At 30.5% G+C, this 72,089-nt stretch overlaps 4 protein-coding genes across 4 annotated transcripts in view; all 4 read right to left on the bottom strand.

Moving 5' to 3' along the window:
* Positions 1-26,759: 26,759 nt before the first annotated feature.
* On the bottom strand, positions 26,760-31,760 carry LOC129972824 (high choriolytic enzyme 1-like). Its single transcript, XM_056087109.1, has 3 exons — positions 31,757-31,760; positions 30,568-30,690; positions 26,760-26,986 (listed from the first exon to the last, which is right to left on the bottom strand). The coding sequence occupies exons 1-3, from the start codon at positions 31,758-31,760 to the stop codon at positions 26,760-26,762; spliced, it is 354 nt and encodes a 117-aa protein (XP_055943084.1).
* An 8,720-nt stretch (positions 31,761-40,480) lies between these two features.
* On the bottom strand, positions 40,481-47,228 carry LOC129972814 (astacin-like metalloprotease toxin 5). The gene is made up of 3 exons (XM_056087098.1): positions 47,134-47,228; positions 44,093-44,271; positions 40,481-40,572 (listed from the first exon to the last, which is right to left on the bottom strand). The coding sequence occupies exons 1-3, from the start codon at positions 47,226-47,228 to the stop codon at positions 40,481-40,483; spliced, it is 366 nt and encodes a 121-aa protein (XP_055943073.1).
* An 8,792-nt stretch (positions 47,229-56,020) lies between these two features.
* LOC129962707 (astacin-like metalloprotease toxin 5) lies at positions 56,021-67,945 on the bottom strand. The gene is made up of 6 exons (XM_056076685.1): positions 67,818-67,945; positions 65,827-65,897; positions 63,099-63,174; positions 61,771-61,885; positions 59,022-59,200; positions 56,021-56,273 (listed from the first exon to the last, which is right to left on the bottom strand). The coding sequence occupies exons 1-6, from the start codon at positions 67,867-67,869 to the stop codon at positions 56,047-56,049; spliced, it is 720 nt and encodes a 239-aa protein (XP_055932660.1). The 5' UTR covers positions 67,870-67,945; the 3' UTR covers positions 56,021-56,046.
* Positions 67,946-70,327: 2,382 nt separating this feature from the next.
* LOC129967890 (astacin-like metalloprotease toxin 5) overlaps positions 70,328-72,089 on the bottom strand; it is a 14,871-nt gene continuing 13,109 nt past the window's right edge. Inside the window, exon 6 of the mRNA XM_056081920.1 lies at positions 70,328-72,089. This exon is cut by the window's right edge and continues 252 nt beyond it. The gene's annotated coding sequence lies outside the window, so the exon portion shown is untranslated.

Raw genomic sequence — 72,089 nt, 5'->3', positions numbered from 1 at the left:
GCTCACCTCGGACAGAGCAGCAGTCTAAGATTCTTGACACCAGTAACCAAGTTTAAAATGTGAGGGAAATCTGGTTCTAAATACATAATGCTAAGCATACGAATGATCTCTGCGCATGTGTGAGACATCGACGATTAAAATTTCAATTAAATTTATAGATATTTTGACATTTAATATTATATTTCTGGAAGTATAAATATTTTTCAAATACCTAGTATCTATAGAATAAGTGTGGAGAAAAATAATTAAAAAAATAAATATAAAAATAATTAATCAACGGCTTCCAGACACGAACTTAAGACAACAAAAAGGAACTTTCCGCGATAAGCAGTTTAGTACACCAGGCCACGCTGACCATGGACAGAGCAGTAGTCTAAGATTCTAGACATTAATAACCAAGTTCAAAATGTGAGAGAAATCTAGTTCTAAATGCACAATGCTAAGCATACGGATGATCTCTGCGCATGTCCGAGACATCGACGATTAAAATTTCAATTAAATTTATAGATATTTTGACATTTAATATTATATTTCTGGAAGTACAAATATTTTTCAAATTCCAAGCATCTATAGAGTAAGTGTGGAGAAAAATAATTTAAAAAAAATAAATATAAAAATAATTAATCAACGACTTCCAAACTCGAACTTAAGACAACCAAAAAAGATTGTTACGCGATAAGCCGTTCACTACACCAGGCCACGCTCACCTCGGACAGAGCAGCAGTCTAAGATTCTTGACACCAATAACCAAGTTCAAAATGTGAGAGAAATCTAGTTCTAAATGCACAATGCTAAGCAGACGGATGATCTCTGCGCATGTCCGAGACATCGACGATTAAAATTTCAATTAAATTTATAGATATTTTGACATTTAATATTATATTTCTGGAAGTACAAATATTTTTCAAATTCCAAGCATCTATAGAGCAAGTGTGGAGAAAAATAATTTAAAAAAAATAAATATAAAAATAATTAATCAACGACTTCCAGACTCGAACTTAAGAGAACCAAAAAGGAATGTTACGCGATAAGCCGTTCAGTACAACAGGCCATGCTCACCTCGGACCGAGCAGCAGTCTAAGATTCTTGACACCAATAACCAAGTTTAAAATGTGAGGGAAATCTAGTTCTAAATGCACAATGCTAAGCATACAGATGATATCTGCGCATGTCCAAGACACCGACGCTTAAAACTTCAATTAAATTTATAGATATTTTGACATTTAATATTATATTTCTGGAAGTACAAATATTTTTCAACTTCCAAGCATCTATAGAGCAAGTGTGGAGAAAAATAATTTAAAAAAAATAAATATAAAAATAATTAATCTACGACTTCCGGACTCGAACTTAAGACAACCAAAAAGGAATGTTACGCGAGAAACCGTTCAGTACACCAGGCCACGCTCACCTCGGTCAGAGTAGCAGTCTAAGAATCTTGCCACCAGTAACCAAGTTTAAAATGTGAGGGAAATCTAGTTCTAAATGCACAATGCTAAGCATACAGATGATATCTGCGCATGTCCAAGACATCGACGCTTAAAACTTCAATTAAATTTATAGATATTTTGACATTTAATATTATATTTCTGGAAGTACAAATATTTTTCAAATTCCAAGCATCTATAGAGCAAGTGTGGAGAAAAATAATTTAAAAAAAATAAATATAAAAATAATTAATCAACGACTTCCAGACTCGAACTTAAGACAACCAAAAAGGAATGTTACGCGATAAGCCGTTCAGTACACCAGGCCACGCTCACCTCGGACAGAGTAGCAGTCTAAGAATCTTGCCACCAGTCACCAAGTTTAAAATGTGAGGGAAATCTGGTTCTAAATACATAATACTAAGCATACGAATGATCTCTGCGCATGTGTGAGACATCGACGATTAAAATTTCAATTAAATTTATAGATATTTTGACATTTAATATTATATTTCTGGAAGTATAAATATTTTTCAAATACCTAGTATGTATAGAATAAGTGTGGAGAAAAATAATTAAAAAAATAAATATAAAAATAATTAATCAACGGCTTCCAGACTCGAACTTAAGACAACCAAAAAGGAATGTTATTCGATAAGCCGTTCACTACACCACGCCACGCTCAGCTCGGAGATAGTAGCAGTCTATAAATCTTGACACCAATAACCAAGTTCAAAATGTGAGAGAAATCTAGTTCTAAATGACAATGCTAAGCATACGGATGATCTCTGCGCATGTCCGAGACATCGACGCTTAAAATTTCAATTAAATTTATAGATATTTTGACATTTAATATTATATTTCTGGAAGTACAAATATTTTTCAAATTCCAAGCATCTATAGAGTAAGTGTGGAGAAAAATAATTAAAAAAAAATAAATATAAAAATAATTAATCAACGACTTCCAGACTCGAACTTAAGAGAACCAAAAAGGAATGTTACGCGATAAACCGTTCAGTACAACAGGCCACGCAGACCTCGGACAGAGCAGCATTCTAAGATTCTTGACACCAATAACCAAGTTTAAAATGTGAGGGAAATCTAGTTCTAAATGCACTATGCTAAGCATACGGATGATGTCTGCGCATGTCCAAGACATCGACGCTTAAAACTTCAATTAAATTTATAGATATTTTGACATTTAATATTATATTTCTGGAAGCACAAATATTCTTCAAATTCCAAGCATCTATAGAGCAAGTGTGGAGAAAAATAATTTAAAAAAAATAAATATAAAAATAATTAATCAACGACTTCCAGACTCAAACTTAAGACAACCAAAAAGGAATGTTACGCGATAAGCCGTTCAGTACACCAGGCCACGCTCACCTCGGACAGAGTAGCAGTCTAAGAATCTTGCCACCAGTAACCAAGTTTAAAATGTGAGGGAAATCTGGTTCTAAATACATAATGCTAAGCATACGAATGATCTCTGCGCATGTGTGAGACATCGACGATTAAAATTTTAATTAAATTTCTAGATATTTTGACATTTAATATTATATTTCTGGAAGTATAAATATTTTTCAAATTCCAAGTATATATAGAATAAGCGTGGAGAAAAATAATTAAAAAAAATAAATATAAAAATAATTGATCAACGACTTCCAGACTCGAACTTAAGACAACCAAAAAAGAATGTTACGCGATAAGCCGTTCACTACACCAGGCCACGCTCACCTCGGACAGAGCAGCAGTCTAAGATTCTTGACACCAATAACCAAGTTCAAAATGCGAGGGAAATCTAGTTCTAAATGCACAATGCTAAGCATACAGATGATCTCTGCGCATGTCCGAGACATCACGCTTAAAATTTCAATTAAATTTATAGATATTTTGACATTTATTATTATATTTCTGGAAGTACAAATATTTTTCAAATTCCAAGCATCTATAGAGTAAGTGTGGAGAAAAATAATTAAAAAAAATAAATATAAAAATAATTAATCATCTACTTCCAGACTCGAACTTAAGAGAACCAAAAAGGAATGTTACGCGATAAACCGTTTAGTACAATAGGCCACGCTCACCTCGGACAGAGCAGCAGTCTAAGATTCTTGACACCAGTAACCAAGTTTAAAATGTGAGGGAAATCTGGTTCTAAATACATAATGCTAAGCATACGAATGATCTCTGCGCATGTGTGAGACATCGACGATTAAAATTTCAATTAAATTTATAGATAATTTGACATTTAATATTATATTTCTGGAAGTATAAATATTTTTCAAATACCTAGTATCTATAGAATAAGTGTGGAGAAAAATAATTAAAAAAATAAATATAAAAATAATTAATCAACGGCTTCCAGACACGAACTTAAGACAACAAAAAGGAACTTTACGCGATAAGCAGTTCAGTACACCAGGCCACGCTGACCATGGACAGAGCAGTAGTCTAAGATTCTAGACATTAATAACCAAGTTCAAAATGTGAGAGAAATCTAGTTCTAAATGCACAATGCTAAGTATACGGATGATCTCTGCGCATGTCCGAGACATCGACGATTAAAATTTCAATTAAATTTATAGATATTTTGACATTTAATATTATATTTCTGGAAGTACAAATATTTTTCAAATTCCAAGCATCTATAGAGTAAGTGTGGAGAAAAATAATTTAAAAAAATAAATAAATATAAAAATAATTAATCAACGACTTCCAAACTCGAACTTAAGACAACCAAAAAAGAATGTTACGCGATAAGCCGTTCACTACACCAGGCCACGCTCACCTCGGACTGAGCAGCAGTCTAAGATTCTTGACACCAATAACCAAGTTCAAAATGTGAGAGAAATCTAGTTCTAAATGCACAATGCTAAGCAGACGGATGATCTCTGCGCATGTCCGAGACATCGACGATTAAAATTTCAATTAAATTTATAGATATTTTGACATTTAATATTATATTTCTGGAAGTACAAATATTTTTCAAATTCCAAGCATCTATAGAGCAAGTGTGGAGAAAAATAATTTAAAAAATAAATAAATATAAAAATAATTAATCAACGACTTCCAGACTCGAACTTAAGACAACCAAAAAAGAATGTTACGCGATAAGCCGTTCACTACACCAGGCCACGCTCACCTCGGACAGAGCAGCAGTCTAAGATTCTTGACACCAATAACCAAGTTCAAAATGCGAGGGAAATCTAGTTCTAAATGCACAATGCTAAGCATACAGATGATCTCTGCGCATGTCCGAGACATCACGCTTAAAATTTCAATTAAATTTATAGATATTTTGACATTTATTATTATATTTCTGGAAGTACAAATATTTTTCAAATTCCAAGCATCTATAGAGTAAGTGTGGAGAAAAATAATTAAAAAAAATAAATATAAAATTAATTAATCATCTACTTCCAGACTCGAACTTAAGAGAACCAAAAAGGAATGTTACGCGATAAACCGTTTAGTACAATAGGCCACGCTCACCTCGGACAGAGCAGCAGTCTAAGATTCTTGACACCAGTAACCAAGTTTAAAATGTGAGGGAAATCTGGTTCTAAATACATAATGCTAAGCATACGAATGATCTCTGCGCATGTGTGAGACATCGACGATTAAAATTTCAATTAAATTTATAGATATTTTGACATTTAATATTATATTTCTGGAAGTATAAATATTTTTCAAATACCTAGTATCTATAGAATAAGTGTGGAGAAAAATAATTAAAAAAATAAATATAAAAATAATTAATCAACGGCTTCCAGACACGAACTTAAGACAACAAAAAGGAACTTTCCGCGATAAGCAGTTTAGTACACCAGGCCACGCTGACCATGGACAGAGCAGTAGTCTAAGATTCTAGACATTAATAACCAAGTTCAAAATGTGAGAGAAATCTAGTTCTAAATGCACAATGCTAAGCATACGGATGATCTCTGCGCATGTCCGAGACATCGACGATTAAAATTTCAATTAAATTTATAGATATTTTGACATTTAATATTATATTTCTGGAAGTACAAATATTTTTCAAATTCCAAGCATCTATAGAGTAAGTGTGGAGAAAAATAATTTAAAAAAAAATAAATATAAAAATAATTAATCAACGACTTCCAAACTCGAACTTAAGACAACCAAAAAAGATTGTTACGCGATAAGCCGTTCACTACACCAGGCCACGCTCACCTCGGACAGAGCAGCAGTCTAAGATTCTTGACACCAATAACCAAGTTCAAAATGTGAGAGAAATCTAGTTCTAAATGCACAATGCTAAGCAGACGGATGATCTCTGCGCATGTCCGAGACATCGACGATTAAAATTTCAATTAAATTTATAGATATTTTGACATTTAATATTATATTTCTGGAAGTACAAATATTTTTCAAATTCCAAGCATCTATAGAGCAAGTGTGGAGAAAAATAATTTAAAAAAAATAAATATAAAAATAATTAATCAACGACTTCCAGACTCGAACTTAAGAGAACCAAAAAGGAATGTTACGCGATAAGCCGTTCAGTACAACAGGCCATGCTCACCTCGGACCGAGCAGCAGTCTAAGATTCTTGACACCAATAACCAAGTTTAAAATGTGAGGGAAATCTAGTTCTAAATGCACAATGCTAAGCATACAGATGATATCTGCGCATGTCCAAGACACCGACGCTTAAAACTTCAATTAAATTTATAGATATTTTGACATTTAATATTATATTTCTGGAAGTACAAATATTTTTCAACTTCCAAGCATCTATAGAGCAAGTGTGGAGAAAAATAATTTAAAAAAAATAAATATAAAAATAATTAATCTACGACTTCCGGACTCGAACTTAAGACAACCAAAAAGGAATGTTACGCGAGAAACCGTTCAGTACACCAGGCCACGCTCACCTCGGTCAGAGTAGCAGTCTAAGAATCTTGCCACCAGTAACCAAGTTTAAAATGTGAGGGAAATCTAGTTCTAAATGCACAATGCTAAGCATACAGATGATATCTGCGCATGTCCAAGACATCGACGCTTAAAACTTCAATTAAATTTATAGATATTTTGACATTTAATATTATATTTCTGGAAGTACAAATATTTTTCAAATTCCAAGCATCTATAGAGCAAGTGTGGAGAAAAATAATTTAAAAAAAATAAATATAAAAATAATTAATCAACGACTTCCAGACTCGAACTTAAGACAACCAAAAAGGAATGTTACGCGATAAGCCGTTCAGTACACCAGGCCACGCTCACCTCGGACAGAGTAGCAGTCTAAGAATCTTGCCACCAGTCACCAAGTTTAAAATGTGAGGGAAATCTGGTTCTAAATACATAATACTAAGCATACGAATGATCTCTGCGCATGTGTGAGACATCGACGATTAAAATTTCAATTAAATTTATAGATATTTTGACATTTAATATTATATTTCTGGAAGTATAAATATTTTTCAAATACCTAGTATGTATAGAATAAGTGTGGAGAAAAATAATTAAAAAAATAAATATAAAAATAATTAATCAACGGCTTCCAGACTCGAACTTAAGACAACCAAAAAGGAATGTTATTCGATAAGCCGTTCACTACACCACGCCACGCTCAGCTCGGAGATAGTAGCAGTCTATAAATCTTGACACCAATAACCAAGTTCAAAATGTGAGAGAAATCTAGTTCTAAATGACAATGCTAAGCATACGGATGATCTCTGCGCATGTCCGAGACATCGACGCTTAAAATTTCAATTAAATTTATAGATATTTTGACATTTAATATTATATTTCTGGAAGTACAAATATTTTTCAAATTCCAAGCATCTATAGAGTAAGTGTGGAGAAAAATAATTAAAAAAAAATAAATATAAAAATAATTAATCAACGACTTCCAGACTCGAACTTAAGAGAACCAAAAAGGAATGTTACGCGATAAACCGTTCAGTACAACAGGCCACGCAGACCTCGGACAGAGCAGCATTCTAAGATTCTTGACACCAATAACCAAGTTTAAAATGTGAGGGAAATCTAGTTCTAAATGCACTATGCTAAGCATACGGATGATGTCTGCGCATGTCCAAGACATCGACGCTTAAAACTTCAATTAAATTTATAGATATTTTGACATTTAATATTATATTTCTGGAAGCACAAATATTCTTCAAATTCCAAGCATCTATAGAGCAAGTGTGGAGAAAAATAATTTAAAAAAAATAAATATAAAAATAATTAATCAACGACTTCCAGACTCAAACTTAAGACAACCAAAAAGGAATGTTACGCGATAAGCCGTTCAGTACACCAGGCCACGCTCACCTCGGACAGAGTAGCAGTCTAAGAATCTTGCCACCAGTAACCAAGTTTAAAATGTGAGGGAAATCTGGTTCTAAATACATAATGCTACGTACACGAATGATCTCTGCGCATGTGTGAGACATCGACGATTAAAATTTCAAATTAATTTATAGATATTTTGACATTTAATATTATATTTCCGGAAGTACAAATATTTTTCAAATTCCAAGTATCTATAGAGTAAGTGTGGAGAAAAATAATTAAAAAAAATAAATATTAATATAATTTATATACGACTTCCAGACTCGAACTTTAGACAAACAAAAAGGATTGTTACGCGATAAGCCGTTCAATACACCAGAACACGCTGACCTCGGACCGAGCAGCAGTCTAAGAATCTTGACACCAATTACCAAGTTTAAAATGTGAGGGAAATCTAGTTCTAAATAGCACAATGCTAAGCATACGGATGAACTCTGCTCATGTGCGAGACATCGACGCTTAAAATTTCAATATAAATTTATAGATATTTTGACATTTAATATTATATTTCTGGAAGTTTAAATATTTTTCAAATTCCTAGTATCTATAGAGTAAGTGTGGAGAAAAATAATAAAAAAAAATAAATATTAAAATAATTAATCAACGGCTTCCAGACTCGAACTTGAGACAACCAAAAAGGAACGTTAAGCGATAATACGTTCATTACACCTGGTCACGCTGACCTCGGACAGAGCAGCAGTCTAAGAATCTTGACACCAGTAAACAAGTTTAAAATTTGAGGGAAATCTGGTTCTAAATACACAATGCTAAGCATACGAATGATCTTTGCGCATGTGTGAGACATCGACGCTTAAAATTTCAATTAAATGTATAGATATTTTGACATTTAATATTATATTTCTGGAAGTACAAATATTTTTCAACTTCCAAGCATCTATAGAGCAAGTGTGGAGAAAAATAATTAAAAAAAAATAAATATAAAAATAATTAATCTACGACTTCCAGACTCGAACTTAAGACAACCAAAAAGGAATGTTACGCGAGAAACCGTTCAGTACACCAGGCCACGCTCACCTCGGTCAGAGTAGCAGTCTAAGAATCTTGCCACCAGTAACCAAGTTTAAAATGTGAGGGAAATCTAGTTCTAAATGCACAATGCTAAGCATACAGATGATATCTGCGCATGTCCAAGACATCGACGCTTAAAACTTCAATTAAATTTATAGATATTTTGACATTTAATATTATATTTCTGGAAGTACAAATATTTTTCAAATTCCAAGCATCTATAGAGCAAGTGTGGAGAAAAATAATTTAAAAAAAATAAATATAAAAATAATTAATCAACGACTTCCAGACTCGAACTTAAGACAACCAAAAAGGAATGTTACGCGATAAGCCGTTCAGTACACCAGGCCACGCTCACCTCGGACAGAGTAGCAGTCTAAGAATCTTGCCACCAGTCACCAAGTTTAAAATGTGAGGGAAATCTGGTTCTAAATACATAATACTAAGCATACGAATGATCTCTGCGCATGTGTGAGACATCGACGATTAAAATTTCAATTAAATTTATAGATATTTTGACATTTAATATTATATTTCTGGAAGTATAAATATTTTTCAAATACCTAGTATGTATAGAATAAGTGTGGAGAAAAATAATTAAAAAAATAAATATAAAAATAATTAATCAACGGCTTCCAGACTCGAACTTAAGACAACCAAAAAGGAATGTTATTCGATAAGCCTTTCAGTACACCAGGCCACGCTGACCTCGGACAGAGCAGCAGTCTAAGATTCTAGACATTAATAACCAAGTTCAAAATGTGAGAGAAATCTAGTTCTAAATGCACAATGCTAAACATACAGATGATCTCTGCGCATGTCCGAGACATCGACGCTTAAAATTTCAATTAAATTTATAGATATTTTGACATTTAATATTATATTTCTGGAAGTAGAAATATTTTTCAAATTCCAAGCATCTATAGAGTAAGTGTGGAGAAAAATAATTAAAAAAAAATAAATATAAAAATAATTAATCAACGACTTCCAGACTCGAACTTAAGACAACCAAAAAAAGAAGGTTACGCGATAAGCCGTTCACTACACCACGCCACGCTCAGCTCGGAGATAGTAGCAGTCTATAAATCTTGACACCAATAACCAAGTTCAAAATGTGAGAGAAATCTAGTTCTAAATGACAATGCTAAGCATACGGATGATCTCTGCGCATGTCCGAGACATCGACGCTTAAAATTTCAATTAAATTTATAGATATTTTGACATTTAATATTATATTTCTGGAAGTACAAATATTTTTGAAATTCCAAGCATCTATAGAGTAAGTGTGGAGAAAAATAATTAAAAAAAAATAAATATAAAAATAATTAATCAACGACTTCCAGACTCGAACTTAAGAGAACCAAAAAGGAATGTTACGCGATAAACCGTTCAGTACAACAGGCCACGCAGACCTCGGACAGAGCAGCATTCTAAGATTCTTGACACCAATAACCAAGTTTAAAATGTGAGGGAAATCTAGTTCTAAATGCACTATGCTAAGCATACGGATGATGTCTGCGCATGTCCAAGACATCGACGCTTAAAACTTCAATTAAATTTATAGATATTTTGACATTTAATATTATATTTCTGGAAGCACAAATATTCTTCAAATTCCAAGCATCTATAGAGCAAGTGTGGAGAAAAATAATTTTAAAAAAATAAATATAAAAATAATTAATCAACGACTTCCAGACTCAAACTTAAGACAACCAAAAAGGAATGTTACGCGATAAGCCGTTCAGTACACCAGGCCACGCTCACCTCGGACAGAGTAGCAGTCTAAGAATCTTGCCACCAGTAACCAAGTTTAAAATGTGAGGGAAATCTGGTTCTAAATACATAATGCTAAGTATACGAATGATCTCTGCGCATGTGTGAGACATCGACGATTAAAATTTCAAATTAATTTATAGATATTTTGACATTTAATATTATATTTCCGGAAGTACAAATATTTTTCAAATTCCAAGTATCTATAGAGTAAGTGTGGAGAAAAATAATTAAAAAAAATAAATATTAATATAATTTATATACGACTTCCAGACTCGAACTTTAGACAACCAAAAAGGATTGTTACGCGATAAGCCGTTCAATACACCAGAACACGCTGACCTCGGACCGAGCAGCAGTCTAAGAATCTTGACACCAATTACCAAGTTTAAAATGTGAGGGAAATCTAGTTCTAAATAGCACAATGCTAAGCATACGGATGAACTCTGCTCATGTGCGAGACATCGACGCTTAAAATTTCAATTAAATTTATAGATATTTTGACATTTAATATTATATTTCTGGAAGTTTAAATATTTTTCAAATTCCTAATATCTATAGAGTAAGTGTGGAGAAAAATAATAAAAAAAAATAAATATTAAAATAATTAATCAACGGCTTCCAGACTCGAACTTGAGACAACCAAAAAGGAACGTTAAGCGATAATACGTTCATTACACCTGGTCACGCTGACCTCGGACAGAGCAGCAGTCTAAGAATCTTGACACCAGTAAACAAGTTTAAAATGTGAGGGAAATCTGGTTCTAAATACACAATGCTAAGCATACGAATGATCTTTGCGCATGTGTGAGACATCGACGCTTAAAATTTCAATTAAATGTATAGATATTTTGACATTTAATATTAAATTTCTGGAAGTACAAATATTTTTCAAATTCCAAGTATCTATAGAGTAAGTGTGGAAAAAAATAATTAAAAAAATAAATGTAAAAATAATTAATCAACGGTTTCCAGACTCGAACTTAAGACAACCAAAAAGGAATGTTACGCGGTAAGCAATTCAGTACAACAAGCCACGCTGACCTCGGACAGAGCAGCAGTCTAAGATTCTTGACACCAATAACCAAGGTCAAAATGTGAGAGAAATCTAGTTCTATATGCACAATGCTAAGCATACAGATGATCTCTGCGCATGTCCGAGAAATCGACGCTTAAAATTTCAATTAAATGTATAGATATTTTGACATTTAATATTATATTTCTGGAAGTACAAATATTTTTCAAATTCCAAGTATCTATAGAGTAAGTGTGGAGAAAAATAATTAAAAAAAATAAATATTAAAATAATTAATCAACGGCTTCCAGACTTGAACTTAAGACAACCAAAAAGGACTGTTACGCGATAAGCCGTTCAGTACACCAGGCCACGCTGACCTCGGTCAGAGCAGGAGTCTAAGATTCTTGACACCAATAACCAAGTTTAAAATGTGAGGGAAATCTACTTCTAAATGCACAATGCTAAGCATACGGATGATCTCTGCTCATGTGCGAGACATCGACGCTTAGAATTTCAATTAAATTTATAGATATTTTGACATTTAATATTATATTTCTGGAAGTATAAATATTTTTCAAATACCTAGTATCTATAGAACAAGTGTGGAGAAAAATAATTAAAAAACTAAATATAAAAATAATTAATCAACGGCTTCCAGACTCGAACTTAAGACAACCAAAAAGGAGCGGAATTGACCCCAACATGGCGGCGATTGATGTTGACGCGTCATTTCGGTCTCTTGAGGAATGTTTCGAATCGTTGGAAAATTTGTTAAATTGCGTTGGGAACCCAAGCAAAAAGTTGCTTGAAGGTGCAAGGACTGCTTTGGGTAAGTTAAAGTTGCATATTATAAAAGTTTCGAATGGATCTGTTAGTATAAAACATAATGATATCCATCATGATATAACAGCGTCGGTTAAACAACCAACGTATGCTAGTGTCGTGGCGCCATCTATTGTAGAAAATGAGATTCATTCAATGGACAACAATGTCATTGTCTGCTCAAATGATAACAATTCTACATCTGAGGAAGTGCGTAAAATTCTTAAAGCACAGTTAAATCCAATAGAGCTGCAAGTAGGAGTTGAAAAGATGAGAACCATCAACAACTACCGCGTGCTTGTTCAATGTGTCTCAAAAAATGACAAAGAAAGATTTTTGAATGCTGTAAAAAAAAATACTAATATCCTGTATGTGTCTTCTCCGAAGCGAAGAAATCCAAATCTGCTTTTAAAAAATCTTCCAAATGAAATTGGTGATCAGGAGGTTCTTCAGCTTTTGAAAGAGCAGAATCCTGAATTGGAAGAGAAAAAAGAATTATGGGAAGAAACAAAAATTCGCTTCACTCTGAGAAGATTCGATAACTCAAGGCATTTGGTTTTAGAAGTTAATCCAACATGTCGGAAAGTGTGTCTGAAAATGAATTTCCTTAGAGCCAACTGGAACATTTGCAAAATAGAGGACTTTCTTGTCATCAATCGCTGCTTTAAGTGCCTCGGTTATCACCACAAAGCTGCTAACTGTGAAAATGGCTTGTGCTGTTTCAAGTGTGCGGGAGAGCACAAAAGTAGTGATTGCAATTTGTCTACGCAGGTTTGCGTGAACTGCATAAGGTTCAATAAAAAGACAAAAGCCCCAAATAAAAAAGTTGATGTGAATCATAAACCCTTTTCTAGCTGCTGCAAATGCCATCAATTTATGGAGAAACTTACTGTATCCCAGACTCAGTATGAATAGTTTTCTCTCACAAACACATTTGCATGTTATTCAGCTCAATCTGCATAAATCAAAGTGTGCTACACAGCAGCTTATTTTGAATATGGAATCTCGGAATATTGATATCGCGTTGGTTCAAGAACCTCATTCCTATAAAGGAACTCTTCCGGGATTTCCTTCGTCATATAGAGTTTTCTACAATCAAAATTCTGACCTAATTAAAGCAGCTATTATAGTCAGAAATAGAAATATTTCAGCTTTCCTGGATGTAAATTATCTAGATTATAATATGGTGACAGTGCATTTCAATATTAACAAAATTTCTTATATATTTGTTTCGTACTACTTCGAACCCTCCAAGAATATGGATTCTGACTTACAAAAAATAAACCAACTCTTCTCCAACGTTCCCATAAACAAGCTGGTCTGGTCTATGGATGCTAATAGTAAATCTGAAACATGGTTCAGTCCCCTTTCCGACTCTAGAGGAATCAAACTCACCGAATTTATCAGTGCTCATAATCTCTTTGTCATCAATGAAGATTGCGGTCCTACATTTTGTGGATCACAAGGATCTAGTTACATTGATGTAACTGTTGTTGGAACGGATTTACTGGAAGATGTTTCTTGTTGGCATTTGCCTACTTATGATTCTCTATCTGACCACAAATCAATTGAGTTTGAAGTAATACTGGATCCACATCCTCCATCAAAAGAAGGCGACAGTTGCACTTTCCATCTTAAAAAAGCGAATTGGAAAGTCTTTTACAACAAATCGAAATATTTGCTGTCAAGTATCGGTGATCTCATTGATTCCTGCCAAGATCCAGAAATTCTGCATGATCTCACAGATCAGCTCATTTCCATTATCCAAAAGTATTGTAAAATGTCCATCCCGATTAAAAAGAAAAAAAATGCGCAGTGTTCCCTGGTGGACAACAGAAATCGATTGCATGAGAAAGCATGTTAATGCTGCAAGACGGAGATTTCAGAAATGTAAAAATGTCACTTTGAAAGAAATTTATAAGAATAAATACAACGTTTTAAGGAATAAATATAATTTAAAACTTTTGGATGCGAAAATAAGCTCATGGAAGAAATTTTTAGATGAAATTAATGAAACTAATGTGTGGAAAAAAATTTATACCTTTGGAATAAAACAGAAGTTTCAGAAAAGAGTTGAACTCAGTGGAATAGCTCTTCCATGTGGAAGCGTAACGAATTCTTTTGAAGAGACAATAAATTCTGTTCTTTCCCATTCTTTTCCCGAGGATAATGAGAATGATGATAATGATTGTCATAAGAAAATACGACACGACGCTCTTTTAAATACTAACGTAGCGAATGATCCACCTTTTACCATCCATGAAATTGATTCTGTCATAAGAAAATTTAAATTAAAAAAGTTTCCTGGTCCGGACTCTATACCTAACGAAGTTATCAAGAAATTACACGAAATGCACCCCGATCTTTTCTTAAAACTTTTTAACTCATGTCATCGGCTCAAGATTTTCCCCCGCTGTTGGAAGAAAGCTAGAGTTATTCTGATTCCCAAAAATAACGATGTCTGTATCCCGCATTTAGACAACCTAAGGTGTATCAGTTTACTGTCAACTTTGGGTAAATATTTTGAAAGACTTATTGTCAACAGATTAGCTTGGCGTTTGCACAAGGATAATTATTTTAATAAAAATCAGTTTGGTTTTATGCCTCAAAAGTGCACTGAAGATGCTTTGTTGAATCTTAATAAATTTGTTTTAAACGGAAAAAAGAAAAACCTTCATGCAATCCTGGTTTTCTTTGATATTAAAGGTGCTTTTGATAATGCCTGGTGGCCTGCTATTATGGATCTATTAAAAGGAGCAAACATCCCTGGCAATCTATTTGCCGTCATTTCTAGCTTCTTGAAGGATAGAACTGCAAGCTTGTCCTTAGGTCACTCCTCAAAGGAGAGGGTTTTACAAAGGGGGTGTCCTCAGGGATCTGTTTCTGGGCCTTTTCTCTGGAATATTATTATAAATGATTTATTGGAAAAAATCACAGCTTTCTCTTCTCGTGAAACGATTGCTTTTGCTGATGACTTGCTTCTTTGTTTTCAGGGAAAATCATTTCACGATACAAGCAGACAAGCACAGATTTCTCTTGATTTTGTATCGAACTGGGCAAAGAACCATAAATTAGAGTTCAACGCCATCAAGTCAAAAGTAATGGTCTTGGAGAGGAGAGAGAACCACGTTCGTAATAGTAACCTCACCCTTAATGGAATTCCTCTTTGCTATGTGAAGGAATTAAAACATCTTGGAATTGTCCTTGACAGTAAATTCTCTTGGAAGCAACATATTTTACATCTTTCGAATAAATGTGAAAAAATTCTGTTTGGTCTTAGTAGAGTTGCCAGAAATAGTTTTGGTCTCAAATCTAATGTCTCATCCCTCATCTACAAACAAGGTATTGTACCATTTATTTGTTACGGTTCTCGAGTCTGGGGTACTGCTCTGAAGAAAAAAATAAATTGTCGGCTCTTGAGGAAAATTCAAAGGAGAATGCTGCTACGAGTTATTTCTGGGTATCGAACGATATCTTATGAAGCTGTATTTTCTATCTCCGGTTTTACACCTATTGACATCTTTATAAACCATAGTAATGAATTCAAGAACGCAGCGAAGAACCTGGCCCATAAGAATCTAGATGATATCCTTCAAATTTCTGAACTTCCCCATCCTGCTGAAAGATTTCCTCTTAATTTAATTAGTTATCATAATAATATCGAAGACAACTTTCCTGTTGTCTGTTTTACAGATGGTAGTAAAATTAACAAAAAGGTTGGGCTTGCATTTGTTGTTTTCCAAGATAATATTGAAACTGAAACTCATCAATTCAGAATAAGAGATGAATGCAGTGTTTTTCAGGCTGAATTGCTTTGCATAGCTCAAGCAGTTTCTTGGATTTGTGACAATGAAAACCTTTCATCAAAGTTCTTAATTTGCAGCGACTCCCTTTCATCTTTACACGTCTTAAATAACATCGATTCCCTAAACCAAATAATTGTTAAAACACAATCCAACCTGAGTCATCTTCAAGGCAGAGGTGTGCAAGTTTCCTTTTCTTTTGTTAGAGGTCATACAGGAATCTATGGCAATGAACGCGCCGACTGGCTTGCCAAAGAAGCGACGAAACTAGTTAATTCCATTCCTATGAGCATTCCGAAATCTTATTTAAAGAATGTCTTTAAAGATAAAGTTATATCTGAATGGAATACTTTATATCAAGCATCGACTAATGCGCAGCTCACTAAGGAATTTATTCCATCCATACAGAGACGCCTAAAGGCTAACAACTACTTTGAGTCGAATTTTAAGCTTATCCAGTTTCTGACTGCGCATGGAAACTTTAAAGCATATTTAAAACGATTCAATTTGTCGCGGACTGATAGGTGTTCGTGCTACAGTGGTGCAGTCCAGGATGTCAAGCATTTGATATTTGAATGCCCCAAGTTTATTCCGGAAAGACGAAAACTCAAGAACTGCCTTCGAAAGAACAATATAGCTTGGCCTCCTCATTTATCTGCCTTTGTACAGTGTAAATCATCTTTCATTTCCTTTTGTACATATATCAATAGTATTTTTCCACGTATGATTTAAAATTTACTTTAGTGTGTTTGCCTACATATATTTGCATATATACTTTTGTATTTGTATATTTTATTTGATCATGCTTATTCAATCGTTCTATATCATTTACTGTATGTTTCTGTTACAATGTGCACAATTTTGTTTCATTTTGCTTTTGCTTGTGTATCTACTTGTTTTCCCCTATTTTTCTTTCTTCTATCTTTGCATTTGTACCTGCGACCTTATATTTGAAATTTACTTTACTGTCGATTGCGTACTGACTTACATCTGTAAGCCTTGTGGTATACTTGTTGGCACACAAGGAGTTTAAACGTAGAGAACAAAAAAAAAAAAAAAAAAAAAAGGGGGAGCGTTACGCGATAAGTTGTTCAGTACACCAGGCCACGCTGATCTCGGACAGAGCAGGAGTCTAAGATTCTTGACACAAATAACCAAGTTTAAATTGTGAGTGAAATCTAGTTCTATATGCACAATGCTAAGCATACGGATGATCTCTGCGCATGTGCGAGACATCGACGCTTAAAATTTCAATTAAATTTATAGATATTTTGACATTTAATATTATATTTCTGGAAGTACAAATATTTTTCAAATTCCAAGTATCTATAGAGTAAGTGTGGAGAAAAATAACTAAAAAAAATAAATATAAAAATAATTAATCAACGGCTTCCAGACTCGAACTTAAGACAACAAAAAGGAAGGTTACGCGATAAGCAGTTCAGTACACCAGGCCACGCTGACCTCGCACAGAGCAGCAGTTTAAGATTCTTGACACCAATAACCAAGTTTAAAATGTGAGGGAAATGTGGTTTTAAATACACAATGCTAAGCATACGAAAGATCTCTGCGCATGTGTGAGACATCGACGCTTAAAATTTCAATTAAATTTTTAGATATTTTGGCATTTAATATTATATTTCTGGAAATACATATATTTTTCAAATTCCAAGTATCTATAGAGTAAGTGAGGAGAAAAATAATTAAAAAAAATAAATATAAAAATAATTAATCAACGACTTCCAGACTCGAACTTAAGACAACCAAAAAGGAATGTTACGAGATAAGCCGTTCAATACATAGGGCCACGCTGATCTCGGACAGTGCAGCAGTCTAAGATTCTTGACACTAATAACCAAGTTTAAAATGTGAGTGAAATCTAGTTCTATATGCACAATGCTAAGCATATTGATGATCTCTGCACATGTGTGAGACATCGACGTTTAAAATTTCAATTAAATGTATACATATTTTGACATTTAATATTATATTTCTGTAAGTATAAATATTTTTCTAATACCTAGTATCTATAGAATAAGTGTGGAGAAAAATAATTAAAAAAATAAATATAAAAATAATTAATCAACGGCTTCCAGACTCGAACTTAAGACAACCATAAAGGAGCGTTACGCGATAAGCCGTTCAGTACACCAGGCCACGCTGATCTCGGACAGAGCAGGAGTCTAAGATTCTTGACACCAATAACCAAGTTTAAATTGTGAGTGAAATCTAGTTCTATATGCACAAAGCTAAGCATACGGATGATCTCTGCGCATGTGCGAGACATCGACGCTTAAAATTTCAATTAATTTTATAGATATTTTGACATTTAATATTATATTTCTGGAAGTTTAACCCATCGAGCGCCGGCTGTCTAGCTTAAGAATGTTCTTAAAACGGCGGCAGTCAAAATAATGGATGAACACAATTTACTAGAAAAGAAATTGGCAAAACGTTCGTAAACCGGCCTGGTATGTTTTTACTTTCCCCCGACCATTAACAGCAGGGTGTAAACTTTCCCGCGTCTCGACTATCACGTCCCCCTAAACACCGGTTATTTTGAATAGTACTTACCGATTAATCAAGTAATAAATCTGTCAACGCAGGGCAATTGCCATGCGGTTTTTCAACTGAGATTTGATTTCGCTCTGAAGACTAAGAACTTCTCTTTTAATCTGCAATATTTGCAAAAAATATAATTTGTTCAAAAATAAATTCCGCATAAATTCAAAAATAAATAAAAAATTCCGCAATATGATTTTATAATTTTTTTTAAGTAATAGAAAAATTTGTTTAATAAATGATTTAGAGGAATTATCATTTATCAAATTGCATTACGAATATAATATATTCTTTTTACTGACATTCAGAGAATTTTACTTAAGTTTCATCTAATTTTTAGTTTTAAGCATTTTACTCGTATATTTGGTATACGAAAAGAAAATAGCATTGCATATTATATATATATATATATATATATATATATATATATATATATATATATATATATATATATATATATATATATATATATATATATATATATATATTTTAATATATTATAAATTTATTTATATATATAAATTTATTTATATATATAAATTTATTTTATATATATTTATATTTATTTTATATATATAAATTTATTTTTAATGATTTAATAATACGTAATAGTAAAAATACTACGTTCATTTCGGAAAATATAATCTGTTATTGAAAATTTTTAAATAAAAATTTGCATGATTTTTTTTTGTTTTAGATTTTTGTTTCCTATTCCATTTTTTTAAGTTCTGAAAATAATAAAACAATCTTTGGTCAATATATAGTAGGTGAATATTTTATTGATAATATGTTTATGAAAATTTTATTAACTTGAATATTTTTGACATATTATCTTATTTTGAAATAATTAAAGCAATAAGGTAAGATGATACGTTTTTAAAGATAATTTTAATGCCGAAATATGAAAACTTATTAATGCATCCATTTACTCACGAGGTTTATATCTGATAAAAATTATAATTTCATTCATATTTTTAGTAGGTGAATATTTTGAATGGCAATTTCTTATATCATTCCTAATCTTGTCACAAATCTTGATGAAAAGGACTCAAAGTCAGCGCAAAAATAATTTCCTAAATCCATGCATTTCTCTGCCGACAAATATTGGAAAGAAACCTTTCCTTCATTTAACTCCATCAATGAACTCAAAATTTAAATTGTACTCATTTTATTAAGTTACAACATTATGATTTTTTGTGAAAATTCGTAAATTATGAAATCTTGCAGATAAAAATGAGACTTAGCTGCATATATCGAATAATTAAGAATGACCCCTTTCAGACCGGTACTTCCATGCTCTTCATGTCTGAACAATTCAAACGAATTTCATTGGCAACATTTATAATATATTTCACTTCATGTGAATTTCAAAAAACGGATGCACAATAAAATAAAAGAAAAACAATCTAGAGTAGGTAATCATAACTTCAGCGAAGTTTAAAAACCCGTGAGTGAAAAATAAGGTTTTTATTTCATTTCAACAATAAAAGTACTTGCTATAAATTTTGGCACATTAATTAAAATAAAACAAATTATAGATATTAATGAATCTGTAATAGTTTTGCCAGTTTGTGGAGGAAGGACAGAGTTCTTCATTTAAAGGATCTTATCCTCCGGTCACAAAAATTGGATGGAAGAAAAGTGGCTTAACAATGACATTACATATTAAGAAGATTGCGCTAAATCAGAAATAGTATATATAAGTTATTTTATATATATAAGAAAAATAGAGAGAAGCGTGAATTTTAACGTCATAGAATTAATTAGCAAAGACTGGGTCGGAGAATCATGTTGGTGTGGTAAAGCAACAAGTTATTGGTGGTCTAGTCACAGATGACTCATTGGGGTCACATGATGTTAAAATCTTCTTATCATCTGTAACTATTTTTTATCAAAGCAAAAGGTAAGATTCACACATATCTTTTAAAAAATTCAAAAGCTAATATTTTCGTAAATTATTAATTTTTAAAGCATGACAAAAATTTTAATTAAAATTTTCCCGGGGTAATTCAAAGAAAAAAAATTAATTATTTTGAAATTTGTATATGAATTTATCGAATTTATGTATATTTTACATTAGTATATTTCATTATGAAAGGAAAGAAATTATGGAAGTGAAATTAAATTGTCTTTATTGTTGCTACTATTGTTGATATCAAGATATGATTCAACTTATTCTTTAATGTTGAGTATGTTTCAGTGGTATGCTTTTGTTAAAAAAATTGTTATACTTTAGATAAAGTTCAAGTGCAAAATCAAGCATTGGTGAAAAATTTTTAGCTCATTTTTAAAAATTGCTATTAGGACCGGCCTTAGGAGGTGCATTAGAAATAAATTTCCTAAAGGAAGCAATTTTTCTAATGGAAACGATCTTTACTAGTGTCTGATGAATAGCCGAATTTCAATTAAAATATAAACCAATTTAGTAATAAAATCCATTTGCATTATATTAGTGAACAGAGAAATCGATTTTTTTTTTTATTTTACTTGTTAGTTATTAATTATTATTAAATATATTAAGAAGTACGTCTTTAAATGTTCTATGAAAAAAACTTTAATAAATATGAAAATCAAAAATGATAGAGCACACAATTTTTTGAACCAAAATTTGAACTTGAATAAAGAGCAAAACTTTTTTCATAGATTATTGCCATAATACCGACGTTAATTTTATAAAAAGAACAGTGCTTTCAAGAGTGATGAATAAATCTTTTGAATCCAAGACTCATAAATTTCAAGAATGGTAAAGATTAAAAGAAATACTCATAACATTCTTCAAGAATTCTTTCGTGTCTTGCTGAATGCCTAGCAAGGGAAAATATCCTCCCTTTCAATGCAAAATTAGTACTTCTATTGTACAATTTGCCTGGCGCATGTTTTATATAACCCATTTTGAGACACAAATGTTTCTTCAATAGGCTATTGTCGCCAGATATAACGCTTCTCTTTGTAACGTAACTCGGGCAACCGTTAGCACTAAACCTACCGACATTTTACTGCTTGATTTGATCGTAAAACTTCTATTAACAATACGGACAAGCCGAAAAACTACTTTCACATAGAGAAACACTTGCACTTTCTTACGGAATACTAACAATTGAACAAAACCGAAATCCATAGAAATAATAATAATAAAAAAAATATTCTTGAGATAATCTGTGAGAAGTTTCTCTTAAAACACATTGCACAGTAAAACGATAAATGAACCATGGTGGTAATAAAACAGAATATTATGCATTTACACCACATCGGTCCAACTCTTCGACATTGTTCCAAGCAAATAGGAATGGTTCCATTATGTCTTCATTGAGAGTAGACAGTAGATAGTAAAAATGTTGCTGACTGTTATCAATTGACGGGTTGCATATTCTCTACAAAATGTCATCCAAGAAATCTGAAAAATCGAAGCAGCATTAAAAAAAAAATCCTTTTAGATGAGGGGAAGGGGCTCTCTAAATAAATCCTTTATCACTTTTTATTGCCTCTGCTTTCTTATTGGCCACATGTTCAAATTCTAATTTCTCATTGGTATTTTCTTCATAACAGCTTGACTTATATAGGCATTCACCAGGATTCTTATTCTTAGATTTTAAATCCAAAGGCTCTTAAGTTTTTCTGGCTATAGTTTTCTGTTTGAAAGGTCTAGCAACTCGAGGGAAGTGCACTGCGCAGGGAACTTGAGTAGACCTTATTAATATTTATTTATTTAAATAAATGTTGATTGCTTTAATGAAAGATTTTATCATCCAGTTTCTTTAATATGTTATTGAAATTTGCAATTGAATTCCTGCAGTCAAAGTAATTAATATTATATTTATGAGAAAATTGATGAGCTTAATATGGATTCAAATTCTGACTATTCTGACTGTGATGAATTAATGTTATCGTCTGAAGATGAATACTCTGAAAGTGAATCTGACGATGATACTTTAAATGCGGCTCGCTGTTGGTGTCCTATTGACTTGCAAGCACTTTCACCTGCTCCTCCAAATTTTCAATTTACTTCGACTCCTGGTATCAGTTCAGCGGCAAAAAATTTCCTTGGGGACTCAGATGATCCGATGATGTTTTTCAGCATATTTTTTGATAATGCAGTGATGAGTTTTATTATCGAAGAAACAAATAGATACGCCGAAGACTTTTTCAACAAAACCGATTTGACACCATCATCGAGAGTATTAAATTGGAAAAATACGGATATAAAAGAGTTACATCTATTTTTTGGTTTACTTTTACTTCAAGGAATAATGCCAAAATCTGTGGAAGCAACGTACTGGAGCAAAAGACCCATTTTAAACACTCCTTTCTTTGGACAAATCATGAGTGAGAAAATATTCAGTTTGCTAATGAAATTTCTTCATTTTGAGAATTCAGATGAATTCAATAAAAATACGCATCCAAATGCAAAGTTAAGAAAAATTTTTGATATCCATAACATGCTGGTTGAGAGATTTAAATCTGGTTATACACCCAATCAATCTGTAACAATAGACGAGTCTTTGCTTGCTTTCAAGGGTTTACTTGCATGGAAGCAATACATTCCAACTAAAAAAGCTAGATTCGGAATTAAATATTTCCAACTCTGTGAATCAGAAAGCGGTTACATTTGGAAGTCTATTATCTATACCGGTAAAGGAACCCTTTTCATGGAAGAATACGAACAATTTGGATTATCTACAAAATGTGTACTGACTTTAATCCATGAACTTAAAAATAAAGGATATCAGCTAACAACAGACAATTTTTATACTTCTCCGGAAGTGGCCGAAATTCTTCTTCAATATAAAACTGATTTAATAGGAACTGTTAGAGGAAACAGAAAAGGGTTACCGGTGGAATTTAAGAACACAAAATTGAAAAAGCATGAATTGAGAGCATTTCAAAAGGGAAAAATTATGGTACTACAGTGGAAAGACAAGAAGGTTCTAACAATGCTAAGTACCATTCATAATGCTGCATTAGTTAGTGTTGAATCAAAAATATCCACTACAACCAAACAAAAGCCTAAGATGATAGTCGATTATAATAGATCTATGGGAGGAGTTGATAAGTCGGATCAGTGCTTAGCATACTATTCTTCACCCAGAAGCCGACAAAGGAAATATTACAAAAAAATATTTCGACATCTACTTGACCAGGCTGTGTGGAATGCTTTTCTGCTTTATAAAAAAAATGGAGGAAGTGTAAATCATCTGGAATTTAGAATGCGATTGATAGAGAGATTATGTGAGGAAGGAAGAGGATTACCATCGTCTAAAGTCCCAAAGAGTATTGAAAATGTGGGAAGATTGACGGGCAGACATTTTCCGTCTTTAGTTGCTCCAACAGAAAACAAAAAATACTCTGCTAGGAGATGTGTCGTGTGTTGCTCAAAAACAAATGCAAATGGTAAAAGAGTGAGAAGAGAAACACGTTTTGAATGTGTAATCTGCAAGGTGGGTTTATGCGCTGCTCCATGTTTTGAGATATATCACACTCAATCTGTTTTTTAAATTTCCTTACATGTAATTGCAGTGGATGAAATATTGTAAAACTTGCTCATGATCACATTTATCTTTCAAATATTGAATTATGCCTTTTTATAAATTTCATCTAAAAATTTTGCTGTATTTTAAGTTCGTATTTTTTTTTCAGTATTTATAGCTTCATGTTAATATTCTCACTTTTAAGAATTCTGTAATGATACGTGGAATTTGGCAGTTATTTTCTAATTTTGTCACTTTTCAAAGAAAGTATACAAACTATTTCTGATGAAAAACTTTTAATAATCGCTTAATTATTTTTTTAAAAATATTTCTAGTAAAAAATAAACAGATTTTATGCAGTACTGTTTGTGTTATATTTATTAATCTTAGAAATTTTATTATATTTAAAATTTCTTCTAGAAGACATTTTAAAATATTTATATTCTACAGATTATCAGCAGCTTTGTTGCAGATATATATAAAAAAATGTGTCATCTGTTAGGTAGCAACTTTTATTTATAATTGCATTCATTTACTTTCATTTTTAAGTTTGCATGTAAATCAGTATTCATTATTAAGTTCTGAATCCACAGCCTTGGGATACGTTCAAACAGCTAGAAATCGTAGCAGCCTTTAAATGCATTTGTTTAATTTCATTAAATAGCTAATACTGTTATAATGCAAAGTAATAATTATAATCACACAGATACAATTTATTCTTTCCATTTTTCAAAGCAATATCTATTAAATTCACTCATCATCGAATTTTGTTGAATATAAATAAATATTTCTATAATAGTTCCCCATTTATTAAATATATTTTCTTATTTTCATATAATGAACTTTTTTTAATAGTCCTTATTATTTCTATGTTATTTTTTTTTTCATTTATACTTTTCTTAGCCCGTCACAAGACACAAAACTTCTTCCCATTTCAATGTGGGTTTTTTTTTATAGAGATTTTAAATATATATTTATAATATAATTATATATTTTAAAAATATAATTTCTAATTGTTTTTTTTAAATATTTATTAAAGAAACGTTTTTTCCCTTCCCGAGCCCCTCTCCCGAAAAAAAAGATAAATATGATTTGCAAAAAGCAGTAAACAGCGCTTGTATTAAAATAGTGAAATAAAAAATAATATTAAGCAGTAAAAAGAATAATAGTAACAACATTTATTAAGATACTTTAAATAAAAACGTTTATAAAAATAATTAAAAACGCTTTTACTATAGTTCACTCTAAACTATAAAAAATAAATATATAATTAGATCCAAAAGTTTTCAAATGTGCCTTTCATTACGTATTAAATACTTCGCCAAAATCTATATACAAAGTCTAAGCAATAATTAAAATTACATTTATAAATAAATATTTGTCTCGATTAATAAGTGGAATGAAAATAAATTTTAAAAAATTATATAAGGATTTTTTTTAATATTTTACTGCGTTTCAAAAAATGTATTATTAAAAGTTCAAACGTATTTTTTTAATATTTCATCAACCAAGTACTGAAAATTCAAATCTGTTTTTGCGAGCTAATCACAGTCATTAACTGTTATACATGATTATGACATGTAAATATGAGGGATTCCCTACCTTTAATAAGTATGATAGTTTTCACCTGTATATTAAATTTGCTGTGAAATAATGAAATATTCAAATCAATAATGAAGTATACAGCTCATATCACCAATCGATCCTGCAATCGTGAATTCTTGCGAAGAACGTTATTTCCACTTCTCGTGAATTCATTCCCCTAATTGGAGGGACCATCCAAATTCTAACTGTCAGCGAAAACCACAAAATGACCTTAACAAGCTGATGACCCACCTCGTTTATTGCCTTTAAGGGGGAAAGCATTGACGACTTTCTACGTTGGAGCCGGGATTCAAACAGTTTGCGGAAAGCAACTTTGTACGTTCCAGCCGGGATTCAAACAGTTTGCGGAAAGCAACTTCCTACGTTCCAGCCGGGATTCGAACGACACGTTGGAGCGACTTCCTACGTTCCAGCCGGGATTCGAACGACACGTTGGGGCGACTTTCTACGTTCCAGCCGGTTGAAGAGTTAAAATATTTCTAATAATGCCTCAAACTTTTACTATATATATATATATATATATATATATATATATATATCACAGCTTAATCTTTTCAATGTAATGGAAATTTGTTTTCTTTTTTTTTTACCCCAACTGCACTACCACATAACATCATTGGTATGAAATCTAAATTTAATTAAAATGAATCTGCAAATAGGTTATTGAGTTTTGAAAATATTACATTAATATATTATTAGCTGAAACAAACAGTATCAGAAGAATTTCAGAACTTGAATATGTACGTAAGTGTGCAAAAATTGATTAAAAAAAGTCATCGATTCTAACTTCTTTTTTTTCCAACATGATAGAATTTAAATGAAACAAAAGTAGATAAAATTGGATGAACGATAAGATTTACAAAAATATTTAGTAAAGCAATAACTGATAGCTCATGAAATAATAGGAAGGATTGAGCAAAGAGAGTTATTTTCTGCACTGGTACAACATGTTCAGTCTCTTAATGTCGGAGGCAGACATTCCGGGCTTGTTGTAAGGCTCCTCCATGAATCGACCGTCCTTGGCAGTCATACTCTTCAAACCATAAGCCTTGGCGAAGGATCCCTCTCCGTACAGCATGACAGACTCGAAGTCGAAGCCAGTTAATAGCCTGTTCTCATGGGGCTCGAGCTTCTTAAATGCATAATGCCATGCTGCAAAAAAAAAGAAAAAAAAAGAAAAGAAAGCTTTAACTTATGCCTTTGGTATTTTTTCTTAAACATTTTACATATCTAATAACTGTAAGTTATGGAAGACATCATACTTAGAAATAAAACTGCATTTCTTAAGACTGAAATTGAAATAACTTAAAAGCGTGTTAGATTTCGGCAGTCGTGATGCTTCGTGCGAGCTAGCCTTCACTTTCATGTCCATCGTAACCACTGTTCCTTTTAAATAATGTTTAGCCTTTGTTACCCTGACTGGACATTCATAATATATGTCCCTCTTCTCATGTGGAGTGGGTCGATTAATTGTAATTCTCAGACTTGTAGAACATCTCCTCATTCCCCTGCATGATCTATGTAATTAAATTCAGGAGGAAATGTTTGTAAACACTTAAAAAGTTGTTAATAAATCTGCCAAATGCTCCGCACTGATCCTGCTGATTCGGCGTGGTGTGATGACCCCCACAGGATATCTCCTCCACAAGCTTTAAGCAGCATTGTAGGGGGGAGGGAACGGAAAGCTTTAAACGGGAAAAGTTGACTTTAAGCAGCAATAATTCCAAAGATTTAAACAGCAATAGTTGGCTATTGTTGAACAATAGTCAACTATTACTGAACTATAGAAGGCCCAACCTACCTCAAAAAGACCATATGATTCAAATGGAATGATGACAATTAGTTACATTGTTGGAGCAACTGTTTGCCACCGTTCCCGACGACGTTGTCTCAACTGGCCGTATTAAGAGAATACCGAGACAACACCTGGACGACAACTATTGCTCACAATAGTTCGGGATGAATGCTCTGTACACCCTATCTGGGTAAACAAGCGATTCGTAGGAATTCATTTTCGTTCATCATATCTAATGACTCCTATATATATGTACTTATAAAAAAGGAAGTGTCTATAGGTGTGTGTACTTGTGGGTCCCAGAGGAAACTATCGCACTTATAGCTTTGAATACTGATACTCAGATTGTCGTCATAATGATTTACAGCAAATCAAAGCAATTTTGCAGTATACAGCAATTTTAAAATTTAATGTAGAACGTTTTTATTGATGTTTTTTCCGCCCATTATTAGGAATGATTCTACAGTTAGGAAAACATAAATTATTTTCCTAACTGTAGAATCATTCCTAATAATGGGCGGAAGAAACATCAGTGCACAATCGATGAGAACTAACAATTGTAAATCCAAAGTTTCTCTTTTTTTTCAATTGTCACTCGCTTGTTTTCATTTATGACTTAATTTACTGAATGTTGAGAAATTTTTAAATTAACTTTTTGAACTAAAAATAAAAAGAAAAATTCCTCCAATCAATATTATAATTCCATTATCCTCATCACATTTTTTTCAGATTTTCAATACTCCTTCATTTAAAACAAGAACACTCAGAACATCTTTTTTTTATTTTAATTAAATTTTATATTTTAATTTATAGTTTTTCTGATGAGTTCAAAGATTTTTGTTGTTGAGAAGTTTTACTTCTGTGTTGAATTTACAAGGAATCGAATTAGAAATTTAAAAAATCTGATATCATCATTTTCAGGAAACATTCTAATTTTATTGCTTTTCTCCCCTTTTTATAGTGTCTTAATTTTCTGCTATTTATTTTGATTTTTATCTTCTGTTGTATAAAATGATATCATTACAGGAAGTGAAAGATTAGCATAGAAAATAAAAATTATTTATTTTATATTGCTCCGCTTTCATAGCTTTGTTTTGTGTTGCTTTGATTTTGCTGACATTTTTTTATGTCACGGACAACGTCATAAGTATTTTACTAGTTATTAATACTCGATAGACCTTTATTGACAGTAAAATGTTTAATGTAAGAAGAAATTTACTTTAAAATAAGCAATAAATATGAGTAGTTTAAACGAGTGCCACTATTTTCCACTCAAAATTTTAAAAATAAGATAAAATTACTCAGAAATTTCACTTTCGTTATGTGGATCTTTTGTTTCACTGCTTCTAAGGTTAAGCTTGAAGCAAGCGAATAATATCCTGAAGATTATGTATTTAATATGATTGGATGTCCGAAGTTGATATGTTCTATCAGTATCACAAATATATGTGCCGGCGTCCTGGCATAGGGGTAGCGCGTCTTCCCCGTGATCTGGGCGTCCCGGGTTCGAGTCCCGGTTTGGGCATGGTTGTTCTTCTGTTGTTCTATCTGTGAGATGTGTGAATGTGCCCTCCTGTAAAAAGGGGTTGTGCAAGCGAATGAGTGATGCGTGAGTGGCAAAGTCGTACTCTTGGCCCTAGTTGGCGCTGCTATAAAAAATAAGAGACGTTCCCCTCAGGCTTAAATCGCTGTCTTCGTAACAGCGGGCTTGTCAGTGGCAAGTTCCATAAGAAACAAACAAACAAATATATGTCTTTTTAATTTCTTTCATTAATTTCGGTTTATTTTAAAATACAGTAAACCATGAAATATAACTTAATATATGGCATTGTTCTGCTTGATTTTGTACTAGTATCAAAACTTTTAATTCATGTAATACCGACCTTTACGCTTTATGCTCGACCCTACGCTGAAACTGGATTGTGTATTAAAATCAGGAATAATATAATATTAATATTAAATTCAGGTTCTCAGGTATACTATAATACCTGAGAACCTGAATACCTGAGTACATATAATTATACTTTTAAGTATAGTGTAATTGTATCCATATAAAAATATACTTAATTATATCTATTGACTTATAATTTTTATTTACACTTATATCAATTTCTGTTAAAAATTAGGATTTACAGTTGAGACATTTTCATTTTAGTTATAATTAATTCCATTTAAAAGCAATACGAAAGCTATTTTTGAGGGACTTCGTAATTTTAACTACAGTGATAAGGTGATTATATCATCCTCCCTCCGAAGTTTTAAGTAAGAATGGGTGCATTTGATCTTGAAGGATTTAGTATGCACCAGGCTCGCTTGGACACCAATTCCAACGACGGGACTTTACTATCTTGCCTGATAGTAACTCTCTATTTTATATGGTCATCTCTCTACTCAGCGAACCTCTATTTTGCACGGTCATCCATATATGTATCACTGCTGATTTTGTCTGTTTAAAATTAAATTAAAATATTTCATTAATTGATGCATAAAATTATTCAAAATATACGTTTTTGATTTGAGGTAGGAAATCTTTTAGCAAAAAAAAAAAACCCCTTTAATCTGTATATTATTTAAATTTAATTAAAAAATTAAGTTCAATGCAAAAATATTTAATTGTATTTCGAGAATATTTTTACCTTCATTTATATATATTTACACAATTTCTTTTATGAAAAATGAAATAAAATCAATGAATGATGGATTAAGAAATTCCTGAAATGATATTTTATCCGAAAATTACATTGGAAAATAGCTCTTATATTTTCGTATGAATGTTTGTTGAAAGATCAGATGCACGAAAAAAAATATGTGTATACCTTTATCAACATTCTCCAGATGAATGTTGAGGTAATTATCTCTGTCTGATCTGTTGTGTTCATGCCCGATGTATATATGTATATATACATATGTATATATGTATATAAAAATATGTATATACCTTTATCAACATTCTCCAGATGAATGTTGAGGTAATTATCTCTGTCTGATCTGTTGTGTTCATGCTCGAAACCTAAAGCATGGAGAAGCTCATGGACAACAGTGCCGAAGTAATCGCAACGGTCTCAAAGAGACAATCCTTGCTCGCCTTGATCCTTTAATCCCCAGAAGGACCAGCATCTAAAATTCGAATAGAAAACCTTATTTCACTTCTACCACCGAGATGGAAATTTTTAAAAAAATTATGTAAGATCATTGGTAATATTAAGCAAATTTTAGGAGGAAAATACTACTTAAAAGTTATGAAGATTTTAACCGCATTGTATGGTTTTATTTATATTTCCATCCAATCGTACGATAAAGTAAAGGGAAATACAATATTTGATCTGGTATAATTTCTTTCAAACGATTTGTTCTGTGAACTAAAATGTGGTAAAAATTTCAAAATCTTTGAAAAGTTTCCAGACATATTAGGAAGAAAATACTATTTTAAATTTTGGCCCAACGGACGTTCAAATATCAGTATGACACTTGTTTTTAATTGTCTGATTTAGCAATTATTTATATGATATTTTTAATACAGCTTATTATTTAGCATGAAAAAATCGTTTCAAACCTCTAAAGAGTAATTCGATGACACACGATTTACTAAATATGGTGATTAGTTAAACTTGGGGGGAGACAATTTTTAAAATTAATTGAAATCGTTATCAAAATTAGCAAAATTTTTAGAAAAAAAAATGAATTTTTTTTTAAAAAAAATTGCCAATATGAATTATCTAAATCTCACCAAGGAAAAATATCGTAATTTGTAAAAGCTAAATTTGTAACTTTTGTTGTTATAGAATTATCAAAAGGATTCATCTTAAAATGCTAAAATTGTAGATGTTGATATTGCTGTTACAGAATTAATAATTTAAAATGCAATGAAGTCGATTCAACTTCGGAAGAAGGTCGGTGCCCCTTAAAACTAATATTGTTTCTAAATTTTATCTTTTGGACAATTTCAAACTCAATATTTCTTAATATTGAGTTTGAAATTGTGCATTTGTAATATAAATTTAATACTTGTAAATCAATAACCATATGGATTTATAAAACTGGCGTTTAAAAAAAGGTAGATAGTAAAATTGAATAATAGTCTTTAGTATTTAAGATGAATTTATTATTTACATTCAAAAGATTCTTACCCATTTCCATAGAATATTTTTACGTAGTTGTGCTCCTTTGTTCTCTGTTTAAAACGAATGCACGAATTTTGTTGTATATGGCCCATTGACTTCTGAATCAAGTCTTTGATATGACCTGTAAATCGAACAAGAATTTTTTTTAACGTATAATCTTCAATATGAATCAAAGAAAAAAATTCACTGTAAATATATATATATATATATATATATATATATATATATATATATATATATGTGTGTGTGTGTGTGTGTGTGTGTGTGTGTGTGTGTGTGTGTGTGTGTGTGTGTGTGTGTGTGTGTGTGTGTGTGTGTGTGTGTGTGTGTGTGTGTGTGTGTGTGCGTGTGTGCGTGTGTGTAGTAATATTTCAAAATCTAATTTAAACTTAATCAATTTTCTAATTTTTAGCTCAATTCAGCACATATTCTCTTCATTCTAAAATATTCCCTTATTTCCTGATCACATTCCACTTTTTCTATTTAATTAAGGCAACAAAAGATCTGTGAAAATGCTTTCGTAAGCGATTCCCACGCACCGATTGAAGGGATAAAATGCTTTGAACAAATTCTTTTAAAAGATCCCTATGATTCCCATGCCTGTGGTCGATATGTGTAAGAAATCCCTATCAGAATCTAAATAGTATAGAAGCACTGGGAAAGGTATTTTCCCTCTCTTTTAGCTTTTCGCCATTTCGTGTTGTGTTCGTCGCTTCTGCCTGTAAAAAATCATGCCTTCCGGGATGGAAAAAAAAAAAAAAAAAAAAAAAAAAAAAAAAAAAAAAAAACGAAGTTAAAAACTCGAAGTGTCGTCTCTGACTTCGGCCACGACCCTGCTTCAAAAATTATGTTTTTATATATATATATATAGTAACCAATCTAAGAAATATTTTGAAAACGAAACAAAATAGCTTCGGAATCGCAACTGAAAATTATTTCCTATTCAAACTAAAACCGAAAAAGGAACATGAAAAGCTTCATAGTATTTAGAGAGCGCAAATGCAGCTACTTCTAAAACACAGATGAATTGAAACACAGAGAAAAGTATTAAAATCAAGTTAATAGGAAAATCCCCCTCAGGTAGGTATTCAAAAAAAAAGGGATTTTTTCTGTGAGGGAATGCACACAAGAAAGTCTAATAATGATTCCTCGTGACCCGAAAATCCTCTGAAATCAGGCCCAAGAAATATACCATTTTAACAGAAAGGACGATACGAAACAACAAATTAGAAGAAAATAACCACTAATAAGTAAAAATACAATAACAAAATAACAATAAAAACAAAAATACCATAAAATAACACTTAAACCATTAAAGAAAAACAAAAAGGAAAGAAGAAAAATTTTTTCAAAAAAGGAATGTATCGGCATAATTGTTTGGATAAATAAATCTAACAATAGAAGGACTGTACTCACTAACAGATGGATCTATGATGTACGGGACGACACCGCCAGGCCAACGCTGAGAATCTAAAGGAACTGCATTTCTGTCCTGTAAATAAAAATGTCATTTCATTATAAAATGTGAGGTTTCTAATTACTGTTAATAGAATGAATATTCAACTGAATGAAATAATACTAGATTATATATTCTAATTAAAAGAAAACCTTTGAAAATGGCTTTGGAAGTATATTTTCCAGAGATAAACTTTTCTATTTTAAAATGATCCTCTCTGATATTCAAATCTCCATAAACTGAATGGGGATAGAAATATCGTAGAATAATTTTGTACTTCGAGCTGAAAATAATAACATATAGCTGAATTAAATATCGATATAAGAATTCTACTGATTTATGTTCATATGCACACTAACTCAATATTAGGACCGGGATAGGCTGGTTGGTAAGGCAGTGGACTCGCATCCCTTGAGTAGTAAGTTTGAACCACGCAGGCCGAAGAATCTCCGTGTATGAAGTGGCTGATGCACGTAAAATCTATCGTGGTCACAAATTCATCCAAGTCGAAACAATACCACTGGGGGTTCTCATTTAGAGGTGATCGTTCTGTGATTCATGTCTAAGTTACGATCTGTGGATGAGTGAATGAAATGTATGATTGAATGAAGTCCGCCCCGTAAAAAGGGTTGTGACGCATGAGTAGCTAAGTCGTGCTCTTGGCGCTAGATGGCACTACTGAAACAAAAGAAGCTAAAATTCTAGGTTTAAAATCTCTGACTTCGTCAGTGGGCTTGTCTATGACATGTGCCATAAGAAACAACAACAACATAACTCAATAATTTATATTAAGTTCCGTAATTTATATCAAGAGCAAGAAGTTATCGAAAGCATCTAAAAACTTTATACCTTTAGATGTGTATTATTATATTTTTTATTATTTAGATGCCTATAATCATAATGGCAGCAGGATCAGCAGTTATTTACAGAATATAAGCTTAGTTGCATGAAAAGGGGAAAGAAGTTACCAGTTATAATAATTATTCCAGAAAGAAATCAGATAACTAGATGGAATCCTATTAAAGTAATCTTTGCCTATGTTATGCAAATTTGCACAAATAATAAATAGTATAAATAAAGTCTAATTTCCAATTACACTCCTTCAGAACTAACTATGTTTTTTCCTATAATTTGTAAATAAATCTATTGTATATTTATTCTCTATGAGCCAATGGAGTACAAATCATTTTAATTTATGACATTTTTAAAATTTAGTTTCTAAATATGTGGTATTATGCATTATTAACATTATGACATAAGTATGTGACTAAGAATATGACTCCTTCTGTGGTAATAAGTCTAACACAAGATAAATAAAAAAACATAATAAATCTCAATTGATGGTAGAAAAAAAATTTCAAATGGAAAAGACACAGGCACAAATTTAAAAATGGGCAAAAAATAGGGGGGGGGACCCAGAATTACACAAAAACAAGCAGAATTTTAAAAAATTACGCACATGCAAACAGAAACATTCAATAATTTAGATTATATAATCGAAACACTTCGGAAGCATTAACAAAATAAGATATTCAAAGTATAAAAGAAGCATAAAATTATGCATGTAATATATATATATATAAACAAACACACAAAAATAAGCTCTAATTAATATTGGAATTATTATTGTCACTACTTCATGTCAATAATTATAGAACTGACGAGTCCCAGACCACGAATGTCAATTGTCTTTTGTATGGATCGTTACAAATTTGCAAAAAAGTGAAGAATAAATTTTAATTTTAAATTAATTATTTTTAACGCCAACAGGACATTCGGGGAATAGCAATCATTATCATTGTGATTTTCGGGAAATGTATATCATTTTCAAGGATAATAGAAATAAAAGAAAGCGGGTAAATTATCTTTTGTCAAAAAAAAAAGTAACGGTTTTGCTGAGATGTTTAAGGCGAGTGTATTTAACATGCAGAGAGATAATATGCAGTTGTAGTAATACAAATCAGGATGAAAAATTCGAAGGAGTGGTGATTATATCATACCCAATATTCTGGGCCCTTTCCAGTCAAAATCTTCGAGATGCAAATGTCAAGAACCCGGTGGATATTTTAAGAACGAAAAGTGGGGATGGTTTAAAATGGAACATATCTTTATCAATTTGTCTCTACATAACAATTTCTCACTCGTAAATCACAGAAAAAATTCATAAGAAGAAAAAAAATGCTGCTTTGATCAATTTCAGATGTGAAGTAAAGAAAATTCTTAAAAGAAATATATAAGAATTAAAATTAGTTCTTATTTAAAAGAGTTAAAGCGAAAAGGAAAAAGATGATATAATTTTTGTGTTTAGTCATTTTTTTCCAGATATCCATAAAGAACATTATTTAATCTTTAAAACTTACACATCCGAGCTCTAAAGTTTATACGATTGATTTTAATTCAGAATGTTGTAATTTAATTGCACTAAATTTGAAATTTTGAATAACGAAATGAAGATTGTGAAAGTGATTTAAATTTATAGACCAGGAATTCTTAAAAACATGAAAATAAATAATATAAAAATGGGGAAAATACCTGGTAAGGATCTATTCCAGCGATGTCTCCTTCGAAAAGCCCCTCACTGATCATGGGATTACGATGATTAGCTTCAAGAAGGAATTTAATAAGTAAAAAAGTGATTAATATGCAAATACGTTTTTTGGATCACTATAATAAGCTTGAATTTATAATTATAAAATTATGCATGATATAAAAATATTTGTGCGTAAAATACGTTTCATAAATTTAAATTACCTAAAATTTCGATTTCCATTTTCTTGGAGAATAGCAATTTATATTCACTTTAAAAGATATTATTTTTGCACATATTCTAATCAGCAATTGTATAATAAAAATTGCCCGAAATTTTTGTACAGCTATATGAAGAAAAGACTCTCGAAAAGCTAAACGTTTTGTATAAAAAATCTAAAAGTTTTTATGTTGTATCTGATCATCTATAAAGCTATGAATATATTATTCTATAAATTAGTATCTTAAAATATCTCTCCTGTGTCTTTCTCTTATATTGCAACAAAGTAAAAATTTAAATCTGAATTTGACTCGCTTTAAGAATAATTTTAGTTCAATATTTTATTATCTTAAGTAGGTCAATTTATTCTTTTGAATCATCAAGATACAATTTCTGATTCACTTTATTCATATTTTTATAATTTTTTTAATGCTTGAATATGTAAAAGGATAAAATTTAAAAATCTATGTTACCAGCAAAAGAGAGAAAAGTTTCGAAAAATAATGACGAGCGAAAAACGTATTATATCTAAAATAATTTTGTTATTTAACAAGATAATTTATGTTTAATATAGGAATAAAGTAACTCATTCTATCCTGCGATAAATAAAATAAAAACAATTAACTGCAATTCATATATTTAGAAATTTTATCGAGAAATTCCTGTTTATTGTTTTGGCTTAGCTTGTCCAAACACATTTCGTGTGTCTTCAAATTACAGTCTATTGAACAACAGTAATACCCGTATATTCTCCGTAGCTCATTTTATTGAAATCAATGTTTACAATTTTTTGAGTAGTCTTGTTTTATGGGGAAAAACATCATTCATTGTAATCGCAATAAAGAAACAATCATTATGATTATAAATTTATTATATTTAGTTTTTTTAATTTTAAATTAATTTTATTTATGACAAAAAATAAAATAAAATATACATGTAAAAATAATTGTACGTAATAGACAGCTATATCTTTTTTTTCGACTTCAATTTATCTCTTCTATCCTGATAGTGATCAGAAAATAGCCTTAAATTAATAAATGAATTTCTCATTTTAGTTGATAATTATTAATTATTTACTTGATTACTTTTAATAAGTAAATTTAATTTAAATTAAATTATTAAAATACGAATAGTAGTTATGCTGGCATACCTGGTACAGCAGTGGCCACAGCCACAAGAAGAAAAACAATTAATGCTCTCATCTTCTTTATCGTTGGATCTACTAATGATTATTATATATTTTTGTTAATTATTTTTATACATTTCCTTTATCAAGATTGTCCATGGGAAAAGGCAGTGCTGTACCTACACCTGTTATTTTTCAGAGTGATTAATAAAGACATTAAATTTGTAGGCTTGGTTTTTTCAATCACTTTATCTGATTTAATGATAAAGCAATGAATAAACAAGAACGCTATTGTAATATGCGATTGTTTCTATACTGATTTTTCTAAAATGCCTACATTAACGATATACGCAAGTTCTGAAACATGAAAAATCCTTTATCATACTTTCACTACATTTCAAATACTTAGCTTCGTTATCTTATAATTTAAACGAGCAACTCTTGTGTATATATATATATATATATAAATTTTTTTTAGTGAATCTTGGAAACGGCTCTAACGATTTGGGTCAAATTTTATATTTAAATAAGATTTTGTTTTTAAGTTTATCGATGTAGGTGCCTTTTCTGAAAAAACATGGTTTTACAAACACACACACACAAAGCATTTTTTTATAAATAATTATTAAAGACTTTTTCTATCTGCTTCCACGCTGACAATGTGATATAATGCCATCTCGGACCCGACTTTATCATGTTAAGACCGAGTGTAAGTTCAAAAATATAAATAATGATAAATAAACTGTAAAATGAATACTGTAACATAGTGGATTGGTTCTAATAATATGTTAAACTAAGTGCATTCATGGGCTTTTTATATTTAAATGACATATCATATGCAGGTAAGAATGAAAAATAATCATGTGTTATCAGTATGGGATTCGTATCTAAATATTTTCTCCTAAAAAGTAAAAGACCCATAATTTCACACACACACACACACACACACACACACACACACACACACACACACACACACACACACACACACACACACACACACACACACACACACACACACACACACACACACACAATCTTCCGAGTAAAAAGTTACTTCCATTTAAATTCGCAATTTTTTCATGTCAGAATTTTTCAATGGAAATATATACATTAAAAAAATACCGTGACAATTACTTTTTGCTTTCCAATAGCCGCCTTTTAAGTTAGTTAAGTATATAAAGTAAATTCCTGCATATATTGGTTGATTTAAATTTCTCCTATATCACTTGATGTTCAACAATAAGCATCATTAAACAAAATCAATCACCCGACTGTGATGAACATTATCATACGATTAATGTTTATTACAGGACTGTGGTAAATATTACAGTCGTATTATCTTATGAGCCTTACACCAATTATGTTTATTATGTACATGAACATATGTAATGGATTAGAATCAAAATGTAATTGAAAACGTGAGGATTCCAATTATGTTTCTAATTAAGCGTTGTCTATCTGACACAGAAGGTTCATTTCTCGAGTGCTCTGATAAAAAAAAAATTTATTTTTCTTAGCTTTTAAAAATGTGAGAAAATCAAAAGGATTAAAATTTTGATTAAATAATGAAAATTATATGAATTTTATCGAAAGAGTGAGATGTCTAAAAACATATAAAAATATAACAAATTATAAAAACTCATCTAACAAATTGCACGACACCTAAATTATATCATTAAAAAGAAATTTTTCAGTAATTTTAAATGGTATAAAAAGTATTTTTGTGTCTAAATATGTTCGAGATCTAACGAGATAAAATCTCAAAATATTGCTTAAATTTAATGAATTACAATTCTAATTAAAATGCTCAAACAACCACTACCTCACATTCCTGCGTTGTATAGATTCTTACAGAGAAAAGTACATTCATACCGAATTCAGTAGTTGTAGGTCACTCGGTCTGTCATATAGAGCTCAAATACAGACCTGCAGAGAAATATGTACAATTACACACACATTCTTCCTACTTATTAGTGGAAATGAAGAAAAAATATTGAATTACAAATACCTGCACAACAGGATTTGTTCATTTTACAAAAATATTTTTTATGTTTAACTATGTCAATAATAAAAGATGGATGTTTGTGTGTTTTGTATTGGCGTACAACGGGATTAAGCTTTTGACTGAAATTTGATATATTGGAAGCTGGGAGCGGGTACTTCCGAGCGAAGCTGTTTTCAAACTTTTGTTTAAAAATAGAAGGATATTTATGTTTTCCAGCTAAAATTCCCTAAAATATTATTGCATAAAACTTATTTTTACACCATTTTAAAGCTTAAAGAAATTTCTTCTTGATAATAAAATTGAATTTTTGGAGAATTTACACCTAAATTTTGTCAATTTTTTTAAAGACATTTTTTACATAATTTTCAACAATAGATTTCATTGTTGTAAAGGATTTAAATCGCTTTTATTGTTTCATCAAATGTTTAATAGCTTGATTTTCTTTTACTGTTAAGAGTTAAAAAAAATATTCTGCCTATTTTTTGCGTATTTCTCATGGAGAATCAGAAAATGAAACTATGTTAACGCAGAAAGTAAGGTGTAATTATAAAGCAGAAATAGGTATAAAGATTTTAAAATAAGACAGTTTTCATGTCTGTTACAATTTGATGCTTAAAAGTACTTTGTTAAAGAAACCACGAATATCAAATAATGCATAAGAGATTTTATTTATAACAAATACAACCACTTGCTGTGAATTGCATGTCGGCAATGGTGGCTAATACCGAAGAAAACGCTTTTATGATTGAATATGATATGCTAGGATTAATTTTCCATTTATGATGCAGTCAAACTAAAACGCTCTTTTAAAATTAAAATAACACATTGACGTAACATTTTGATATCAGAAGGCTTGGAAAGAATTTGCTAATGCATATTTTTTTTTCATGAATATGTAAAAAAGAGAGAAATAGTAATAGAAAAATTCAAAACATTTCTTGAATTTTTCAAGTTGGACATAATTCTAAATGCGTCAAAATTATACGTGTGTTCATAAAATTATTTTTAAACTTTTCTTTTTTGTATTTTTTAATGGTGAATCATTCTACCAATAGCGTACGAGGAGCATAGAGGAAATAAACTTCCTCTATGAGAGGAAGAGTTACTATAAGATACAAGGTAGCAACTTATTTGTGCAATTCTTTTTTATATAGAAAGATTTATTTATTTAAGAAATAAAAAATAGAAAAAAAAATGTAAATTTTAATAATTTATTACTTTGTTACAGGATGCATATCTTAATATTTAAAGAAATTTCATTTCCTGGGGCAATTATACAATAAAGCTATTCGCTGGATGTCGATTGGCGAGAGTCCAGATTTCTTGTACGTTTCTTCCAAGAAAGTCCCATCTTTGGCGGTTATAGTCTTCAGGTCCCAACGGATACTGAAAGATCATTCTCCGTACATCATAATAGAATTGTAATCAAAGGGAGTCAAAAGTCTCTGTTGTTCAGGAATGAGCTTTTTAAATCCATTATGATGTTCTGAAAAAAAAGGAATAATTGTTTGAATGTGTTTAATAATGAGTTGTCATCACTTGAAATTGTGTTTCCTTGCTTTCGGACACTTGAAAATAACTTGTAATTAATATATTTAGTAAATTGAATAAATAAATTATTGTGTATAAAAAAATTACATTCGTTCATGAAAATATGAAACATGCGAGGAAAGTTCAATGCCTAAAATATGGTTTATAGTTATAAAATTGCAGCTGCATTCTAAATGGTGAAGGTCAAAACACAAATCACTTTCTCTAAAATATAAGATAATGAAAATAAAAGAAAAATTTACACATGCACATATAATGATATTTTAAAATATAATTTAAACTTCATTAATTTCCTAATTTTTAGCTTAATTTATCCCATATAAATTTCATTCTAAAATGTTTTGTTATTTCCTGATCCAATTCCACCTTTTTATTTAATTAATGCAACAGACGCTTTGTAAAAATGCCTAGGTTGACGGTTCCCACACTCCGAGTGAAGGGATAAAAGAATGCTGACCTAAACTAACTCTTCTAAAAGATACCTACATTCCCCTACCGAAATCGACAAGTGTGAAGAAATCCCTATCAGAATCTCACAGTATATAAACAGTGGGAAACGTAATGCCCTCCCCTTTTTAAGCTTTTCCTCATTTCGTTTTGTGTCGTTCTGTGTTGGAGTGCTCATCGTTGCTGCTTGTACATAAAACGTACCACCCGGGATGGAATAAAACGAATTTAAAAATTCAGAGTATCCTCTCTCTCTCTCTTCGGCCCGACTCAGCATGATAAATATTACGTTTACACTCATGTAAATACACTCATGTCCAAAAATTATGGATAATTCTGATTCACGCGGAAATCCAACTCTAAAACACATATATCACCCGTAAAATGACTGCACACATCTACAAAAATCATAGGCAAATTGCAGGAAGCCATCAGATGGCATCGATAGTACGTCACAATGACGAGAGTGTAAGAGGGTGATGTATAAGGAATACAGGCAAAGAAGTAAAATGTATAAATCTTTTAAGTCTTTCAGTGGAATAACCGCATAGTTATGACACAAAGGACGCATTTTGATGATTTTTTTACGTGGTAGAAATATCGGTCGTCTGGAATATACCCAGCTGGAAGTATCCGAGGAACTTGGAAGCGCCCAAAGTGTCATCTCCAGGCTTTGGCAACAATTACAAGATGATAGTAATGTGAGTAGACGTTACAGCACAGGTCGCCCCCCGAGTTATAAAGACGAATGAGGACCGGTATTCCGGTATTTGGCAGTTACTGCCAAAAGAAACAGACGGAGCACAGCATCAGACCTGTCTCGTCGGCTCTCTTCAGCCACTGATACGACAGTTTCAAGACAGACCGTGTACAGACGCTTAGGGCAGATTGTTCTATATGCTCGTAGACCTGTCAGATGTGTTCCACTTACTGCAACTCACTGTCGCCTGCGGTTAGCCTGGAATAAAGAGCATTCCTTGTGGACACCGCAGCAGTAGGCTTGTGTGATGTTTTTCGACGCGCCCAGGTTTAGCTTGCAGTCTGATTCTCGCCAGACCTTCATATGGAGAGCAACAGATAGCTGTTATCACCAAGAGAACATTAATGAATGTTATGGTGGTGCAGGATTGCTTGTTTGGGGAAGAATTATTCTGGGTACCAGAACTGATCTGCATGTTCAAATTGGAACCATGATAGGCCAAATCTCTCGGGACGTCATTCTGGAACACCACGTATGTTTATTTCTGGGTTTCTTGGGCGCAGAATTCGTGTTTATGGATGACAACGCCCGTCCTCAACGTGCAAACATCGTAAATGAATGCCTTCGATCGGAGGATATCTCCCGTATGGGCTGGCCAGCATTCTCACCAGAGTTGAATCCAGTAGAGCATGTGTGGGACATGCTTGGCCGACGAATTGCAGCCTGTCAACCACCTCCTACATGTCTACCGGAAATTCGAAGAGCATTGCTTGATGAGTGGTGTAACCCTTTGATCAGATCGATAATTTGATATTCAGGATGCCTAGGCGTTGTACGGACTGTATTGCATTGTCTGGGAGACATATTATGCATTACCCGTCATGCCAACCATGTAATATTAGTTATTGAGAATAGTTTTTTTTTTTTGTAATTTGCTCTAGGGAGCAAAAAATCGCAATTTTGATTAATGATATCAAACATATAGCATGTTTTTTTTTTGCTCTTTACTTTGTGTTTAATAAATAGGCTTTACAAATAAGTCACATTTGTTTTGCTTCTGACTCTTTCTTTTCCTGAACTTGCATTATCCTTAATTTATGGACATGAGTGTAAATATATTATAAAATATATTAATATGTTATTATATATATGTATATGTATATATATATATATATATATATATATATATATATATAGAGAGAGAGAGAGAGAGAGAGTTACTATATTATAAAATAGAGATCAATTTTGTTTCTCAAAAATATGGAAGCTAAACCGAAATTGTAAATGCAAACAACTTGGAATTTTAAGTAGTATATTTTAATAAAAATCAATATATTTTTAAATTAGAAGTGAACTGTCATTCAATATTCTGTGTGCATTAATTTTCTCATAGGGTTATTTTCAATGCTTTACCAGCGGATTTAATTTAGCACATATTTTTTGCTTTATAATCGCTAATACAAATTATTTTCAACATTCATAAACACGCACACATAAGCAAACAAATATATAACGAAAATAACTTGTATTAGCGTGTGCAATAAAAATAAATTTCACAGTTTATTATTATAAATATTGTGGAAACCTGTCATTTACCTTTTTCTCAGATGTATCGCTTCTCGTGACACCCCCCATAAATCACATGGAATCGAAATTTCAATTTCAGACTCAAAATTCTCAAGAAATTTAAGACTATAAATAATTTCAGAATTCTACTTTAAATATAAGGACTCAATCACCAATTTTTAAAAAATAATATCATCAATGCAAATGCGAATCAAGTTTAATCAGTAAAAAGTGATTAATAAAGTAAAAATCCCCTATAAATATCCCCCAAAGAAATATCGAATCTAATTTCTTTGATATATTTCTTATTTTACAAAGAGAACTTAAGAAATAGTCGTACATTTTTTAAAGCATGAAAAATTTTAAAAATCCTCGATTTATCCAACTCTTAAAAAAATCGACCATTCTGATTTCAGATTTATTCTGCCATATAAGGAGTGGTGTTCTGTTATTTTATAATCGCTAATGTTACACTTAAAATCAATCTCAATTCAATTCATAAAAACATATTTATACAAGTAGATTTTCAACAATGCAGCCCGTAAGAGTTCTAAAACTGAACATGTTTATAAATTATATCATTGGTTTTCTTATTTCATTAAATCTGATTTTTCAGTATGAATCTCAACTGTTCTTAATTTTTATAATTAACTTTGAAAATTTAGGTAGAATATTTTTTAAATGTAGGTATATTGCTCTCATATATTTAGAAGCACTTGTTTTATGTCATGCTAGAACATACTCGGATCAATATTCTCCCAATGAATGTTAATGTAATTGTCTCTGTCTTCTCTAATGTGTTCGTGTCCGAAACCTATAGCATGCATTAGCTCATGGACGATGGTACCCAAAGCCTGACATCCAGCTCCTATGGATAGAGGCTGTTCACCATTTCCAGCTCGACCCCAAAGTGACCAACACCTAGATGGACAACATAAACATAATTGTAAGATTTCAGTATACTTTATTTTGTAACAATTTTTGTAATTTCCATTTTAAACAATTTAAGTTTCAACCTATAGTAGTTTTAGTGCTCTGTTTATGCCGATTACTTCTGTGGTAATGGGATGACTACCTACAATTGTTAAAAAAAGTAGTCCTAGTGCTTGTTCAGTAAATTATATAAATGTAAAATATTGAAATTTGACTAACTGTTAACTTTCTGTTTGTGTTTAGACCCAATCGAACTATCAAAAAACATTTCTAAATGTGACAAAATACATGACAGCAATTATATTTGTTTGGCTATTTAAAATAAATTTTTATGTTTGTTCTAAAAAAACCAGCCAGGCATTGGAAGATTGAGAAGAGACAATTGAAACAGGATTTTTCATTTTGGAACAAAAATACTATTATGTTTAAAGAAATATTTTGAATTTGGAAGTTATATGCAATAAAAGAACTTGTACAATGAGTTTTTGAGCTTTGTAACAGCTTAATTTTGTCAGGAGTAAATTTTTAAAAGCACTTATTTGGAAAAATATTTGCATTTTTAAAAAAATTGAATGAAAGTTTTGGAATTCTTGTTGAGAACTACACAAGAAAATAATTATCGCATTTTAAATTACATTTGACAAAGAGTTGACCGCCTGTTGGTCTGTATATTCAAATACAAATAAATGCAATGACTTAAATCTATGAAATTCGATATGTTATCTTGTGGCTGTAACTACAGTCCTATGTCAAATTTTGGTTTTAACAAAATGCATATTATCGCTAAAGATTCAGTAAAATTGCAAGATTCGCAAAAATCTTAATTATGTAACTATCTTTCGCTAACGTCATACAAGGGATTCGCAGGATTATTTTATGCAAAGGAAATATGTGCTTGACAGATTTTAAGGCTTAGAAAAACAAAATTGTCTGCGAAATTTTGAAGAAAAGAAAATTTCTGATTCTGTATGAAGTCAAATATTTCGTTTTATTAACGTCTCTTTACATTGGATGTTGTATGAAAATTATTTTGGGACATTTTTCGTGATTTTGAAATGTAGACATAAGACAGTTATGATAACTGTTCAATCAATAACCTTTCCTTGTTGTTGTTGTTTTATTATTTTTCAAATTCCACACCACACTAGGTGGAGGACTTTTGTTATTGAAGGGCCATATTTTGCAAGGGCCATATTTGGTCATGCTGTACCATGGCAGATTTTAGATATCTTACTACTTTTAAAATCTTCTCTCTCTCTCTTTTTATTTAGGAGCTGTGTATGAAAACCCGCAAAATGAAGATAATTAACCGCTAAGTAAAATTATTTTACTTCAACGATAGAAGGAAACATATTGTAAAATAGTGCCAAGTTACTTATAAAAAGTATCTACACCTTCTTACAGCAACAAATGAAGCGTGTTCATAGTATATAACGCGATGAACTTTGTTCGTCTTGAAATGCAAGTGGTAATCTATTATTTTTCATTGTAAAGGAAAAAATAAAGAAAATGAAAGGGTAAATCTAACTAATGTGCCCTTTATATTTTAAATTTCATATCTGTTGTGGAAAAAAAAATCAAGTGTATAGATATATCATCAGTGTGCAATACATTGATAAGCAATATTGTATAATGATTCTCACAATATTTAAAAAACCCAACATTTACTTAAGCAATATTGTGGGCGAATATGGATGATGTACAGTCATAAATCAGAATAAATATAAAACAAATGAAAATACCCTCATTTTTATTATGAAAAGTTTAAAAAGGAGCGAAATAAAATTAAAAAATAAAAATATCTATAACCTGAGATAAAAAAAAATAACATATCGTGCGGATTAATAATATACTGAGATGTGAAGCTAAGCCAATTGACCAATTATTAGAGACTGGCGTCATAATGTGTTTTGAATAAAATCGTAAAATACCTAAATTCATCACTGTCTCTATTAAACATTGAATTTTGACAAAATGCCATGGTGTTCTGAGAAAAAATAAATAAGTGAAGAACCAAAGATAATACAACACACGAATTCTGTGGGTTTAGGTTGAAGGATCAAAGTTCTTCATTAAAAGTTTGGTTTTATTTTAAACAAATCTCTTGCACATTCTTTCCAATCTACATTTTTTCGAATACGAAGAGTAGGAAATGTATTATATTCGTCAAAACAGCTTTTGATGAATCTTCACATTTCAAACCTCCTGGAGCTCGGAAATAGTAATTTTGCCATTATATTTGTCCATCTGTCTGTGAACAAGAAAACTCAAAAATGCTTTGAAACATATTGATGAGATTTGTTAGATGGATTTTAATGCAAATTCTTCCAAATTTACATCAAATTTTGAAGGAAATCTATTCTGAGTAAGACTGTCTGTTCGAATACGATTGAACTCGATAAATAAAAATAATAAAGAGCTAAGCAGACAAATTTTGATACATAGATGTGTAGTATTTAAAATATAGACTCTTATCAAATTTGGAACCAAATCCGTTAAGGAGGCGACTGTCTGTCAGACAGTTTTGACATATGCATAAAAACGTGGTAACTCAAAAATGCACTGGTTTAAATAAATGAAATCAGGTTGTGATAGTACGATTACAACTGCAGTTCAATGTAAAATTTTGAATTTCCAAATACATACTCTCACGATAGATTCTGTAAAAAATGATAGATTCACTTCAAAGATCATTATTTCCTGACTATTGTTCAGCAGTGCCATGCAAGACATTCGCAGCTTACCCAACGTCAACAATTTTATGCTATAGCAAGATGGTAAGACATTTATTGCAGAATGTTCGAGAAAGTTCCATGGAGACCACTACCAGTAGTTAAAAGAATTTCTTACCCGCTTTCTTTAATTATTTTGATATAGTCCTTCTCGTGAGTTCTCGGTACAAAACGTAGACAGGAATTGTCTTCGATGTGTCGCATTGACTTCATGAGAAGTTCCCATATGACATCTGCAATAAGCAATTGAAAATCAGTTCGGATGTATTCGGATACAGAAAGTGCACATTTCTTTTAGAAAGGCGAAAATTATTTTTTAATGATTCAAATTTCATGCAAATGCTAAAGAAACTTAATTTTTTTTCTTTAGTTTTGTTACAAAAGCAGAACTTCAAAATATTATTATACTTTTGAGTAGAAACTGTATCGATTTGTTGAACTCTTTAAAAGATTTTTTGACAACGTGAAATGGCGCAGAACATTTAGGATTTCGCATCATTTTTTAAATTCCTGCGAACCTTCACAAAAAAATTACACAAAATTTAAATTTGTGTTTTTTTTTTATAAAAAAAAGGGAAAAAGGAACATCTTTGAATAATAAGAGAAAGCCCTTTCTGGTGCAGAATTTTGTTGAAGTGGAAAAATGTACTTATGTAAGGGTGGACATAAAAATTGCAGCTGCTTGTAAGAAAAATGCAGAGTGATTCATAAAACAGCTTTCCTTAAGATAGATATCTTTAAGGAAAGATACAATTAAGGAATAGAACTACATTTTATGGGGAAGAAAGTAAAAGGATGGGGAGAAATCTTCCATAAAAAAAAATTAGAAGTGGTCGATTCAATATTTGTAAACAAAAAGCTCAGCGCCAGAAGACTTTAATAATGATTACTGAAATATTGTTTTATATGAGTTTCGTACTGTAATTCATTCATTTTTGATATTGTATCTTTTATCAATAGAATATTAATGAACTTTCCCGTAAATGCCTTTCTTTGAATCCCTGCCTGAGGGTGACCCTTGATCAAGCAACCTCCTTAAAAATTTAATTGAAAATGAATTTCCTAGAAATTACTGTAATGTCAATTTTTTAATTAAACAAGGTATGGTTTGGGATTAATTCTTTGGCTTAAATAAAAATAGAACTTTTCTTGCATATTAGATCACTCAATAGATGGCGCTGGGTGCCTACAATTGTTTACCTAATTTCCGTTTCCTCTTTTTACCTTTAATGTTTTAAAAAGCGCGATTCACAATCGATAGCTTAAAATTTCCTTGACGGCTGATGGTATGTTCTGACCTTTTCGTTTTTTCCCCTTTAGTGATATTTTTTGTTTATATTGTTATTTTTGTTATTGTATTTTTACTTTGTAATGGTTATTTTCTTCTAATTTGTTGTTTTGTATTTTCCTTTCTGTTAAAATGGTATATCTCTTGGGCTTAATTTCAGGGGATTTTCGGGTCACTAGGAATCATTATTAGACAAATGTCTGTTTTTCCTCACAGAAAAAAATCCCTTTCTTTGAATCCCTGCCTGAGGGTGACCCTTGAAAAAGTCTTCAGGTCGGATTCTTTTTTATTTTTTATAATTCGGTTTGGTTTAATTTTTATTTGGTTTTTTGATATGAATTCATCTGTGTTTTAGAAATAGCTGCAGTTGCGCTCTCTAAATACTATGAAGTTCTTTCTTTTTTTTTGGTTTTAGTTTGAATAGGTAATAAATTTTAGTTGCGACTTCGAAGCTGTTTATATATATATATATATATATATATATATATATATATATATATATATATATATATATATATATATATATATATATATATATATATATATATAGCTGTATTCCTTCCTCCATGTCTTCTAGAGTCTGCATATGAAGTTAATTTGATTCTACTAATTAAGTTGTCATGGTATATACCTAGAAAAGTTGTTTTATAATAACCTCATATCAATACCACAATGCTGAGAGAAAAATCTTTTATACTGAATTTAAATGCACAAAAATTACGCAAAAAAAGTACTTAAAGGTTTTACAAGCAATCGAGATGTGCCAACACAGCTTGCCACGAATTAAGGTAGAGAATAATTTTTTAAAAAAAGGAGACGCAATCTGCGGAAATTATACTTACAAAGAGCAGGATCCACTACGTAGGGAATGACACCATTCGGCCATCGCATCGAATCTTTAGGGACGGCATTTCTGTCCTGAATAACAATAATGAAAGATACAGTTTTTTGTATCATTGAGTTTAAAATAATAAATAAAATATGCAACTGGATTTTTTACATAAATGTTTATACAATTTCAACAAATTTAATTGACTTTAAGATATCTGTAAAATTTGTAAATAGAAAATAAGTACGATAAGGAAATATACTGAACAGTCGAAATCTGATACAGACATGCATATACAAACAATGGAGTGTTGCATGATGCTATCGGCAGCGTTTATATCAAACAACAGGTGTCTGGCAAAACTGTTAAATAGATTTCTGCTGCTACCTGATCATTTCATCAAGATTTAAGTGATTTTGAACTTAACATTCGAGTTGGAGTATAAGAGATGAAGCATAGCCTCACCGAGATAGCTATGAGATTTAGATTTGGATTTTTGCGATGATTTCACAAGTGTATCATAAATATCAGGTATCTGGTAAGACGTTAAATTTTCGATATCGATGCGGTCGGCAAATGACCTAGGATAAATGCGACAATCGACGACTAATGAGAATACCCCTAAGAGGTAGACAAGCTACACTTCCTCAAAATGTCGCCGCTTTCATGCAAGGGCATCAACAAGTGTTAAAACGATAAATTTTCAACGGAACGTCAATAATATAGGCTTTTGCAACCAAAAGTCCATTGGTATACCATTGCTTGATACCTTGCCTGCACCCGCCAATCCCTCTCCTTTTTCGGTTGATGATAACTGGAAACACGTTGCCTGGTCTGACGAGTCTCGTTTTTAACTGTGTAAGGCGGATGGATACGTATGGGTATAGAGACAACCTCATGAATCCATTGAACTTAAGTTCCAACAGGGGATTTTTCAATTTGGTGGGACCTCCAGGATAATATGAGACGTGTGCAGTTGGCTTTATATAGGATTCATAATAACACAATTCTGAAAAAATGACAGATATGTAAACATCTCATCCGTTCATATCCATTGTGCGTTTCGACGTATTTGTACGAGGACTGGATGACACCTAACAAACAAGTCGACCTATTATGGAGGGATTTAGAAATATTTTTCTCCCTTTAGACACTTCCATTGGCTGTTTAAGTCCTCAGACTTTAATATAATACGCCTTGAAATGTGCTGTTCATAAAAGATCTCCATCATCTAGCACTCCTATAGATTTATGGATTGTCTTATCGAATTCAGGGTCTGAATTGTCTTCAAGATACCTTCAGTAGTTAGTCGAGTCCTTGCCACTTCATTTGCGGCTTTTCTGCGTGCGCGTGAAGTTTCTGCATGTATTAGGCAGGTGTGCCACTTTTACTGATTCTCCACTGTACATATTATTTGAGAAATATAAATATATTTGTTTGAAAATTGGGTCTCGAATCAGTATGAAGTTTTTATTATTTCAATTTAAGTAATGATAACAGAAAAAAATTAATAAACCTATCTATCCAGAAATTAGTGACTTTACAAGACGACGAATTTAAAAACTCGACTTAAAATTAGAATTATTAAAATTTTTTGGAAACGCTTCATGCATTAACTATATACGTAATCGCATTAATTTGTTTTGGGATTTTCAATCTCAAAAATATATGTGTCGTCCCTTTAAACTTTAAAGTTTTTCAGATTGCTTCTAGTATAAATAATCAGAAAAACTATAGGGTGAATTCTCAACTGTTAGTTTGATCAAGATGAAAAGTGATTAATATACTTCTATTTTCTTAGAATATTTAAAAAGAAAACGAATTTTGCTCTTATTGTTTTTTTAAGAAATTAATTCTCTTTCTAACATTACAGAAATCAAAATTCGTTGGGATTTTCCAACATAATATTTAATCATTTCGACTTTGGTAACCCTAGAGAAACTCTAATTTTTTAAAGCCTAATAATTTGAATTTTTTTACAATTTGTTTTTAATGTAACACACTCATTTATGTACATAATGAAACTCCTTCACAGTTGCGTACTTTTAATATTATCGATTATACCAGAATATCAGGAATATTTAACTACTAACCTGATTAGGATCGATTCCTTTGATGTCTCCTTCAAACATCCCTTCATTTATCATAGGGTTCCGTCTTTCGACTGCACAGTAAAAGTAAATGAAAGTATGCAAAAGTTGTCAGAAAAGTCACCTTTGCAATTTATAGATTATATTTTGTAGTTTTATTTCGGTACATTTAAGAAAATTAATATAAATTTTCTGTATAAATTATATGCTTTTACCTTAGTGGATAATCAACGAGAATAATTTGTTAATTAAAGAATTTTTTCAGATGAATTCGAAATATTCTGCTCTGTGTCCACATATGCATACATATAAATAAAATAAAATTAATTACATTCATGAAATTTATCGTCATACCAATCTTTCTCCTATTTGTACATTTAAATATTTGGTTTTTCTTTTTTAATAAATCCAATATCGGTGCAAAATTCTTGGAAATAAAAAACTATGTACTAAAATTTATAAATCATAAAAGATCACAGATATTACCTTTTCTAAACACATTTGACAAAATCATCTACTTGGTAGCATATTATTTTTATTTGATTGATTCGTTCTATCATTGCTTTTTTTAACTGATTACTTAATATATTTCTACTTAGAAATTGAAATGGTCTTTAACTAAATAATAAATCAGTAATTGATTCTAGATACATTTTAGAATATCGTCGAAGTCATAAATATCAATTTCATAAAGAATATTTAATATTGATTTTGTAAGAGTTTATTGAACTATTTTAGTCGCAGACAAATATATTTATTATGAAAAATATCAAGGGCTAAAAGCAAATGTATTGAATGCGGAATTAATCATATTAATCAAAATCAGTCAAAGGTTTGCTGAACCATTTATGTTTTTAGAGAATTAATCATTTGAAAGATTTTTTAAATAATATTTTCTTATTTAAAAATGAAATGTAAAATATAGTTTCGGAAATTTCTTATGTGTTCTAAGTACGCCTTATTATTTAATATTATATATTTAATAGAATGAATGGTTAAAATCATATTCCTGTTTTGCTATAAACAGCAGTAGTTAGTAACAGAAAGATTATTGCCCTCATCTTGCTAATTATTCGAATATAAACGTAAATGCAAAGAATAAATTTCTTTTATATAGCTTCATTATCAGTTTGGCATTGATGGGAAATTTAACTGATTTGTTTCCACCTGTTATTTTTCGATAATGATGCCAAGGAATAATTTCAAGCCTATTCTAAATTCTACTCAATTCAAAATATCTATTTCTAGATAAAGTCGAAAACAATAATATAATCTTTTATTTAAAGCATCGATTTATGCTTCAATAAGTTTTCTATCAAAAAAAAATATCAATTTTATTTGATGAAATTTAAAAAAAAATTCTATTTCTTTAAAAATTTTCTGTTATACTGTGATGTATTATGCCATTTTGTAGAAATAAATATCGGTTGAAATAAACATTCAAGGAAAATTAAGACAAAAAATAAACGAATTTCAGCTGGAGAAATTAGAATAGTAAATCTTGTATTAAATATAATTTAAATTACTTTTTTAACCTCATACACGTGTGCGCTCTTAAAATTGTTGGCATTAAAAAATGCTTTTCAAAATATTCAAATATTTTAATTCCTGTTCAAAAATGTTTTGACAGAATTCATCAAGCAAAATACTTCTAGATATAATAATTTTTTTAAGACAATCTCACCAATTTTAGACACAACAATCTCGAAACTCAGAACTCGCCAGAGCACTGTAGAGCCTGCCCATTTTACTTTCTTTCGCCACAGAATATCCCTGAACTTGGAATCTCTAGGATTCCCTGTCGGTTGAAAGGATATTTCGTTATTAGAAAGAAACTTTTCAATTATTGAACTCTGTGATAAGTTTCAAAATTTTTTGAAACTTCAAGTATTTTCCCCAAGATGTTAAATATTTTTGGAGATTAAAAAATTCCAAATCCGGATAACTGATTGATTGATTTATAGGTATTAAAATGCTTTTCCTTAAGTCATTATAAAAAAATTAAATTTATATTTATTTTGATATCACAGAAGAAAATGAATGATGTAGCTGTAAATATTTATAACAGTGCTTCAAATGGATGAACTTTAAAAAAAAATTCAATAATTGCTTATTTCTGATCTTTAAATATAATTACTATAATTTCGAATGTAGTTTTGATATTTTCAATATCGAAAGAAATCTAATGATTTAAAATTATTTAATGGTCAGAAAACTGGTTAATTTTACTTTTGCCCATTCTTCCACAAAAGCTTGAAAAGTTGTCAATTCTCAGTGTGATAGATATAACGAAAGGTATACAATAAAATTAAGATTTTTCAAATTATTAAATTATACTATTTAAATAATACTATAACGTTTTCATAACAAAACATTTTGAAACATTATTTTAAATGACGTTAATCAAATGAATGCATTAAATTCAAACAGATGCCTCTAAATTATTATAGCAACTAATCAGGAAGTACAGTGCATAGTTTCTATTTTATTTTTGATAACTGGTACAAAAGAAGAATTTCTGGTAATTTAGTAATACTTTGAGTATAATTCAACATCCCTTTATTTATTTACTATTCTTAACTCATAATTAGCCGGCGTCCTGGCATAGGGGTAGCGCGTCTTCCCCGTGATCTGGGCGTCCCGGGTTCGAGTCCCGGTTTGGGCATGGTTGTTCTTCTGTTGTTCTATCTGTGAGATGTGTGAATGTGCCCTCCTGTAAAAAGGGGTTGTGCAAGCGAATGAATGATGCGTGAGTGGCAAAGTCGTACTCTTGGCCCTAGTTGGCGCTGCTATAAAAAATAAGAGACGTTCCCCTCAGGCTTAAATCGCTGTTTTCGTAACAGCGGGCTTGTCAGTGGCAAGTGCCATAAGAAACAAACAACTCATAATTACAACTATTACAATTATATACGGAAATCAAATAATGTTTATTATGGAACATTTATCTTTATCACTACTAATAATAAAGATTAATGTGTGTGTCTTTGTGAATGTTTGCAATCTAAAGGCCTAGGCCGTTGGACCTACAGCTATCAAATTTGGCATATGTATACCTTGAAGGTTTAAAATGCACATCTCGGGGCGAGTTTTGAGAAAATTTAATTAACTGAAAATTAAGCCAAATTTTGAAGTTTATACCAGGAAATATTCTGAAAATATCAAAGCACCAAAATAAATTTTGCACAGTTTCAATTCTTTTAAATATCTTTTCAATTTTACTAATTTAATTGCCATTCAAAACTTTTCCGAATTTCGGCAATTTTCTTTAAAATATTTTTTGCCTAATTTTCAACATAGTTTGTTTCAACATAACATTGTTGTTCCCAAATTCAACATGTTTTCATTGTTTTATTAAATTATTTTACGTGATTTTCTTTCAATGGTGCTAGTTAAAGAAAAAAAAGTTTTTATTAATTATCTACGCAGTTTACAAGACGAATAAAAAATGACGTTAGAATATCGAGAAAGTTAGAATAAAAAAGTGAAGTGAATAGATGAATCGGATATTTAGATTTTTTTAATAGAGTTGTGACGTCATAGAGCTGATCTTTATTAGAAAGGTTCATGCATTCAATGAACAGAGAATTTACAGGACAATTAAAACAATACGGTTTTAATGTCAGGTGAAATTATACACATGAAATTATATTCGAGCAATTTAACTAGAATGAAATTTAACCAAAAATCCCCCACCCAGGTAGTCGCCAAAGGCAACTAGTAGGATATTAATTTCAAGATAGTGAGATTTTCTAATAGTGAAAGATTTTCTAAGATAGAGAATGAAGAAAGAAGGAAAAAAAGCATGATTTAGAGGTTTTCAACAAATATTTTTTCTAGATGGATATGTATAGATAATATTTAAACTTAACCAAACTTGACTGTTTTTTTAGTCGCATTTACTAAAGTTTACTTATTTATTATTTTCTTTATGAAAATTCCTTTGTTACAGATTTTCCTCCTAGTATATATATAAATATTGCCTATTGTGTATCGCTTTTAGTTCACAGAAACAAGTCAATAACTTCTCTTAAATTATATTTTTTCTTGTCAAAAAATAAAAAAAGGTCTCACTTTTCTTTTAACCATTTTTACATCATGTATTTTAATCAAAAGCGGATGTAATAACTAAAATTTTAAATTTTTCGAATTTTAATAAATTTTAAGTAAATACTTAAAACTTGATTTTTGGCAAAATTATCAAACACTTTTTATTCAATATTTTTAATTCCGAACAGTATGAAACCATTTAAATTTTATTTATAAGTAGTTTCATTGTGAAGTTGTATTGAATTTTGATAAAAAAATTACCTTTTTTCATTTCTTGCAAACATTTTACTTTTTCAAATTTTTCCTTAAAATAAGTTTCATTTATGTTGAACAATTTAACTCTTAACAGAATTAAATTTTAGTTACAAAATATTTGAAGTTTTTTATCGTTTGTTTTATATTGTCAAATTTTTTCTATTAAATATGACTGATAGGACTGGGAAATAGCATAATAAATAAGAGTTCGTGACTTTTACAGCGATATATTTATTGATTCAAACTATATAAAATATAATTTTTCCCGTCATTTAAAACAATATTCTGATTGAAACTGTATGTCTATCTCTAGCATTTTAGAAATTAATTAATGGACCAGATAGGAGTGGATTACCTGTATGTATAATTAAATATCTTTTACATTTCAGCTCTAGACACAGAATATATTCTTGATTTATTAATTTATATAAAAGAATAAAATGAACAATGCAAATTATACGAAGTTTTGTCGAATAAACATAGATCACTCGTAAAGTAGTGCATAAAATGAAACAAAATGATTTATTGTTTGCATTGGTACAATATGTTCAGTCTTTTTATGTCAGAGGCCGACATTCCGGGCTTGTTATAAGGCTCATCCAGGAATCGACCATCCTTAGCCGTCATACTCTTTAAACCATAGGACTTGGCGAAAGATCCTTGTCCGTACAGCATGACGGAATTATAATCAAAATCGGTCAGCAGTCTATTCTCGTGAGGTAGCAATTTCTTAAAAGCATAATGCCATGCTGTAAGAAAAAAAAGCAAGAATTACCCTTGACTAACAAGACAGGCTTTATTTTATAGTTTAAACTTACGAAGGTTCTCGCTTTAAAACCTATATTAAAGAAGCGTATGTCTTCGTGTGTACCTATTAGTGCTTTATAAACCACACAACTTAATCTAAAACTATTAATTTTGAGGGAAAATATATTCGCTATTATATTTTGAGATAGCGTGTAGCTTGGTGAATTCTATTTGAAATATTAATTTTAGTTAAACCGAGAAAAAAATTAAATTCACCTGGAATTTAAAAATTAAACGAGAATGATATTTTTCCGCAATGATCCTTCGAAATTATTACTATAAAAAATTAATTTCTGTACCATATTAAAAACCATTCAACAGTTTTCATTCAAAAATTTTCCCTTCAATGGCACCAATTCAATTGATTCCAAATTTCCAAATTTTTCATGATTTCAGTATTATTTTTTGAATACTTTTCAATAATAGATATTTGTGATGTAATGAAATTTAAACCACCTACATTATTTCCACTTTTAATAAAGATGAATTAGTACGTGTGAACTCTGAGCACTACGGGCAGACAGTTTGATATACAGCTACCAAATTTAGCGCATATACACCTAAAAGTGTGGCAATATGCACTTCTCATTTTTACTTTTGCACTATGCAATTTTTGAAATTTTAATGAGAATTTTATATAATTAAAATTTAAACTGGATTTGATCGTTTATTCGAAAAGCTTTTTCAAAAATATTATTGCACAAACATGGACTTTACACAATTTCAACATTTTTTAATGATTTGTCTTCTTTATGATAGTAATTTAATAGTCGCTTAGAGTTTGCTTATAATTTAGGAACACTTTAAAAAATAATTTTTTTTCTGATTTTGAAACAATAGATTGAATTATAGGTCAGAAATCGAAACCCTTTTCATTGTTTCATCAAATATTAGATCGCATGATTTTTTTTTTCCATCGTTAAAAGTTGAATAAGGAGGATTCTGTTTAATATCTGTGAAGCTTACAAGAAAATGTTTGAAAGTTAAAATAAAAAAGTTGACTAATACCGGGAAATTTAAAAGATAGAATAACCGTATATTTAAGTTGTTTATATCACTTTGATGGAAAATATCTTCATTATAAAGTTTCATGTACACAATAAACAGAGCTTAAATAATACAGTGAAAATAATACGGGTTTAATGTCAGGCAAACTTGGTAGAATCATAATGAAATTATATGCAAATGACCTTTCTAAAATCAAATAAAACCAATATTGCCGGTGAACTAGCCGACGAAGAATAAAAAAAGGTGAAATGATAATACAAAAAAAATTAAATTACTTTGAAAGCCGCATTTTTAATACTAGCATGATGTCAAGAGATTTGATTCTATTAGGATACAGAATGAACAGAAGAGATATCAGATTATTTAAATTACTCAGCTTTGTCATAATTTGATGTTTAAAAATACTTTCTGAGAGGAAGCATGAAGATTTAGTTATACATAAGAGAATTAATTGATAGTAAGAACTACTGAATTTTCCGTCGAACCAACTAGTCGCCAAAGGCTGCTAGTTACACAAGATATTAAATAACCTCGTTCTTTTCTAATGACGAAAGTTAAACAAAGTTTCTCCTGATTATCTGAGCAGTAAAAAAGAAGAATAAGAAAGTAGAGTTGTAATATTGCAAAAGAATAATATTTAATTTGAAGATAGATTATTTCACCTCTGAAATTTTTAATGTCTCTATAATACCATAAAACTTGACTCCACTAGGTAGATAAACAGCAGGAGTGTAAAAATATTTTTTTAAAAAAAAAAAAACACTACGATTTTAAAATCTGTCCAAGTTTTAAAAATAAAAATTACTTTGTTAAGAGAATAATAAAAATCAAATTATGTGTAATAGAGTAAAACAACATTAAACGTAATTAATATTTCTACAAGCCAACAGGTCTTCAAAGGTGTCTTGTATGCATAAATATTTGTAGTGTAATATTCTCTCCATTCTACATTTGTTCTGAATTAATTTAAAATCATGGACTGAAAAGTCCAATCGTTTGTACACTATAGTGTAAACTGTGATAAAATAGGTGTTTTTTTTTTCACTTCTCTAGCTGTAATAAAACTCAAAAAAATTAAAAATAACAAAATTCAAAATTCTATTTCACACACACAATTATTATACTTAAAAACTTCTTTTTACTGATATAATCAAACAGTAGAAAATTTTTGTTTTATTAATTATCCACTTTTTGATTATTAAGATGGACTGTTTTTCAAACTCAATACCAGGTGGCGCCACAGATAGGAAAGTAAATTTTAATTCATTCGTTTATTTACTAATAATTAAACTGCGAAAATATATGAAGCTAATTGTCAAAAAGAATATAATATACAAGTGTATGAAATTTCAAATCTTTGCAGCTCTGGGAAGTAGCGAAAAATTGATTATAAATTCCATTTCGACAAACATTAAATAAAATAAAATTTTAAAAAGCTGTTTGATAAATGATTACAAATTCCGTTTTGAAAAAGATAAAATAAGTCAATTTGAATGAAAGTATTTAAAAATTTGTTACAAATACTGCTTGGAACAATATGACAGAAATTAAATTGTATAGAATAGTTGAAAAAACTGTGCAATATAGGTTTCAGAAGCACCGAAATAAGTTTAATCACAAGAATAATACTACGGTTACTTTCAAGTGCTAAATGAATGATTATATGCTTAAAAAATGCACACCTGGATCAACGTTTTCCAGATGAATGTTGAGATAATTATCTCTATCTGATCGGTTGTGCTCGTGTTCGAAACCTAAGGCATGGAGAAGTTCGTGGACAACAGTGCCGAAGTATTGACATCCAGATCCAAGAGACAGTTTTTGTTCACCTCTATTGAGTAAACCCCAGAAAGACCAACAGCTGAAATACAAATTGAAAAACATTATTTCATTCGCACTTGTGAAATTCAGAACATTTAAGTGGATATTTGTGAATTCAACCAAATTTCTGAAAAAAATATTGGAGAAAAACAATAAAAAATATCAATAAACGTTTTTAAATATTATATTCCCATCCTGTCATCAAATAAAATAAAATATTAAATATAGTGCTTAGAAATTTTATTCTAGCAATTAAAAAATGCTCAAATGTAAACTCTTTGAAAAGTTTTTAGATATTTTTTGGAAGTGACTTCATAAAGCAAAAGGTCCTAATTTCTCAAAATTATATTTGAATTTATCATTTTCCTTTTTGCTGCAATGGAACAAAAAAATTAGCCAATATTGTTTGTTTTGATCCGATTTAAAAATCAAATATATTTTTTTATATTTTTTTATTTATTTAAAAGAAAACCTTTTCATGTTGTACATGTGTTTTTTTTCCTTCTGAAAAACTGGACACTAGAAAATGTCCACAAATTAATTATTTTTACGTGAAATTCTAGCAATAATCATATTATGTGGCTGAAAGTAAAATAATGGTTCACTTTACATTAGAGATATCTTCAGATATCTTCACAAAATGCGACGTATTTTAAACAGCTACATGAAATATAGACCCAACAACCAGTAGCAAACATAGAATATCAATGGCAGAAAAATTTAACTTTTGAGATATTGAGATTTGAAACTTAAATGTTGCTTTAAGAAGTATGTAATTCTAATTTGAAATTCATAATCTATGTAAGTTGAATCTGAAATTATTTAAGTTCTGCATTTGAGAATTCCCAACCAATGTTAAAATACGTGAAATTCAAAGCAAATTGATCTTGCACATGGAGAATTGTTTGAATGATTGATACATTATCGACAGACGTAGTAGGCTATATGAGATAAAAATGACATTTGTTTGGCAGAAAAAAAATGCATTTTATGAAGCATTTGGGTACGAAAGGAATTTGATACAATTAAGTTTGTAGTTTGGGTACAATTTGAGCATATGAGAAAAAAATATAAAAAGGTGTTTCCTTAAAAGAAAATCGTTTTTAGTTGGGAGTATGGTTTCTCCGGACTGCCAGCAACGTTGAATACCTTTGAGGCATCGAGTCAATGAGGCTATTAATGAGGGGTTGGAGTATACTGTCCCACTCCTCCAGAGGAGCTATTTCCAGTTCTTGAAGAGTTTGTGGGGGTGATAGGTGTCCAGCAATTAGTCTACCTATAATGTCGCAAACAAGCTCGATTGTGTTCATGTCCGGAGAACATGCTGGCCAATCCATTCGTATGATTCCTTAATCCAAAAGGAAATCATTCACCAAGTTAGCACTATGTGGCCTGCAATTCGTTCATTAACATGAAGTCATTTCCAATTGCTGCAGCGTAAGGGACCACAATAGGTCTCAGTATCTCATCCCTATATCGGCGACCGGTTAGAGCTCCATTTCGAATGATATGGAGATCATTGCGCCAATGAATGGAGATGCCAGCATAGACCATCACTCCCCCACCGCCAAATCTTATACTTTTGTGCACCAAGAAAGTAGGATTGTTCTAGTGCCACGTTTCCTCCAGATGAAAATACGCCTATTATCAGGTTAAAAAAAAAAAGAACGGGACTCTTCAGAGAAAAAAAATATTGCGCCATTCATTTCTCCTTCAGTTCACATGCTCTGTTGCTCACTCCCTGCGGGCGCGACGGTGCCTTGCTGTTAACTTGATACATACCGTTGGTCGGCGAGTATACATATCTACAGAGTGAAGGCGATTTTGGATAGTTTGTTTCGAAACTGTGGCGCCAGTAGCAGAGCGAAAGTGTTGTTGAAGAAGAGTGGCATTCAAATTTCGATGTCTTCGAGCTGTTAGCGTTAAATAACGGTCTTCATGCTCTTGCCCTGATCTTAGGCCTGCATTTCTAGTCTCCAAAAAATGATTCCAGATCCTAGAAATCACACTTTGAGAAACTCCAATGGCCTCTGCTACTTCGGTTTGTGTTTGGCCCCCTTCTAACTGGCCAACAACTCTCCAAGATTCTGGTTCGGTTAAATTACTTCGTTGAGACATCTCACCCATTAAAACAACGCGCTTACTGAATGTCGAAAATTTTTTTCAACTTTGTCTTACATTAAATTGAAAGCCAAATCAAATTCCTTTCTGCCCAAGCGGCGTCTTCGACGTGAGACTCAAAATTTGCATACTGCGAAATTTGAAAATAAGAAAAATTTGCATCTGTGACTCTCTTCCATTTTATGCAAAAGAAAAAAAATGATTATACCGTTATTTTATACAAGACTTACAATATCATTCAATTTTTTTGAGCAGCGTATATATAAAAAAACTAAATCAGTGTGAGATTCAACTGTTCTATGGGCTCTATAGGCTCTTAAATCATTATGAGAACACATTACCAAATCATCGAATCAGATGGTGAAGAAAACAAAGCAATTAGGTTCTTAATCTCAGTTAAATTTAATTTATAAATTTTTGCTACAAATATTGATTGTAAGTTCTGATCATTTAAGATTTACTTTTTATGTTATTTCAAAATATGTTTACCCATTTCCGTAGTAAATTGTTACGTAGTTGTGCTCGGTCGTTCTCTGTACAAACTTGATGCATGAATTTTGTTCGATATGTTTCATTGATCTTAAAATCAAGTCCTTGATATGATCTGAAAAATAGAAAAAGAATCATTTAACAATTTGCTCGATTCTGCAACATATTTAAAAAATAAAAAGTGGAAAATCTTTTATTTATATGTATAAATAAATAAATGGTAAAACTGTTGATCATACATAATCGTAATTTTTTTTAAATTTAAAATAATGTTATTTTTACTTTTGCTTATAAATTACAGTTAAATGAAAATAAGGCGTTCAACGTTTTTTTTGTTGAACAGATGCAAATACTTTTGAAATTAGACCAAAAAATATTTTTTTGCCAGCTAAAATTTTTAGCGTCCTTTGATAAGTCAACCTACCTTCATGTACTGGAGCTAGACTTCTACTACAAGTGGAGTCTATGTACTCCAGTAACCAGAAGAAGCTACAATACGTCCCCTTTATTATGAATCTTTGACTCATGATTTTGACTATTTAATTAAACTAAATGGGTTTAGTCATGAGTCACAAACTCTTGCTTTTCATTAATTATAAATTATCTGAGTTATGGGGTTAATTTTTGGTTAAACATACTAATACAAGGGTCATGCAGAAAATAAAAACTATTTAGTTATGCTAAATGTAAAACACAATATTTACTAAAAAAATAAATATTTTTATTACATATTTGTAGAGTCCTTCATTTCTCCACGCGATCACTTCCTAATTTGTCTTATCTGGTCACAAGCTTCAGAATTCTCAAGTTATACTCTTCTGTCGTCAGTTCATTCAACCGGGTGGTCATAGTATCCCCCAACTCTTCTAAAATGTTTTAAAATGCAGAAACTCTTTCACATTGAGAAAAAAGTTCAGACTATAATGTAGATAATTGGAAATTTTCCATCCGAATTGTTCCAACAGTTTTTGAATGTGAAGCAGCAGTGCCAGGGCAGATATTATTGTGAAAATGCACAATTCCTCCAAAAAGCATTCCTCACTTTTTGATTTGGATGGCTAGTCGTAATTTTCTTACTGCTTCACAATAATAATTTACATTGATCTTATCGCCTTTTGGCATGAAATCTACCATGTCTTTTGTTTGACATGGCATACATAATGCGCAAGCGGCAGAAGAATATAACATGAGAATTCTGCAGCTCGTGACCAGATAAATGTTTTATGTAAAAAGTGATTGTGTATAGAAGTGAAAGAAGCTTCAGGTATGCAGAAGAATTGTTTTTTCTATGTGAGTAAATAAATATAATAACTGATGATTGTACTCACTCACGGATGGATCTAGAACATAAGGGACCACGCCATTAGTCCAACGCTGAGAATCTTTAGGAACTGCATTTCTGTCCTGTAAATTTAAACAGTGATATTGAACAAGAATTAATTTGTTAAATATTCAACTAAATCATACCGATCATCATAACAACCACTTTTACATATAAATTTCTCGATGATTTTTTTTTTTTTTTTGAAACCAATCATGATTTAAGAAGATAGATTTTAATGGATTTATTCACACATTAGAAGCCTTCAATAGGTCATATTAAGGACTTAAGGATTCTGAATCATTGAAAAAAAAGTGAATGACGATTGCAGATATACAGGGTGTTCATTAATTATTGTCGGGGTTTCCGTACCTCATAACTTTCGAATAAAAAATATTACGCAAAAACCTATTACGTATTCGTAAATTACAACTCAAAGAATTTTATTAATGATATTAAAGTGTAAAGCTTGCACAATTTGCACTTTGTAGGCATTCAGCTGAAGGCGGTTATGTATTCGTAAATTCGCTGAACAAATTTTGACTCGAATTGAGAATGATGAAAATTACCTTCGGAAATGGTTCTTCAGTGACGAATCCACTTTTCATGTGTCAGAAAAAGTGAATAAACATAACTGTAGAATATGAGGCTCGGAGAACCCGGACGATTATCAAAAGTCAAAATTTGTTCAGAGAATTTACGAATACATAATCGCCTTCAGCTGAATGCCTACAAAGTGCAAATTGTGCAAGCTTTACACTTTAATATCATTAATAAAATTCTTTGAGTTGTAATTTACGAAGGCGTAATCGGTTTTAGCGTAATATTTTTTATTCGAAAGTTATGAGGTACGGAAACCCCGACAAAAATTAATGAATGAACACCCTATATAATTGCTTTAACAACAGCAATATTTATAAAAAGACATTATGAAATTAGAACTGCAGAAATTTGACTGAAATAACACAAAACAGTCAACAACATTGATAAAATACTTTCACGTTAGTGCTCGACATTCAGAATATCGAACAACAACATGGGGATACTTTGTAATACCTTTTGCTAACAGTTATTTGAGTGAAAATAAGGAAAATGTTTCTAACAATGGCATAAATACTCCGGAAATAAATCAGATTTCAAAATGGTAAAAAGTGTAAAGTAATTTAGAATTGAAATTGAAATTTCCTTTGCGAAAATGATAAATGAAATTAAAAATTATAATCAATACATATTCAACAAATATCAATTCAATTAATTCTTTCTCTTTTCCTATAATGTGTAGATAATGCAGATCATTCAGTTGGGCAGATATTTATTTCTGATAATCCAACTATGTCAAGAAACATTGAAAATTATGGCAGTATATATTAGAAAAAGAACTTCAGTTGAGATTATTTAATTTCATTTTTCAATTAAAACTCATTTGAAGCTTTTTCAACTGATATAATTAATTACTAGACGTTTATCCAATTGATTATAGATAAATCTTTAATAGATTATATCAAAGGCGTACGATTTTTGAATCATTACAAAAACTCAATACCGCAACCCATGAGGATGAATAATTAATCAAATCATTAACTCTCCGACCCGCCAGAAGACACAGGATAATAAATACTGAATGACCGGACCAACAGCAACAATGGCAGAAACTGTGGTTGAGTCCTAAGGGTTATCTCCGGCCACGGTACAACCCTTCCCTAAGGAAGTACGTCCTGTCATAGATAGAGGAGCCAGATCCCCACCTTTTCGTATACCCTCCAGTGTGGTGAGATCCAACCACCATACCGGAAGCATCTCATTCTCATTCCGAGGTGCTCCCCCCCGTGGGGGAGGATGGATAATAATAATTTATGCAAGATATTACAGAGTTTAATTTTTATTTTTTAGAAATTGCATATTGTCATGCAAAACACAAATAAAAAAAGATTCATGGCAGTTTATAAGAAGATAAGATATGCGCTTAGATATCTGGGATGTATGTACTTACCATCTGGGAAAAAAAAAGATCCAACGAAAGAAATTTAAATTAGGAGAGTAATTAAGTGAATCATTTTTTTTAATGAAAATCATTCATATGTAAAAAGGTAATGTAATCATGGATATTTTAAAGAACATTTCATATTCATGAATAAACAATTCCATGTACTTGCCTATGTATGTAAAGTTTTATTTTAAATTTAAAATATATATATAAAGAATAATAAATATATTAATCAATAAAACGCTTCATAAGGAAATCTTTTATAATGAACAATTATAAAAACGATAAAAGCAAAAAAGCGCAAAAGTTGTAAAAATTTTACGGTAGCATAAAAATATTTAAAGATTGCATTAATGAAAAGTTAATAAAGTTAATGAAAAATATATATTAACAAGTAAGAAGAATATTCTTTTTTATTCTTCCCTGTTTGTAGTTTTTCTAATCGCAGTATCAATGCATCTAAACAAAGAAAGAATTGAAAATTCAATCAATGAAACATTTACAGTCTTCAATTACGCTGTCGAGAAAAAAAAAAAGAATATTCTTTAAAAATAAAAAAGCTTTTTTTCCTGTCTTTGATAAATTTTAATTTAAAAACATTTATTGGAAAATTCTTGATTCGATACTAGATTTTAACAATCTTTCCAGCCTCTTTAGCGAATAATATTTGAATTCAAAGCTTATATATACTGTTGATTAGACTTCAAGCACTCTAAAATACTGAGAGTAAAGTATGGCTTTGAGAAATTACCTGGTAAGGATCTATCCCAGCGATGTCTCCTTCAAAGAATCCTTCATTGATCATAGGATTCCGATTGATAACTTTAGAAAGAAATTGAAAATAAAAATAAAAACTGTCAAAATGTAAATATGGTTTGAATCGTTATAATGCATACGATTTTTGAATGATATATTATGAATGATAAATTAATATAAGCATGCCAAAATATTGAAAAAATTTTTAATTGATTTAAATCTAGAGTGATCAGTAATTTAGCATGTAGCAATTTATATCATATGAAATCTTCTTCCATTGCATATTCAGGTCATGTAATTTGAGCAATCACGCCTAGGTTTCTTGCATTGTTTATGTTTAAATATTCTTCCGCTAGTCCTTCATTTCTTGATGAAAAAGAAAGACGTTCTTTATAGTAATGAGTATATTACTACCAATATATTAAATATTATAAAACCAATATATTATAAAATATTTTAAAACACTTTTCTTGTTAAGATTGGTTGAAAGAAACTTGAATATTAAATTTTAACTGCAAACCAGTATAAATTCGAAGTTATTTAAGCTTCCGTTTATTAGTTCAATACTAAATATCAAAATATAATATCCATAATATCTTCATGCTGATTTTTATTTTTGTTTTTCCTGATAAAGTAACATTATAAATGTACATTATTATCATGTGAGAACATGATGTTGTTTTGGTTTGAGGTTTTTTGAAGCCTTGAAATGCGTAGGCAACAAACTGTTGACAAACAAATTATTAAAAATTACAAATTAAATCATATAATGATATCGATGTCATTATATGATATCGCTTTTGATTCATCAATTTTTCGCTTTTAGGGTTATTAGAAAATAATGCTGAAGATTGTCACATTTGGCGACTAAAGTTTCAACTTGATTTCCAAATTATTCATTCTCTGAATTCTTAGGAATTGTCTTAATTAATTTAACCGGTTTAAACCGGTTTGAAACAATCGCTAGTTTGATGATGTTTAACGATGGTTTTTTAAATTTCAAAATCGGTCGAGCTCCAAAACTTTGTTTGCCAGCTAGAAAAATTGAATATATATTTTTCAGGGGAGAGAGGGATAGAGACCGATAGGAAAGTCTCGTGATTGTTTCAAACTGGTTTAAACTGGTTAATAACTTAAATTAATTAAGATATATGATGAATTAAAAAAATAATAATGTTCTTACATGATAACTAGAAATTTGAAATAACAGATTTCAATTTTTTTTAAATTTGTATTATTTTGAAAATTTGTTGCTACTACAGGTATAAATAAAAGAATTTCCGAAAAATAAAAATAAACGAACTAATAAATTAAAAATAAGAAAGTTTAATTTAAACAAATTATATTTACAAATAGTTTATTTAATAATAACTTATTTTATGCAAATTTAGGGGCCAAATTACAAATATTATACAGAAGAGTTCAATAAATTTCAAACGATACATTATCAGCCAATTGCATAATTATTAAAGATGGATCCTTTCGCGATTTCAATGCTCGAATGAATATGCTAACAAAGTAATTTTTTTTTTGTGAGACTCTCCTTTACTTAATAAATTATAATTTATTATGATGTATTAAGAGTAATACTTAAAATCCTTATATTCATATATATTAATTATATATATAATGTTTGTTATATGTGAAGAAAAGATACTTAAATAATTTGAATAATTTCTAGTTTATTATGAAGGTATAGAGTGGTTCTTTCACTAAAAATATAGGCCGACCTCTGATTTAAACTCGATAATTGCTTCAAGAACATTTATTTTTGTCTAAAATGCAGTTTCAAAGTACCGAACTCATTAAATCTATGCTGAAAATATAGAATGCTCCATATTATTTTTAAAGCCGTGTTTTGTCATTTTTATTTAAATTGTCTGAGATCTTTCAAATTTTTCAATAATACAATTTTTTTTCTAAGTTAATAATTTCTAATAAATTCTGACTTAATATTAATAATTAATATTAGTTAAACTGTCATACCTGGTGTTGCAGTGGCAACAGCCACCAGAAGGAAAACAATTAATGCTCTCATCCTGATAATCGATGGAACGACTAACAATCAGTAAAAATATTTTCGATTTCTTATATACATTTCCTTTATCAGGATTTTTCATGGGAACAAAAGTTGCTGCGCTTACATCTGTTACTTTTTCAGTGCGATCACTAAAGATGTAAAACTTGGTTTTTAATCTATTTATCTGAATTTAGTGATAACATTTAGAATAATAAAGTCTCAAGAAACATACAATTATAATTTATAAAATTTGCAAAATCATCAATTCTTCGACGCAGTCGAAATTCAATCATTACTACATGGATTCTGGGTTATTGAAAATTCCTTTTAAGAATATAGTTTGTTATGTAAATGTAATCCAATTGTAATTCTTTACACCAAAGACTATGTACTACCAGTAATTTTTTCATTTTACAATGCAATAATTATTATCATAGAAGTTTTTGTGATGCTTTGCGAATTGCTAGAAGAAGAATAAATTTTTTTTTCTTCCGTATATATGAGAAGAAATTGGTATGAAGTCAGATTTCTTTTATAAATATGTTTAAACAGTTTCTGATAATTAACTTGGTCAGATACTAATGTTTTAAAATTCATTGAAGGTTTTATTTATGCATTTATTTTTGTCAGCTTTCTTATTTGTGCCTTAACTTGCACGAAAGCAGCTATGGCTTAGATGGATTTTAATAGTTTTCCACGTCATAATTAGATCCATTTCTAGCTGAAATTCCTAAAACGTTTCCTATTAAGACTAGAAAACAAAATACAAATATAATTTTCAAAAAATGCTTAATTCATGGATTTTAGCTCAGTATTGTAAATTGTCCTTAAGTTTGAGGGTTTGCCATGAAAAGTTAAAAGAGATTTCATCTAGTACGTAATACAATATAATAGTTCTATAATATAATATATACTTTTAAAAAATTATGCATTTTTATTTTTTCTATAATATTTTCACAAAAAAATATTTTTTCAATAGTTTGCTTAGGAATTGGTCCTTTAATGACATAACTATAGATAAGAAAAAACAAATGATTTTCACATCTATCAAATGTGAAACTTCAAGGATTCACTGTTCAAAATTCACAAGCACACAAATTTAGTCAAAAACATTAAAAAAATTTCATTGGTCTTAAAGCGTTGTTTTTGTTTTCTTGTACATTATTTAAAGGAATGTGTTATGGAAAGAACTGTGTTATGTGCTATTTTTCAACGTTTTAGTGCAATTTTAATTCATAAAATTAAGATTAATTTTTGTGGTTTTTCCGCAATAATTTCGGAAAATATTAAAACACAAAAATGAATTTTGCATCGCTTCAAAATTTTAGAAATGTTTTTTAATGATATTAATTTAATAATCGTTCGAATTTTTCCAAGATTTTGGCAATTTTTAAAAAAAAAAATATTTTTTGCCTAATTTCCAACAATTGATAGCATCGTTGCCCTGAAGCCTAAACAATTTGCATCGTTTTATCAATTATTTCATCGCACCATTTTTTTTCCATTGTTAAAAGCTAAGGAAGAAGGATTTTGTTTAATATCTGTGTAGTTTACGAGACATAAAAATTGAAGGTACCACACCTTGAAATTTAGAAGATAGATGATCGGACATTTAAGTTTTTAATAATGCTGTGGCATCATATTGTGATCTCTATTAGAAAGATTCGTGTAAACATTGAACAGAGTATATGAAAGACAATTAAAATAACATGACTTTAATGTTTGATAATTTGTCAGAATGATGAACATGGCGTTACGTTTATAAAATTTAAATAAAATTAAGTATAAACCCTACTCCTGTCAAATCAACTGGGTGTCTAAGATGATTAGATCTCCTTCATCAAAAGGGCTAAGTAACGTAACTAATGAGAAGATATAAAAGTCTATGAAAAATGAACGATACAGCCTACAATTTAAAATCAGCGTCTTTGAAAGAATAAGTATACGTATTAAAGTAGTTTTACATACCAATTAAGTTACAGTTTAATCGGGCATATAGAACATTTTTGTGTTGTAATTATTTAAGGAGATTTCCTGATCTCCACTGGAAAGGTCCATGTACACAATATGCAGAGCATATGAAATAAATTAAAATAACATTTTTTAATATCTCGCAATTTGAGGGAATCATAAACATGAAGTTATAATTAACGATTTAACTAAAATAAACATAGCAAATAACGTCACCGAACCAGTCGAACGTAGTCGTCACAGCCCATTAGATCTCCCTCGTCGGTAAGAGAAAGTTCCTATAATCATACATAACCTTACACTTTCAAGGACGATTAAAAAATCAACGATGCATCCTATAATATTTAAATCAAAGTTTTTGAAAAGATAAGTGTTTACGCTTTATAAGTGTAAAGCTTGCATATAAAATATTTCTAAGTAATAATTATTTCTAAAGTGAAGTTAAGCTAAAATATTAAAGTTTGACATATATTTTACTTACTTAATTAAATCCTTTAAGAAATAATTAATTAAAAATAGTATATAACATAAATATCACAATATCTAGGAATAAACTTCAGAATGGCATGGGCAAATTTCATGTTTTAAATGTTTAGTAGTGTAAAAGCATTTTGTTAAGGAAACCATTAAGACATTGTAGTTTCATAAAATATTTAATTTTTAAGGAGCAATAAACCCAAGAGAACCAGCTGGTCGCTAGAGTCGGCTAGTAAGTAATAAGATTCAGCCATTAGTTTCTTAGTTCGAAACCCAAATTTAATTTTAAAATACACGATTGAATGTGATAATGGTTCTAATTCCATTTTTGAAGCATATTTAAGTCAAGACTTGGAGTCCCGAAGTTCATAAAAGTAATAGAGATAAATGCAATATATTCTGCTTCGCCAATCAACTACACACAAGAAGGTGGGGTAGAAGTCAAAATTAAATTAAAATTGTAGACGACAACTTCATTCTTGGAGGACACTCAAGGAAAGCTGAACACCAGTTGTGTTTTACTTGTTAAAAACCCCCAGCAGCTTTCCATTTGAAGAGAGCTATTTATTGCTAAAGCATAGGTTTGTCAAACAGTTTTTTCTGAATGAGTTCAGAACATAGTTTTATTTCTTTCAGATTTTCCTGCCATTCCACGCCATGCCTTAAACTAATTTTCCCACATTTGAACATTATTAACTGGAACAAAATTAATTGTGCTTATCAATTAATTGCTTAATTAATTTAAAAGAATCAACTTAAATTAAATATGATAAACGTAACAAATATTGTCTAAAATTATCTCCCAATAGCTTACTGACTCCTTCGCAGAAAAGTAGATCTATTTATTACGATTATAAAAAGAAATTAATGATAAACTTTGGAGATAGCATAAAACTGTTGATTTAAAAAATACTTTAAATGATATACATAATTATTTTTGCTACTAATTAAATATAATATTTATTTAATCTCTTTATTTTATAAACTGTATTTAAAAAAACAATCTTGAAATATTTTAATACATAAAATGGAATTTTTTTGAATATTTTAAAACTAAGACTCTTGGAGTAATGGTTGTTTAAATTTCTCCTTTCCCTTCTCCGGATATTGGAATTGTATAAAAATTTATTTCATGAAACGGCTATAAACTTTGAACTAAGTAAAGTTTTAAAACGAAGTTTAAAATTTTAGCATTTTTTTTTGTTAATTTTTTAAAAGATTTAATAAATCTTTTTAAAAAGTATGCAGTTAACACTTAAAAAATAATAGAACTTGTGCAGTAACTAATATGATGAAAAATCTCATTATTTCATGAAGAATATAACATTATTTTAAATACAACAATTATAAATAATCTGAAAAACTTGAATTTAAAAGCACTTTATCTTTGCTTCTCAAAAATACAGAACCGCACCCTTGAAATAAATTATTTTTCCAACATTATGCAAAGCATTTGCAAGCAATATATTTTTTTTTTCATTCTTAATCTAGAAATCTTTTCACATTCAAATAAAATTCCACAATTAGTTATTAAATTTTTTAACTCAAAAGCGTAACATGTCTGTTTTGATATCTCGTCTGAGGTTTATTCCTTGAAAAAAATAGTTTTAAAACTTGAGAAAGTGAGTTTTTTTCTTTCTAATTTATCAAAATCTTAAGGTCGAATACTTTTGTAGATTGGAATCTTCGCATATAAGAAAAATTTCTCTTCATTCATTAGAAAGTAAAAATAGAATGCATAGTACTATTTAGAAAAACGTCAAGAAAAGCAATAACGAATTTTCATGGTA

Source organism: Argiope bruennichi, chromosome 1 (assembly GCF_947563725.1).
Source record: "Argiope bruennichi chromosome 1, qqArgBrue1.1, whole genome shotgun sequence".
Lineage (NCBI taxonomy): Eukaryota > Metazoa > Arthropoda > Arachnida > Araneae > Araneidae > Argiope > Argiope bruennichi.
The sequence above is the reverse complement of the archived record's forward strand: the minus strand, read 5'-3'. Positions and strand labels throughout refer to the sequence as shown.

What these genes read in the sequence shown, in the direction of transcription:
- LOC129962707 (XM_056076685.1), bottom strand. Translation starts at nt 67,869, where the DNA reads ATGAGAGCATTAATTGTTTTCCTTCTGGTGGCTGTTGCCACTGCAACA. An exon ending in TGTTGCCACTGCAACACCAG is followed by an intron (nt 65,898 to 67,817) that starts GTATGACAGTTT and finishes TTCTTTCTAAAG; the next exon opens with TTATCAATCGGAATCCTATG. An exon ending in TCTGGAAAACGTTGATCCAG is followed by an intron (nt 56,274 to 59,021) that starts GTGTGCATTTTT and finishes TTTTTCTTACAG; the next exon opens with CATGGCATTATGCTTTTAAG.
- LOC129972824 (XM_056087109.1), bottom strand. An exon ending in TCTGGAGAATGTTGATAAAG is followed by an intron (nt 26,987 to 30,567) that starts GTATATACATAT and finishes TTTTTTTTGCAG; the next exon opens with CATGGCATTATGCATTTAAG.
- LOC129972814 (XM_056087098.1), bottom strand. Translation starts at nt 47,228, where the DNA reads ATGAAGTCAATGCGACACATCGAAGACAATTCCTGTCTACGTTTTGTA. An exon ending in AAAATAATTAAAGAAAGCGG is followed by an intron (nt 44,272 to 47,133) that starts GTAAGAAATTCT and finishes TTGTCCATCTAG; the next exon opens with GTGTTGGTCACTTTGGGGTC. An exon ending in TTGGGAGAATATTGATCCGA is followed by an intron (nt 40,573 to 44,092) that starts GTATGTTCTAGC and finishes CTTTTTTTTCAG; the next exon opens with AACATCATAATGGATTTAAA.